This window comes from Camellia sinensis, chromosome 13, assembly GCF_055761805.1.
Source record: "Camellia sinensis isolate YWXY chromosome 13, ASM5576180v1, whole genome shotgun sequence".
Classification (NCBI taxonomy): domain Eukaryota; kingdom Viridiplantae; phylum Streptophyta; class Magnoliopsida; order Ericales; family Theaceae; genus Camellia; species Camellia sinensis.
In genome coordinates, this window is record NC_138973.1 from 34,878,698 (window position 1) to 34,939,645 (window position 60,948).

The window sequence follows — 60,948 nt, forward strand, 5'->3', positions numbered from 1 at the left end:
TAAGTTTCCCGTGGCACAATCCTGGTAGGACTTGTATTTCTCCATGCAGAGTCCTTCTAGGATTCATACTCCAAAGGATAATGCTTATCCTTTTACACCCTCCCCCACTGCTTAAACCAAGTGGGATGGTTTTCTCCATAGCCGAACTACCATACGACCGAAATAACATTGGCTATGCTGAGCCACAGAGAAGGCCGAACTATCCTTAGCTCGGTCTTCTCTTCTAACTCATTACTTCGGCTGCCCTTGTTCAACCTTGACGTACTTAGATCAAACTTCCAAGTAACAAGTTCTGACCGACCTAACCATTGTAAGTCACGACCGGACTAACTCCGAAACCGGCCTTCTCAGAACATACTGTGACCGGACTAACTCTGAGACCGGCCTAACCGTAAGTTGCCTAAAGACCGGAGTAGTTTTACTCTTCCTTGGGCCGAAGTAAATATCTCTTCTTGAGCCGGAGTAATTTCTCCTCCTTGGGCCGAAGTAACTTTGTCTTTCTGGGCCGGAGTATCTATTGCGGCCTTCTTACTTAGTCCTTCGCGTTTTGGGCCTCAATGCCCAACTCGCGGCTCGGCCCAATTTTTCCCAAAAATTACCCTCTCAATTGCCCCTTAATTCCATCTGCTTAGCATGATTGGGATTACCAGCTCATCAGCCGAGCTGCCGTCGTTTTAAGCTATTCCAGCCGAGCTAAAAACCCTCGAATTTTTCAGCCGAACTAATTTTACTCCGGGCCCTGGTTTGTACGGTCAAAAACGTCTCTTCAATCATAGTGTCTGTAACGCTTCCCATTCCAGTGACACGTGGCAGGCTCTGATTGGCTAAGGACGGCTGTCACGCCGTCTTCGTGCTTTGTGATCTTGAAACAGTTCCCGCCCAAATTTTGGGCTCTCTAACAAAAGTGATCCCTGAGGCTAGGGTATCTTCACTTTTACTATTCCTTCATCCTCCCTCTCTGCTTTTTTGCTGCTCGAGTTCTTCTTTCAACTGCAACAGATTTTCAAATTTAGTCCCTTCTTTAACCTGGTAAGCAAATTCTCTTTCCTTCTTGTTCTGTTTTGCTTTCGTATCTGCATAGCTTTGTTTTGTATGTTTTTTGCAAACATTTTTCTTCATTTGTCTGCTTTGCTTTCGTACTTTTATGAAGAAACCAGTGTAACCCATGAGTATATGTCATATACCCTAGAGAAAACTCGATTTTGATCCAGAATCACATCCCAACCGAACTAGGATACTGTTTGTGTTATGTATGTAAATAGATTCAGAAAATAACCGAACTAGAACTTGTAAGAATATCAGTAGTTTCTTCTGAACCACTCTAGCCGAGATAAGATCACCGAACAAGCTTGCACATACCGAACTAGGTACTTCGGTCTATAACCGAGCTAAGCTTTCGGGGCCAAGCCGGTTTTCTTCGTTCTTAAACCGAACTCGGAAAGCCGCCCCTAGAGGCTTAACCGAAGTAACTCTATTCATACTACAACCGATTTAGGCCTTGGGGCTAAACCAGCTTTCTTAGTTTTTTAGACCGAACTCGGAAAGCTGCCCCTAGACGATAAACCGGTCTAATCTGCTCAACACCGAGCTAACAAACCTTCTGATGAACCGAGGTAGAACCAGCCCACTAAGCCGAAGTAGGATTTGTATATCTTGCTTATAATTTGTAGCGCGGTCCAACGATCTGTGCTTAACCCCTTTGTTTTCTACTTTGCAGACTTAGGTTGCCCAGGCACTCCTGCGTGTGCTCAACCGAGCTACTGAGCCTAGTTTTTGTACCGAAATAATTTATTCATAAATTATACAACAAATGGGTAAGTATAGATATTTAGTCGAAACCCCTGGTGGCATGGCCGAATTTAGGCAAGATTACCAGATTCCTGATGATGTCCAACTGGTGTTGGCCAAGAAAGATGCTACTCCCTGGGACAATGAAGGCTTCGTCCCTTTTACCCATCAATCCATAATAGAAACCGGACTACGGTTTCCTGTCCAACCGCTAATCTGTGAATTTCTTAGACAGACTAGGTTGTGCCCCACCCAACTGTCCACCAATACATATCGTATTATAATGGGAATAGCCGCACTGAACCACCAAACCGGACTAAATCTTGGCCTAGCCGAAATATTCCATCAGTATTCCATCGGCTCGAAGAATGCTGGGTGGGTCTATTACCTTAGGATTCGCCGCCACCGAGAGAAGATAATTAAGCACACACCGGACAAAGATCTTAACGATGATGATTTCTTTTGGGTCTCTGGGAACTTTGAGGATTTTCAAGCTCAAATTCCTGGCCGACCTATAAATTGGAAAATGGGAGAGCCTGGTAATTTTACTTCGGTCTTCTGCTTTGTGTGTTATCTCGGTTGTTTAGTCTATTAGCCGAACTAACACTTCTCTTTTTTGCAGATTTCGCCCATCTCCATTCCTTGTATAGCTATCCCAACCTCGGAGTTTTGCGAGCCGCATTTCGGGTTAAAGAAAGAGGTTGGGCCAAGCTTCTGAATTTCGAGCCGACCTACCGGTATAGCGGTCGCCGAAAAGCCAAGGTAACTGATTTTCTTCTTGAGGAAGCACCGGAACCGGACCCAACTTTGCCCGAGATAAGACTTGTCCCACTAACAGCTGAAGAAGAAATGGCAAAGAAAAGCAGAGTTAGGGCCCTCCTGACCGCAACAACCAGGGCCGAAGTAACACCAACTACTGAGGTGCAGCCCGCCGTCGTGGCCCTTCCTTCTCAACGGCCTTCTTCATCTCGCCCTTCCAAACGCGCCCGATCTATGTCAGCCGAACAGCAACTTGTTGATGAGGTCGAATCCGTCCCCCAAAGTCCTCATCCTACCCCCCAACCAGAGCAAACTGACCGAGCTCGATCTCCGAAGTGGGCTCCGCCACTGATCTTCAACGACCGAAACATCAAAGCCACTGACTCGGTCGTGGCTGAAAAAGACCACCAACTGGCCTTTAACCTGGCCAAAAGTGTGTGCCTCCCCAAGGACATGGAGCACCACTTGAAGCAGCTGAACACCGAAATGAAATCAATTCGGTCTGCTTCCAAGTCCATGATCTTGGTAAGTAGCTCTCGTCTGTTTTTTCTGTCTAAATTTTTCGAACTATTACTTCGGCTGAGATGAAATTTCTGTTTTGCCAGGCTTTGCAAAAGAACAATGTCACTTACAGGAAAGTCCAAGAACTCCGCAAAACCACAAGGCAAGCGATGGCCGAAGCCGAAGCAAAGGCGGCCGAACTATTGGAGGCCGAGAGGAGAATGACCGAGCTTCAAGCGGAGAACGGCCGACTTGCCGATCTGGTTGACTCGGCTGAAGCGGAGAAGCAAAAAGCGGCCATTGTAATGAAAGACAAATATCTGCGTGAGCTACTGAAGCTTGAGAAGAGAAAAGACGCCGAAATAAATGAACTGAAAAAGAGCATGGGGGCGGCCGAAAAGGAGGGGTTCAAGCGAGGTTTCAAGGAGGCAGAGGAGGCCTACGTCAAGCAATGCGATGCCGCCAAGGAGCTTTTCTTCAAGTGCGGCTGGAGGGCGGCTGTGGAGAAGCTCGGTCATGATCAACAGACCGAGGTCTTCAACCCTCCAGAGTACTTTATACCGAAGTCCCTTGCGGGGTATGCGGATGCCATGCAGCAGCAATTCCTTGAAGGTTCAGATACTGACGAAGATTCTGCTTCTGAGGATACTCCGGTTGAAAACGTGGATCAGATAGATCGGCCGGAGTCCAGAGTGGAAGATCTGACTATTGAACAGCCAAATGAAACTGTGGCTCCGGTCGATACCACTATTGTGACTGAAGGAGTCCTGCCACCAGAGACCGGTCTTCCAGCTGTCACTGATGCTGCCTTTGATGCCGAGATTGAAGATCTTTTCGCTTGACTTTGTATTCTTTTTCTTTGTAACCGAACTACACTTGTTTGTAATGACTTTTTCTTTGAATGAAAATTTTACGCAACTCTCATTCCGGTTGTTGTGTGTATGCCTGTATTTTGTAATGTCTTCTATTACTCCAACTGTTATTTCGGTTTTGGTTGGTTAGACTATACTTATCAGCCAACCACTCCTTAGCCGACATAATTACTTCGGCTGAGGAGTACTAAGTGTTGGTTTAATCCAGCCAACCACTCTTTAGCCATGCACTTGCTTCGGCTGAAGAGTAACTAGAGTTGGTTTATTCCAGCCAACCACTCTTCAGTCTTGCACTTACTTCGGCTGAAGAGTAACTAGAGTTGGTTTATTCCAGCCAACCACTCTTCAGCCTTGCACTTACTTTGGCTGAAGGGTAACTAGAGTTGGTTTATTCCAGCCAACCACTCTTCAGCCATACACTTACTTCGGCTGAAGAGTAACTAGAGTTGGTTTGTTCCAGCCAACCACTCTTCAGCCATGCACTTACTTCGGCTGAAGAGTAACTAAAGTTGGTTTATTCCAGCCAACCACTCTTCAGCCTAACACTTACTTCGGCTGAAGAATAACAAGTGTTGGTTTATTCCAGCCAACCACTCTTCAGCCTTACACTTACTTCGGCTGAAGAGTAACAAGTGTTGGTTGATTCCAGCCAACCACTCTTCAGCCTTACACTTACTTCGGCTGAAGAGTAACAAAAGTTGGTTTATTCCAGCCAACCACTCCTTAGTCATGCACTTACTTCGGCTAAGGAGTACAAAGTGTTGGTTTATTCCAGTCAACCACTCTTCAGCCTTGCAGTTACTTCGGCTGAAGAGCAACAAGTGTTGGTTTATTCCAGCCAACTATTGAAGTTATTTTTTCCAGCTAACTTCTAGTTTTTGGTTATTCCGACCAAATGTCCTGCAGCCTGGATCCTTATCCTGGGCTTAGGAAGGGTGTTGGTTTAATCCAGCCAACCTCTAAGTTAGTTTTTCCGTTTAACTTAGAATTGAATGCTTGCAATATACTTAAGTCTTGAAATCTAACTTTTACAAAGAGTAATCTGTGCTAAAAAGAATCTCATTTTATTGAAGGAAGAGAAAATTACATAATGTTTGAAAAAGAAAAGCTAAAAGTAAAATATCTTGAGATTGGCCGTATTCCATGGCCTAGGGATTGCCTTGCCATCCTTGTCTTCTAGATGGTATGCCCCTTTGCCGGCTAACCCAACCACCTTATAAGGACCTTCCCAATTTGGGCCTAACTTGCCGTCTCCTGGGACCAAGGTGTTTCCCATTACTTTGCGCAGTATCCAATCGCCAATTTTGAATTGTCTTGGATGAACCTTTTTGCTGTATTTTCTGATTAACTCTCGTTGGTATGAGGCGATGTGGACCAACGCTCTTTCTCTTCTTTCTTCTGCAAGGTTGAGTTCTAAGGCTATGGCTTCTCCATTTAAGTCTGGATCAAAATTTTCGCTTCGAATTGTGGGGAGGCCAACTTCTAGTGGGATCACTGCTTCCATGCCATAGGCTAAGGAAAATGGTGTTTCTCCAGTTGATCGCCGAGGTGTGGTGCGGTAAGCCCATAAGACGTGAGGAAGTTCATCCGCCCACTTGCCTTTTGCTTTCTCTAGCCTTTTCTTTAGTCCATCCAAGACGACTTTATTTGATGCTTCAGCCTGCCCATTTGCTTGAGGATAAGCCGGTGTGGAATTGTAGAACTCTATCTTGTATTCTTCACAAAAGCTTCTGAAGATTCTGCCGTCGAACTGAGTTCCATTGTCTGAGATCAGTGCTTTTGGTATGCCAAACCGAGTGATAATATTTTGCCAAACAAACTTCTTCACATCTTTTTCTTTGATTGACGCCAATGCTTCTGCTTCCACCCACTTTGTGAAGTAGTCTGTTGCTGCGAGAAAGAATTTTCTGCCGCCGGGCGCTGTTGGAAGAGGTCCCACTATGTCCAAGCCCCACATTGCGAAAGGCCATGGGCTAGTTAAGGGTAGGAGTTCTCTTGCTGGTTGATGTATTTGGTGCGCGAATTTCTGGCATTTTTCACACTTCTTCTCGTATTTCTCTGAGTCTGCTTGCATATATGGCCACCAATATCCTTGTGAAATAGCCCTGTAAGCGAGCGACCTTCCCCCTTGATGACTTCCACATACCCCTTCATGTATTTCGAACAGGAATGCTTCTACTTTGCTGGGATGAACGCACTTGAGGTAAGGCCCAGAGAACGACTTCTTATATAATGCCAAAGATGGAGATAGCCAAAACCGCTGCGACTTTGCCCTTATTCTGTTGGCTTCTTTTTTCTCTTCTGGTAGGATGCCGTCTTTTAAGAACAGGATGATGGGATCCATCCAAGAAGGGCCTAATTCTGCGCAATACACTTCTTCTGCTTCGGGGTCTTCTATGCTTGGTTTTGGTAAGAAGTCGACGAGTAATGGATGAGGGATTGATGTATCTGCCATTGAGGCAAGGCCTGCTAGCTCGTCCGCTCGGCTGTTTTCCTCCCTGCCAATTTGTTCTATTCTTACCACATCAAACTTTTTGATCTCCATTCTGACTAGCTCTTGGTACTTGGCCATTCTGTCGTCCTTTGCTTCGTATTCGCCAGAAATTTGGTTTACCACCAGCAGAGAGTCACTGTACACCATTAGTTCGGTTGCTTTCATGAAGTGTGCCGACTTGAGTCCTGCGAGAAGCGCCTCATACTCCGCTTCGTTGTTGGATGCTGGGAAGCCAAGGTTGATTGCTTGCTCTATAACCAGGCCGTCTGGAGAGATGAGGACTATGCCAAGCCTTGCACCATGTCAGTTGGATGCTCCATCCACAAAGAGCTTCCACATCTCTCCAACGAATAGTTTCCAGCAAGTGGAAGGATCGGACGATGCCATGGGGTCAAGGATGGTGTTTTCTTCAAGGTCCATGTTGGCTGTCTGCCCTTCGTCCTCTGTTTGAACTGTTGGTGAGCCGTTGTTTGTCTCTTCCTTGTTGTCCTTAGTGTGGTCTGCCTTGGTGCTTGATTGACTAGCTACTTCTAGGGGTTGCGCTATTCTGGCGTCAACTTCCGTCCCTAGTTCGGTTGTGTCAGTTAGGTCGACTGGGCAGATATGATGACTTCCAGGGGTAAATTCTGCGACGAAGTCTGCCAAAGATTGAGCTTTTATTGCGGTCTTGGGTTGGAACTTGATGTCGAATTGTCCCAACTCTACTGCCCATTTCAAAATTCGCCCACTGAAGTTCGCCCTTTCAAACAGAGCTTTTAGTGGAAAGGCTGTGAGGACGACGATGGTGTGGGCGTGAAAGTAGTGCGCTAATTTTCTGGATGCCATCATTAATGCTAATGCTTGTTTCTCTAATGGCAAGTACCTTGTTTCGGCTCCCAATAATGTCTTGCTGACATAAAAGATGGGCAAGTGTTGTATTCCTTTTGCACGAACCAACACCGCGCTGACTGCGTGCTAAGAGACTGCCAGGTACAAAAAAAGTTCTTCACCAGGTACTGGAGTAACAAGTAGTGGTGGGGAAGACATGTACTCCTTCAAGCTTTCCAGAGCTCGGTCGCATTCTTCATCCCACACGAACTTGGCCTTTAAAGCTTGGAAGAACGGTCGTAGTCTGTCCGACGATCTGCTTATGAACCGGTTGAGTGCAGCTGCCATACCAGTGAGATGCTGCACTTCTTTGACTGAGTTTGGTCTCTCCAATTCCTGGATTGCTTTGATCTGAGAGGGGTCTGCTTCTATACCTCGGTTGGTCACCAGGAAGCCCAAGAATTTGCCAGATCCAACTCCGAATGCGCATTTGGACGCGTTGAGGCGCAACTTGTGTTTCTTCAGGATCTGGAACATCTCGCCCAAATCTTTCAGATGGTCATTCTCATCCTTGCTTTTTACTACCATGTCGTCGATGTAAGCCTCCATTGTTCTGCCTAACAATGGTTCAAACATCTTGGTGACCATCCTTTGGAATGTCGCCCCTGCGTTCTTTAGGCCAAAGGGCATGACCTTGTAGCAATATAACCCCCTTGGTGTTGTGAAGGATGTGACCTCCTGGTCTGGTTCGTGCATGGCGATCTGGTGGTAGCCTCTGTATTCATCCAGAAAGCTAAGTCGGTTATGCCCTGCCGTTAGGTCCACCAGTTGATCTATCCTTGGTAGAGGGAAGCTATCTTTTGGGCACGCCTTGTTGACCGTTTTGTAGTCGACGCAGACACGCCATTTACCATTCTTTTTTGGCACTACGACGGTGTTGGAGATCCATCTTGGGTAGTGCACTTCCCTTATCGCTCCTGCCTCCAGCAGGTTGCCTACCTCTTCTGCCACTATTTCGGCGTGGTGGAATGCCGATCTGCGCGTGCGCTGAATGACTGGTCTGGCGGATGGGTGGACATTGAGTTGGTGACTGATGAAGTTTGGATCAATGCCTGGCATGTCGTAAGGTGTCCAGGCAAACACTTCGATATTAGAGGTCAAGAATTCCAAGACCTCTAATCTCTCAGTGCTGGACAACGATGAGCCAAGCAAGAAGAACTTATCCGGGTTCTTCTCATCTATTTTTACCTCCACCAAGTCTTCCACTGCTTTCTGATCAGCCTCTTTGCCGACATCCGCGAATAGTTCATTACTTTCTGGCTCTTCCACCGAATGAACGTATCCTTTGGCAGCTCGGCTTCCATTCGCTGTGGCGAAGCACTATTTCGACATGATCTGATCGCCATAGACTTCTTCAATTATACTGGCGTCATTGGGGAACCGCATTACCTGATGGTATGATGACGCTACCGAACGCATGGCATGCAGCCATGTTCTGCCCAGGATGATGTTGTAGGTGGAGGGGACCTTCAATACCCAGAACTCCACCTGTTTTGTTACACTTCCTGCTCTGACTGGAAGGATTATTTTGCCGACGGGCCACTCTGGCATGGAGTTTAATCCAATCAGGGGAGAAACTGCAGGTGCCAAGTCTTTGTCTTGCAGTTTCAGTTGTTTGAATGTGTCGTAATACATGATCTCACATGAACTACCCTGGTCAATCAGAATCCGCTTGACGTCAAAATCCTTGACTCGGAGAGTGACGACCAGGGCATCATTATGGGGGCAGTAAATTCGTTCTAAATCCTTATCTGAAAAGGTCATGACGTTAGCTGCCTCTGTCCTCCCCTTCTTGATGGCAGGTTGGGCACTCAATATTTCCCTAAAGTGCTCAGCCTTCTTGATTGAACCTCTGAGCTCACATACGCGCTCGGGTTCAAAAACTCCATGAATTACATTGATAATGCCTTGAGGTGGTGCATCGTTTGGCATTCTATTGGGATGGTCATTATGATCTTGGGGGGCCGGCTGCACTCCTCCTTCAATGTATTCGTCCAAGTGGCCTGCTGCCACCAATTCTTCCAAGTGCTGTCTCAGTGGCATGCAATTCTCAGTTCGGTGCCCCTTTTCTTTGTGGAAGGTGCATCGTGATCTGTCATCATAATTTTTCTGACCTTCCCCTAGCTTGGCTGGCCACTTGACAAAAGGCTTGTCTTTGATTTCGCTCAAAATTCGATATATTGGTTTTTTGAACACCGTGGTTATGGCAGTGCGGATTCTCAACCATCTTTTGTCTGGGTCTTCTCCGTTATCTCGTCTGCCACGCCCGTTTTTGTTACTTCGGTCGACCGTGTTGACCTTGGCAGGGGTTTTCTTTTCTGGTGCTGCGGTCGTACTTGTTTTTGCTTTAGCACGCGCGCCATCCTCTTCTACCCTGATGTGCTGATGCACTCTTTCCATCAGGGCCTCCATGGTGAGGGGTGGCGTCATGGTGATCGAGTCCCTTAATCGGTTTCCTACTGGTAGGCCTCTTTTATATTGCACAATGGCCAGATTGGTGGGGCAGTCTCCAATCTGGTTGAATGTCTCCCAGTAGCGACTGTTGTAAGATCTGAGGGTCTCTTTTTCACCCATGTCGATGGAGAGTAACTGGTCTATCTCCACCGGTGTCTTAGTATTTGTCCGAAACCTTGTTACGAACGCTTCTGCCAATTGGGCCCAGGAGGCTATGCTACCCTCTGGGAGCTTTTCGAACCAAGTCAAGCCTAGGTCGCCCAGACTTGACGGGAAGAGGATGCACATTAAGGCCTCGTTTCGCCTGTACACAGCCATGACTTGGCGGAAGTGGCTCAGGTGTGAATATGGGTCCGTCTTCCCTTCATATGTATTGAATTTCGGCTGAAGGAAGCCTGATGGTAGGGGTGCGTTTTCGATTGCTGGGACAAACGGCGAAGTCTGTAGTCTTGCCAATGCCTTGTCTGTTGGTTCGTAGGCCGGTCGCGGTATTGGCATTCCAACCTCGACGCTTCCGTGCGTCCGAGGAGCCAACCGTTGTAAGGCCGAAACTCGGTGTGGATCCCTTGCCCTGGCATCCTCCTTGCATCGTGCTTTTTCTTCTAGCACGGTTCGTAAGTCGGATGACCTGGGTAGCTCGGTTTGTCTGGATCTGGTTTGGTGCGAATGTGAAGGCCAATACGTGCTTCCTTCAGTGTATGATCTTTCGGATCTCGTCCTCTCAGACCTGGAGTGACGAGTCCTTGAAGATAAGGAGTGAGTGTCGCCTGTCCTGAGGCTTCTGCTCTCTCCTTGGGAGGGTGTAGTATTCCTACTACGACTCTCTGAATGGCGAGGGGGCGTCTTGTGCTTGCGCCCCTCTCCTGTCGCCACATCTTTGGTCTTCATCTGGCGTTTCAAGGCCTCCATGTCCGCCGCCATCCTTTGAATTAGTTCATCCTGTTCCTTTACGCGATCTTCCAGGGCTTGAGGATCAATCCTCCTCCTTTGCCTGTCGGGACTTTGAGAGTGACGAGGGCCGCCATTCCGCCTTCCCCTGCCACTCCTCCTGGAATTATGTTGTTGGGGCTCCAGATCTGCCATAGGAGGGACAGAGGGTAATCCTTCGCGCCTTGCGCCCCCTTCTAGAGTTAGTCCGTCGACGGCGGACTGCGGCAAGTCTTCAATATGTGCCATTGATTTGTGAAAAAAGGAGAAGCTTAGTCAAGAGGTTTTTGTTCTCTGTCTGTTCTTCCCACAGACGGCGCCAATTGTACGGGGAGGAAATAATTCTCCTCATATAATCCTGTTGACCAAGTCCACGCTCCTCCGTACGACGTCGCTTTGTCACCTGAAAACACAAACGTGAGCTAGCCGGCGGGTGTGTGCCGAAAACCTCTCCGATGCCTAAGTCAGAAAACTTGACAAATAGACAAAGCTCTATGTTCTCATAAAGAATTATGTTCAATTACCTCCTCCAAGGTGATGCTTGTAGGCTTTTATAAGTTTCCCGTGGCACAATCCTGGTAGGACTTGTATTTCTCCATGCAGAGTCCTTCTAGGATTCATACTCCAAAGGATAATGCTTATCCTTTTACACCCTCCCCCACTGCTTAAACCAAGTGGGATGGTTTTCTCCATAGCCGAACTACCATACGACCGAAATAACATTGGCTATGCTGAGCCACAGAGAAGGCCGAACTATCCTTAGCTCGGTCTTCTCTTCTAACTCATTACTTCGGCTGCCCTTGTTCAACCTTGACGTACTTAGATCAAACTTCCAAGTAACAAGTTCTGACCGACCTAACCATTGTAAGTCACGACCGGACTAACTCCGAAACCGGCCTTCTCAGAACATACTGTGACCGGACTAACTCTGAGACCGGCCTAACCGTAAGTTGCCTAAAGACCGGAGTAGTTTTACTCTTCCTTGGGCCGAAGTAAATATCTCTTCTTGAGCCGGAGTAATTTCTCCTCCTTGGGCCGAAGTAACTTTGTCTTTCTGGGCCGGAGTATCTATTGCGGCCTTCTTACTTAGTCCTTCGCGTTTTGGGCCTCAATGCCCAACTCGCGGCTCGGCCCAATTTTTCCCAAAAATTACCCTCTCATATATCATATTGCATGTCTTCCTGTTGATAAAGAATTCACAAAGTATAAAGAATCAAAGAATATTTTATTGCTCTGAGAGGCAATCTTGATATTAGAATCATTGAATTTACACGCACATCAAAATTGAATTAACTATTGACATTTTCAATGCAAAATGGGTGCAATTTACTGCATTTGCTACCTAACTCCCGAATAGAACCAGTGCTACTGATAAGTTAATTATATTGGATTCATTATGCTCAAGCAAGCGTCCAAAAGAGCTTCGGTCCTTTAGACATGTGGTGCTTTTAGCAAGACAGTTGAGCCCTTTTTTTCAACATGATTGACCCCTTTTTTTCTGTTGGAACAATTTTCTATGTAAATAAAATAAATGAAATAAATCAAACAAAATAAATAAATAACGTACCGAATTTATTTATTGAACCGAATTAGAAGAAAATTCAAAGACCAAGTCGAGTGTGTGACACACTGTCCTTAAGATAGATTCGCCCCGCTACAGTGCTTACGGTTGAGTGGCGTCTATCTCCCAGGATACAATGATCTTCACAAACTTGTAGAAGCACTTCAAACAAATTTGTTCGGTGAACCAAACCTGTGTTCTAACTCTCTGAATATTTATTCTAAAACTAAAATGAAGAATAATGCATAAAATAAAATCTGGACAGTAAAAGAGACCATTTCAGACTGAATTTTTGGGTAGAAAAAATGCTGGACAATGCTGGTATATATAGAGCCGAACAGGTGCAGAATTTTGAACTAAACAGATGTGGTTTCAAAATGAACAGGTGCAGCCCAGAACTAAACAGATAACTGCTGGAATGTTGATCTGTTTGAATCTGTTCAAACAGTGCAGTTTCGGACAGAAACTGCTGGCAGTTTTATTCAGTTAAACTGTTACAAATTCGGACTGAAGGAGACTCAAGTGTTTGGACAAAAAATTTGAAATTCAAATTTGAATTAAATTCCTGTAATAATTTTTGAAAGAATTCAAATGAATTTCGTCCAAAAAATTAATACAAGAACCGACCCGACCCACAACTCACACCCGTGCCCGGCCGGACGGCGGCGCGTGTGTGGTGGTTTGGGCTAAGGTTCACTTTGTCCATAACTCCTCCCTTCTACAAACTTGGGGTGCCCCTTGGGGGCCAACCCAAGTATTGTAGACTAGAGCTTATATACACAAATAAACTCTCTTAAAGTTTCAATGTGGGACAACCCTTTCCAAAGAAACCCACATTTACTTCCTCAAATTTCCTATTCCGCGAACCCGAAAACGACGTCATGTTCCCATTCACTCATAAATGGTTTTGACGAACCGTCTTCACCGTGTGACTTGCCACGCAACAAGGAACACTTCACCTCTTCGGACCCACCCCAAAAGACGTTTGGGGCCCACTCAATTTTGGGCTCAAAGTCAGCCCAAAATAAGCCTATATAAACCAATTTTCCAACATTTTCAAGAAAAATGATTCATGAATTGTATTTTTACACATAATATTTATCCAAAATGAATTGAAAGTGATATTTTTGTAATTATAAATCATAATAGCAGGTGTGTTTGTCATTTAAAAAAAAAAAAAACAAGAATTGCAAGATGCGACATCATGATGTTTGCATCCCACATTGGTTGTAGATGATATCTAAGACAACGGTGCAAAATACCTCACTACAGGAAATATAGAATTTAGCGGCGTTTATTTAGCGACGTTTTTTTAAACACCACTATTTCTAACCTTTAACGACGTTTTATAAACGTCGCATTTTATTTTGATTAAAACGGTATCGTTTAAGGAATAGAAGTCGTTTTTTAAACGCCTTCACGTGTTACAATAATATTCCTCCCCCTCTCTCTTTAGCTCTGTGAGAATCAGAACCCTTCTCTCTCTCTCTCTCTCTCTCTCTCTCTGCACCCTCATTTTGAATCTGGAAAACATTCATAGTCTTAGAGAAACCAATCCCTCAAATCTCTCACTCACTCGATCGCTCGCTCTCTCTCTAAACCCTTCAGCCTCAGAGATTACGATTCAACCTTCTTCAATTCGGTTTCATCTCAGATCCAATCTCAGAGTGATTTCGACTTCGAAGTTCTCTCTCTCTCTCTCTGGATTTCGAAGCTCCACCACTACCACCATCTGCATCATTGACTAAGGTGAGCACACCGTCTACAATCTTAGTTTCGTATTCTCTCTCTCTCTCTCTCTCTCTCTCTCTCTCTCTCTCTCTCTCAAGCTCTTCGTTCCGTCGATTCTTCTCTTAGGGTTTACATATGTTTAAGATTTCAGATCTGAGTTTTCTCATTCAAAAATATATGTTTGAGATCTAAGATTTCTCATTCAAAAATATGTTTGAGATTTGAAATTTCTTATTCAAAAACATATGTTTCAGATCTGAGATTTCTCATTCAAAAAATATGTTTATGATTTGAAATTTCTCATTCAAAAATATTTGTTTGAGATTTGAAATTTCTCATTTGAAAATATATAGTCTTTCCTCATTAAAAATTTTCATTCGAAACAATATCCTTTTAGATATGAGATTTTCATTCGAAAATACATGCTTTTGTTAAATGATGATCAACTACCATAGCGCTTTATTTTCAAAGGCAACAGGTTCTCTGACTTGATTCACTCTAGCAGGATGCACCGATTATTGGGAGGCCTACGATTTTTGCGACAGATCATAAGGGGTAAATCACTTAAATGCTCAAACTTGTATTCAAATTCTTCCAGTTTGATTTTATTTTCTTTCGCTAGTTGTGGAGTTTTTATCTACGCGAGGAAGTGTTTCTTTGCACAAAATTGACCTCACCCCAAGATAATGTTTCCCCTTTTAATGAACAATCAAATTAATATTGTATTATTCAGATTGTATAAACCACTTGAAAGATTATTCTGGCATAAAATTATTTGCATAATGCTAGTGCTAGATTCTATATTTTTATTTTGTTTTCTAATTTTTGTATGAATTTTATGGAGTTAGACTATTTCAATTGCATTGAATGTTGAGTGATGGTATCCTGAATTTCATTAAATGTTGCATCCTGCAAGTATCTGCAGGTTTCATTTCATCCATATTTGGTCTCCATTTTAGGAATGTAACATTAGTTCTTTCATTCATTTGTCTTGAAACTGAATTTCATTTATATTTCTTAATACTATACCATATCTCAAGGTCTTGTTACAACTTTTAAATGGACTTGTTATTGTGTCTACATCTTTTTGGGCCATGTAAATACCAATGCTGTTTTGAAACTGTGTCAATGAAAAGATCCGATGGGCTCAATGTGAAGACTATTTTAAGTCTCGCAAAGTTCCTGCTGATGCTTTTCTTCCCTCAAGATGGACCTGTTCTGAAAACTGGTGGGATCTAGAAAGGTAAAATTGGTATCCATTTCTGCTTCTGAATCCTGGACTTTTTGTTCCTATATAGAAATTTTTGTTTTTGTTTTTGTTTTGAGCTATGTTGTTGATTGCATTCAAAACGAGCAATGAAGCCAATATATGTTCCTCATCTCATTGAGGGATGTAAATGTGGATACAAGGCAGGTGCTCTTGCTCCCAAATGGTTTTATAGCATCATGTGATGATTGTGCTTTATGTTTCAAGGCTTTGTGCTGTGATTCCAAGGGTTGCCATACTGATCTGAATGATTCCTATGACAGGCTGTAATGCTTGCATCACTTTAGAACTTGTACTTTATAGAGTGCCAGACTTTCAATATGATAAAGAATTTCTCTTTTTTTCTTTCTTTTTTTTGTTTACATGTTCTCTCAATACTAATATGGGTAGATCAGAGAAAATCTGAAAGCACCCACCTCACCTTCATAAATCTCAAACTAGCATCATCAGCATGTAAATTGGGAAGCTCTAGTACAGTTGTTCACGTTGGATTCTCTTGAGCTATACTTCATGGCCAGGGGCTGGTCCAGGTCTCATGGATGCTGCTACAAAAGGTCCTTTGCAAGCGGGAAAGCCAGTTGGTAGATTTAAGATAAGCAAAGAAGCTGGCGAATGGACTGCTACAAATTTCCATCTATACCTACCTTCAGAAACCTATCTTACATGCAGGTAAATACAACATTTTAGGTTCTATGGGTTATTTGGAACAGTGTCTTCTTTTCACTTCTATGGGTTATTTGGTAGGAGCACAACCGGTAATGCAGCATCGAAACAGCAACTGGAGCAACTGGTGGAGTTTCCAAGGGCTAATGAGTCAATTATTATTTATGATTCTGCTTATGTTGTTTATATCACTGATGATAGCCCCAAATCAATCTTTGAAATTCCTGGTGCCAGACAGGTATATGTTGTTGTTTTAAAAAAAAATTATTTTTATTTTTTATGTTTTTGAAAATTAAAAACAAGTACAAGTTTGGAAACATTCACAATTTTTAGAAGGGTCATTCAAATCTATTGAATGAAATTATTCATGAAAGTGTTTAATTTCAACTTGGCCTCGTTTGGGGACTAGCCGGTTTAGCCAAAAAGCCAAAAAGTTACTAAAAAAACCAAAAAGCCAACAATCCATACCAAAAAGTCAAAGATTCTCTTTTCTCTCTACTTTTTGCACATCTTTTCGTAAAAAGTCAAAAAGTCATCCCAAACATACTAGTTTTTTTTAGCTCATATTTTAGCCAAATAGCCAAAAAGTTATTAAATTAGTCTGTTCCCAACCAATTTCACAAAACTAAACCGTAATTTGTCATTTTGTTTGTTTCTTATATTGACTCCCAAGTAGTGAAAAAAAAGATTAAATTGACTTCAAATGATAAATAAATAAATCAAATTGATCACAAAATATTTAGGTACTTTTTTTTTCTTTTCAATTGATGCCTTAGGTGACCATATAAGCTTATATGCTAGTACCTAGTTGTCATAACCCAAACCCGCCCCTATAGATTAAGGTCATAACCGGCCAGTAATCATGAGATTACCTTCGGCCTCAAATCAGATTAGAATATACTCCATCAGAGTTAAGGGGCCAAACGAAAGCAGACTTAAAAATTTCATCCAATGAGCTATGCTTACATGGCATATCAAAACATTTCACATGTACTCAATAATAACTCACACCACATATCAGTAGTTAACATCTTGTATACCCAAGATCATTTAAACACATAGTCAGCTAAACCAACAGCTTATACACATAAACGGTCTATCACGACCAATAGAAATAGCAAAAAGGAATACAAAAGATCATAACCAAAGCCTCTTGCATAAGGCACCTGGGCTGACTTCGCAAAACTCGGGTTCCTTTCTTAAATTCCACTAAGGCTGGGGTTGAACGTCCCTTTGCTCACCTACATACATATAAATGAGAGTGGGCTAACGCCCAGTGAATAATATCAAAATAAAGAGGTTAATGAATGAGATTCATTCATAAATGAATCATACTTATAATGTACATATTTGAACCACTGTTCTCATTCACACCAAATTTACAAATCTCAACAAAGCAAAACGACCTTAGGTCCAACACATCATGTCCATATACAAAACAACCTCAAGTCCAATTCTTATATATAACAATACGACCTCAGGTCCATCTATACGAAACGACCTTTGGTCCAACCAACTCTCTATTCAAAACGACCTTTGGTCCAATTCGAACACATCAAACGGCTTCGGGCCCAATTCAAACATATCAGGTGTACCAAACGGCCCCGAGCCCATTCTCTTTATATTCATATCCATGCGTATTTCATATTCATGATCATGATCCCTTTCATTCGAACGGCCTTTGACCCATCACGGTATTTCAACATATCAAATGACATATTCAAACGGCCTTTGGCCCATCTTTGCATTCATGTCTAACGGCCTTTGGCCCAATCGTTCATATCCAACGACCTTTGACCCAATCATTCGTGTCCGACGGCCTTTGGCCCAATCATTCGTGTCCGACGGCCTTTGGCCCAATCATTCATATCCGACGGCCTTTGGCCCAATTATTCATGTCCGACGGCCTTTGGCCCAATTATTCATGTCGGACGGCCTTTGGCCCAATCATTCATTATAGTCAAACGTATTAAGCGACAAATGGCCTTAAGCCCAATTCAGATATATCAAACGTATCAAGCTACAAACGGCCTTAAGCCCAATTCAGATTTATCAAACGTATCAAGCTACAAATGGCCTTAAGCCCAATTCAGATATATTAAACGTATCAAGCTACAAACGGCCTTAAGCCCAATTTAGATATATTAAACATATCAAGCTACAAACGGCCTTATACAAAATTAGGCATATAAAATACTCATTCATATTTCAAATCAACAAATCCATGAAGTTTATACAGAAGTAGCATTTGGAAAGTAACGTATTTGAAAATATCTTTACTACGATATTACTCACAATGTTCCGCCGATGGATTTACCCTTGTACTTGACCCTACACAATACATAATACATATTGGGTCACAAGCTATTCAATCCGTTCTTAATTTACATATCCCTCTTAGGCCTCTTTCTTATCTCTTTAACTCATTTATAATGTTCAATGTACGCCTAAGAGTGCTTAGAAATGAAAGAAAACGGAAAATGAAACACAAAACATCTTTTCGAAATGTCAGAAACAGGGCTCCCCGCTCGAGCATAAGTTTCCCCGCTCAAGCGAACCCCTTTTTTTCTGCAGAAGTACTGGTTGCCTCAAATTTACGCTCGAGCATGACTTCGAACGCTCGAGCTGAAATTCAAACTACATGGCTTGACACTCGAGCGTGAATCTCCCCGCTCGAGCGGACATCATGTCTGCAAAACTTCTGGGAACCAACATTTCACGCTCGAGCGGACATGCGAAATTCTGGAATTTCCAGAACTGTTCTTGAAATTCAAACTTGATATTCAAAGTATCAAAACTCATGTTTTTGACACAAAATCATGGAAAACATTACATAACATGAGGACAATAACAATATGAGGCCAATCATTCAAAATCATGGTCCAATCTTCAAAATTAATCAACATTTCTTTTTTATAATCAAGGCGCATGCATTCTAACTCATACAAACTCCATATCTCTCTACGGATCATTCATGTATGCACTATATAGACCTCAATACCAATTCAAATGACACAAGTGATGCTCATCCTTATAGAACTCAACAAAATCATGCTTGCATGTATGATTCAACTCTCAATTTCTCATAATTATCATGGTACATGTTAGACTATGCAAATTCATGACAATTCCCTTCATGCATGTTCATATAAACTTCAAATTCATCATAGTCAATTCAGTCTATGCTCTTGGTTACATATTCTCTTTCAATTCACAAAATTACAAACTTAACTTATGAATTTACGCTCAAATACTCACATAGGAGCTTCAATCTTCACAAATTCTAGCTAGATCTTTGAGTTTAGCTTCCAATCCCCAAGCTTTAAGCCAACATTCATGATTTGAGCCCCTCTCTCTCTCTCTAGAGCATATTCAGATTTTGAGTTCACAAAATGAGGGACTTAAGTGTATATAAGCCTATTTATAGGCTCTCTTAATCACACTTCATCAACACTAATTAATTGAGAACCATTACATCAGTTTAATCTAATTAATCTGATCCAAATCAATTTTTAATTAAATTTCACCGTAGGCTCTAAAAATTACGCTAATCACAATGGCGTAATCAATTTCGGGTTCTGTGGCCGATAGAGCCTTCAATTTAAATTCTAAAGCAGATAATCAAACAGATTTTCCTACGGTGAACAGATAGAAATTCAAAACCACATATATTCATATAAATGGCACTCAAAATCATATCAGTCACATAATCACAATCATAATCAAGATTAATTAGCATAACACGGACCAGGGTTATCACACTAGTATTGCCCTTGTTTTCTAAAAAGGGTATTTTTAGAAATTTTGTCTAAACCATTGGTTGAACAAGTGTTTTTTATTTTATTTTTAATAATGGAGTACAGAGAACCAAACAATGAATTTGATTCATGTACTATAGGTTGCAATTGAAATTTCATCTTTCTCCAAGTTTGCCGAGTTCACGGGGGTCTGACTTGGTTGGACTGTGGTACCTGAGGAGCTGTTACACTTGAACCGGTATCCAGTAATAAAGGATTTCAATAGGGTAGTGTGCACCTGCTTCAATGGTGCTTCCAGTATTGCCTAGGCTGGTGGCCTAGCTTGCCTTTCCCCGAGGGCTACCTGGTTAGGCTCTCTCTTTCTCTCTCTCTTCCACTTCTCTCTAATAGCTTTAACTGTTGATAATGTAGGTCTTAACTGATGTGATGTCCAAATACTTCTAAATCTCCGAAACCTTGATCACATCACGGTGGTGTGTATTTTGAATCCCTTCTTTAATTCATGCTATGAAGTTATTTATTTATTCTTCTTGGTTACTACCTTTGTATTGAGAGTGGATTGTTTACAATGTGACAGTTCAAGCAAACAATGTGATCATATGGCTCACTTTTCTTTAACTGTATTCCCCTTTATGTGGTAATATATCACGAGTAAGGAAAAAAAAAAGAGGAAAGATTTTAAATGGAGAATATATTCATGTACATCATTCACTAGGAAGCCATAGTTTTCATTCTGGAATTATTCAAAATGATTTTGAACTTCATGAGTAATATTAAAGATCTTTCAGAATGTGGTATAATAAATTTTTTTCTTTTTTAGATTATTGAAATACAATATAATATCATGTTAGTTATTTTTATTGGAAAAGTGAAGCATTCCCCGAGTCCTCTATCAGGATAGTAAATTTTTGTTACATTCAATCCTTGTTATTTCCAAGGAGTGTGCTCATACAAAAAACTAAATATTTTTGTCCTGTATTACTCAATAAAGGTAATCTTTTTAGGTTTTTTAACCACCTCTCTCTCTCTCTCTCTCTCTCTCTCTCTCTCTCACCTCTCTTTTGGTTTTCCTGCTTATCAACTTTCTTTACCCCTAATCCACAAGATAATATCAGTGGAGAGCTCAAAGTTATTGGGTGCATTGCTGAGTGCACATGTGGTGAATTTTTTGACTCTGGAAATAGGGCAAGGTGTTGGGGACAAAAATAAGAGTACAGTTGAATGAATGATTATTTCATGCCATGCTTCTTCAAAGTTGAAGTGGAAGTTCTTGTGAAGAAATTTTGTTTGATTCTTTTCTTAATTGATTTTCATTTGGTGTCAAAGATTTCTTTTTATCCCACAATTTTTTTTTTTTCTTTAGCCATGTAAACTGGATTCATTTTGCTCTATGTTGCTCTTCTTATTATATCAAAATAATGTTATCATGTCACCTGTTCCTTATGGAATCAATATGTTAAATATATAAATGAAGTTTGAGCTGGTAAGATTGCAGATTGCACCTCTGTGACAGACATTTGAAATAGAAAGCTGATAGGTGGAGAAAATGCTTGATATGCATATTGCATCAAAATCTCCCAAAGAAGATAACACTTGGATTTAGAAGTTTGTAGCCCCTTTTTATTTTTCCATTTTCCTTTTCTTTATCTTGTTTCTATAGTTGTTCAGGTACCTTCCAGGGATTCCTATTCGACTTTGACTTATTATCTTTTATTCTTCCTGCTTATTAGGTATTCACTTGCCTAGAAGGAGTATGCTTTTATCAAAGAAAGATACTAAAACCTATCTTTATCGATCAATTTGGCTCATCTCAAAGATGCGGTATCACATCCAATTTGGGCTTTTATACATGCTGCCTTCAGCAAGAATTCTATGTAAGTTTGTTTCCAGCATTATGTTAAGAGTTCCATCCTTGCTTTAGTTTTATTTCTTATCAATTATTTTCATGCAATTTTTGTCTTTATTTTTTCGGCACTCCATTTTTCTGGTACTCTATTAGTTCTATCCTGACTACTTTAGTTTTATTTCTAGTCAATCATTTCTATGCGTTGTAAACTTTTGGACATAACTGTGCAACTTCCTAACTGCTCTGAGTAGAATTGATATTGTATACTTTTGGACATCCCTAAAATCACAAAAAATTTATAACTCCATTATAATTACTAAAAATGTAGTTGCTAAATATACCTTAAAAACAACAGGTAGAGGAGAGAGAACAGTAGAATAATTACTATCATACTCCAATTTTGTGTTATTTAGTCACTAGGAGAGAATTAGAACATCAGATCAACTCTTTGTCAATTGGAGATGCCAAATTCTGAAAAATCAGCACAAAACAACGGTTCATTGGATTCTTGGTCATCCTTTGATAAACATTAATAATGAGCCCACATGAAAATTTGCATAATAGTTAAAAGGGTTTTGGGAAATGGATTGACCTTTATTCTTCTTTTTTTTCTTTAGCTATCATAAAGCTTGTATGATAGGGGGAGAAAATAAGACTGTAGAGTATCTGTCTCTGGTGTGTGTGGGTATGAGTATGGGTGTGTGTAAATATGTGAGTTGGATATGGAAATTGGAACTTGAAATGATATATTGGAATTGGATGGGATCACTGCTGTAATGAAATGGCAAGGAAATGCTTATGATGGTATTAAAATGGAATGTTGACATACATGGTGAGATATAAAGATTTAATGGGTGTGTTTGGTTTGGTTTTGGGAGATAAATTTTCAAAAAAAAATTTGGGGAGAGTTATTAGAAATTTTTTTGGTTTGTTTGGTTGTATATTTTGGAAGGAAAATGTTTGAGGGCCACAATTTTTGTGGCCACAATGGCTCAAAACTGCGAAAACGACGTCGTTTTGGGTGCAAAACATGCCAAAACGACGTCGTTTTGACAGTTTTGAGCCATTGTGGCCACAAAAATTGTGGCCCTCTAGCATTGTTGATTTTGGAAATAGTTTTGGAGCATAGGAGTTTGAGATGATTTGATATTTTGTTGTAGTTAAGTAAATGTGTGTGAAAGAAAAAATGATTGAAAAGGAGAGAGGAAAGAGAAAAAGTGATTGATTGATGTGTAGGAGAGAGAGTGATTATGGAAAAAAAAATTTCAAAATCACTAATCACACAAAATTTTGAAAATTTTGCTCCAAGATTACTCTCAAAAGCAAACCAAACAAGGCCAATTTGTTTTTCCCATATCTTGTACACTTAGACATGTCACCATACTGTTGTTTACTTTTGCTAGAATTATTCTACTGGGCACATTTTCCTCACACCTACAGTTTAGAGAGGAAACTGAGGCCTAGACTAGACCGCATAAGGAGATGCATTTGTTTTTGGACATTCTTTTCATTTTTTGTTTAGTTGACTTTAACATGGATTATGTTTTTGATGAAAACAGGTCATTTGAGCATCTTTCTTGGATAGTATGGATTGTATGATGGAATATGGAGATGAATGCTTGGACCATTCAACTTTTGGATATTATGGCATGTAATATATGAAGGTTGCTTCTTTCCTTTTCGATATCCTTGATAACACATGTTTGTACTATGAAAAAGATTGATAGTTGTGGGAAGATTGGGAGCTTGATGTGCGAACATTTGTTTGGGAAATGTTCGCAATAACTTTACTTTGAAGTTTTTTTTTTTTGTTTGGCAATTATTATTTCAAAGTATACATTTTGAATTTTATTTGTATTAGAACTTGAGGATTCGTATGATAGCTATAGTGGAGGGTTGAGATAATGCCTCTTGCCTCATTTGGTTGCTTCTGTTAAAGTCAATAGGGGCCTTGAACTTTGCCCAAATGAGTTCCATCGCGATGCTGGCGCAAATTGTTGACAAAAATGAAGCCAAAATCATTTTTAGTGCTATTTAATTTCATTATAGGTATTTTTTTAATTCATTTACACAAAATTAGCACAATTTCCAAAAAAAAAAAAAAGATATCACGGCGTTTTTTAAAATGCCACCTAAACCTTTTAGATTTTAAAAAAAAGATATGACGGCGTTTCAAAAATGTTGCTAAACATATAGTGATGTCATAGTACCGGTAGGGTAGGACATTTGGCGGCGTTTTTAAAAACGCCGCCAATACTAATATAGCGACATTTTGCAAACACCATAAAGCTATAGCGACGGCCGCGTTGTCGACGTTTGGTATTAAACGCCACAAAAAGAATTAGTGACGTTTTTAATACCTACAACGGCGTTTTTCAAACGCCACTAAAAATAAATTTTCCAGCAGTGCCTCTATTATGAAGAGGCCTTTTGAGTTAGAGCTCAAAGGAACAAATACATGAAGTTAATTGTTGGGTTGGATCATAGCCAACAATAGTGTGAAAATGGAGAACTCTCTGACATTTTGGAAATGTCAGTGATTATATTAATAGATGAGTCAATGCTTCAACATTGCTTTGTTAATTTTGCATGAAAACTGCATCCCATTGGTTTCATGTGCACCCTACCCTAGCATCTTGGCACTGTCAGTGAATATATTAATAGATGAGTAAATGTTTCAGTATTGCTTTGTTAATTTAGCATGAAAACTGCATCCCATTGGTTTCATGTGCACCCTACACTGCCATTTTGGCAATATTAGTGAGAACTAATCAGAAATTGGGGCAACGTGATGGACAAAGTACACCAGATAAGGATTTTCTGTCATGATTTTTATACAAGGATTAATCTGTAATTTTCATTACAATAAGACATGTCTTGAGTTTAAAACTGAAGCAGGATTAATTATAGTGAGAAGTAGGATTAATTCTAGCGATAAGTATGATTACATTCTAGTGATAAGTTTAATCACATTGATGTGGTAAATATAATAAGCTTCAGTGACAAGTATGATCATGAGAACTACATCATTTTTTATCGAGTTTTAATCATTATTAGTCGACAGTTGGTTTTTCATTTGTTTGGATCTAATGATAGATTGATTTGGATATGGTATCCAAAACTATACCATTTGCACAAAATAAAAATGTAATCAAGAGATGGTTCTTATGGTCTACCTTCAATTTTGTAATGGCGGTTTGGATATTTAAAATTTTCCGTAACTTGTTAGTTGTGTTCGTTGCATCCACTGATTATATAAATTTCCTCCCTTCATCAGAAAATCTCAAGCCTTGAGCCCACACACTGACACAGAGGAGTCCGAGAATACAACAGCTTACTAAAACCCCTTCCCACTAGCCTCTGATCAAGACCCAAAACCAAAACAGAAACTTGACATCAAATTATTGAAAGCAACCGAGAACACAAAGTGGCCATAATATGGGGGGGCTTCAACCCTCCAACCTAAGAAGGCCAGAGCCCCAGTGTCCATCACACACTGACATTATTACACACTGACAAATAAGGCCTACATTTAATCTTTATTCTGCAGAAGAGAAACCAAGTGGCCACAAATCTCTAGCCCTGAATGGTGAGTGATGGGAGAACAGAACAGCTTACCGAACCACTTCTATATATCAGCCAACCTCAAACCCATAGGCAGCCCAAAACCTTCCCCATCAACAATGCATCTGATGCCCACAACCACTTCAAAATTAGCAGCCATCATGCTGTCATTATGTCCCAAAAGCATGGCATCAGCACCTGCCATGACAAAAACAATACAAGAGAATATGAGTCAAATAACCTCCTATGGAGCGAAAAAAACACAAACCTACAAAGATGAATAGAAATAAATATACGTAAATAAATATAGAAGATACATACAATCTCTGAATCATGAAGGACTCAATGCGCACAATCATATCATAATGCAGCTGCTTTATTCCTTGTCATGGCTAACCACAAATTCATACCACAGCACATAAAGTAATTTTTAGACATTTAGACTTCGTAGTCCATTTTAAAGCTCAAACCATTTGAATAGACTATCTTAGATAGATAAGTTTCAAAGCAACAAATGATTTATTTTCTTCAAATAATTGGGTTTAAAAAAAAAAACACATTTTATGTTCTTCAAACAATTTGTTACATTAATTTGTGCTGCTTCTATATGAACTAGCTGAAGGTGAGACACGTTGATCACCATTTAGTAACTATTATTCTCACAAAATATGTATCTATGCATTATTGATCAAAAATAGGTGAGGAGAGAGCTATAAAAGTTAACGAGGCAGTCACTGATATTGATGGAAAGGAGGAGCTTGAAAGAAGAACAGTTAGCTCAGATTGCTGAAGTAAGGCCAGGTAAAGAACTGAATAAACAAGCCATTAGGTAAGTACGCTCAATTCAAGTAGTTCGGATACATTCGAATGTGAAAATTTGTTTGGGCAAGCTTTCTTTAAAAAGCACCCCAAAAAAAAAAAAAAATTAAAAGAAAATAGAAAAAAAAATTTAACAAATAATTGTGATTGACAATGGAAATTGAAGTTATGAATCATGTGAAACATCTGCCACCTAATTAATTTCGTGAAAGATCTTTGTCATGAGAGGTAGCCAATTCATCACACAAGTCCTAGTGCATGATTACACCCAATGACTTGACGTTAAAATCTTGATCAAATTGAGATTGGCCTGTCAAATTGAAATTCAATTTAGATATTGAACAAATTAACATGGATGTTAACTTGGTCAGAGGTTAAAAGGTTACGTCTGGTATAATTTATGATTTAGTGAAAAAAAAAAAAAAAAAAAGGGTTTATTTTTACAGTATCTATTTATAAGTTGATTGCCACTTGGGCTATTATGCTGTAGTTGTAAACGAACTAGTAATACAACAAGTACAAGAAGAGTCATATACCTTATAAAGACTTCTGGTACGTGCGCAATCATATACCAATCCTCCCCCTTTCCCTTCTCACATCGCCTTGCCAGTTCAGGACTGCAACCCCAAATGTCTATGCTTTGGAGTTTGGTAAGATTTTGAATACTCGCCGGAAGTGATGCAATCTTCGGGCAGTTGTCAATATGCAACGATTGGAGAGATTCAAGGCCTTGTATCCCTTCCTCTGGCAAAGACTCAAGCTCTGGACAGTCGCCAATAGACAAAGAAATTAATGCAACGAGGCTTGCAAGGTCTTTAGGCAACACTTTAAGGTTTGAAAAACTCACAATCCTCAGTGACTTAAGAAGAGTAAGGTTTCTCAGCACCTCTTTTGGAAAAGAAACCACCTCGTGATTAACACTAACACGTAGGGAAGTGAGACTAATAAGTTTTGATATTGAATTTAGTATAACGTTGGTGCACTCGTCGTAGAGAAATAGTTCTTTTGGGGACGAAAGATGCAGAAAGCTCAATAAAGGACAACTTCCAATCTCAATATTGCAAAGACGAGAACAACTCTCTTCCCTCCTCCCTTGACAAACCTTTCAAATTCGGACAACTTCCAATATGGAGTACTTCCAAAGATGGGAATCCTCTCACTGGGCCTCCACCACCAGGAAAGTCATTGTCAAGATACTCCAGTACTTTATCCATTCCATCAATTCTAAGGCTTTGTAGCAAAGGAAGTTGTCCAAACGGTGGAAGTTGTAAGCAATTTTTGCAATCGGAGAGCTGGATTTTAACTATATTTTTCAGAGCTGAATCCCTCATCCAGAGCGGGAATTGGGAACCTTTATAACCTTGTATGACCAATGCCTTCGGGTTTGGATGAGGTTCAAGGGCTTCAATTACTAATTCAGATTCAACATGTTTTCGTGATCCAGATTCAGCCAAATCATATTCCCAATATAGTTCTAACCGACAAAGATTTTTCTTTTCCACCAAATTGGCTTCTTTGGCATCCATCGGATTTCTCACTCTCTCAAGGTTCTCGATACGAAGTTGTCCTCCAAGGTTTAAGCATTTCAATTCAGCTAGACTACAACCTTTGCTCTGACCCACAATAAATACATTTAATGTCTTCAGGTAAGTTAGCTGCCCAATATTTGGGGGCATCTCAATTAACGGACAACCTATCAGATAAAGATGTCAGAGACTTGTCAGGTACTTCATGTTCTTGGGCAATCTCTCAAGTTTCCGACAGTAGTCTAGAATTAATGTCTGCAAATTCCAGAGACTACAAATTGAATTAGGAAGCTGCTTGATATCAGTATTATGAAGGTCTAAATACCTCAGATGTTTTAAGTTGCCAATTGAAGATGGCAACCTTGTCATGCTACTGCTGCTTTCTTGGAAAACTTGCAGTGAACCAAACTTCCTAAAATCACACAAAAAATTGCCCCGCTTGCTGTAGGAAAATGGTGGATATTGTAGTTGGAATGTCCTTAAGGATACAACATTACAAAACGTGTCATTAAAATTATCTATCCAATCATTAACCAGTGTTACATGATGAACTTTTTTGTTGGATATATTACTCGAACTTTTAAACTCCATCACCAGATACTCATCCTCCATAGCTGATTGGGCAAGATCATGCATAAGATCATGCATTTTGAACCATGTCATTCGAAAAATTTCATCGTTGTTCACATCTTGAAAAAAAGATCTCCAACACAATTCGTTCCAAATCTGATCACCAATATCTTCCTGGTCCAGCCTTCCTTTGCATGAAATGTAGCCATTAGCCATCCAAAGATGGATTAATTTTTCCTTTTCAATTGTAGAACCCTTTGGGAAAACAGCACAATAAGCAAAACATCATCTTGATTCCAATGGAAGATTATAATAACTTAATCTCAAAGCATGCAAGATCGAATTTTCATTCTGGGATAAGTTCCAAATTTCACATTCTTTAACAAATAACCACTCATTTTCCTCATTTTTGAAGCGCATTAGCCCTCCAAGGGCCTTTGCAGCTAAAGGCACACCCCCACACTTCTTCACTATCTCCTTCCCAAAAGCCACAAGATTCGGACGCTCTTCATTTCCATGTCCAAATGCTCGTTGCCTAAACAACATCCAACAATCTTCATCAGATAAAAATGACAAGTGATGCGATGGGATAGTTCCCATGATTGATGCAACAGTTTCAAGACGAGTAGTGACGACAATTGAAGCACCTTTCGATCCGCATGCTAGTAGATACTTCAAATTCACCCACTTCTTTTGATCGTCGTTCCGTACATCATCTAATACAATCAGGTACCTTTTCCCATTCAGCTTGTCTTGAAGGGTTTTGTGCAGAGAACCTAGATCCAAGTCTTGAGAAACTTCTCCAGATGCAGATCTTATTATTGCTTTTATCATCGTTTTCACATCAAAATCCTGAGAAACATAAACCCAGATTTTAGGTTCAAAGTGGCGTTCCACCCTCTCATCATTGAAGACCATTTGCGCGAGGGTTGTCTTTCCAAGCCCCCCTATACCAATTATAGGGTACACGGAAACGTCCTCGCTATCACATACATCCTCAACCAAAACTTTGACAATCTTTTCTTTGTCTTCATCTCTTCCATACAGTTCTGGTTGAGTTATAAAGGAACTGGTTTCACGGCTTTCAGCATATTCAACTCTCTTCTCCACAGCTCCCTCGTGCAAGTGAAATTTACGATTAGCAGCAATTGCATCGAACTTCACTGTAATATCTTTTATCCTATTCCCTATCTTGTGACGGAACATAATGTTCTCAATAGGATTAAAAGTCAATAAACAAGTGATTACCTTCTTCAGAGAACCAGAACTCTGGCCTTTAGATTCAAATCGGAGGGCTTCAGTTGCGCAATCATCCAAGATGTCATCAGCTTCATAGGCTGCATCATTGAGCTCTCTCAACCAATTTTGAATTGCTTTGTCTTGCAGTTGCTTTCGCTCCGCATCTCCGAGTACAGCCTTGATGGTGGAGAGAGTGCTTTTAAGCTTCTTCATCTCCTCGTCAACCCCCCAAAGCAAGCCCACCTCATTTCGGATCAAGGAGTCCAGATTTCGAAGCACAAGTGGAAGAAATAATGAAGCCATGGTGAACTTGCTAGCTATCTGGATTCATTGTAAATGCTTTGAAAGAAAGGAATAATTGTCAGAAGACAAATAGGAGTATAATTGGAAAAAAGAAGACTTTGGAAAATGACTCATTACCAACTGATGAATTATAAGAGTTTGAATGCTGAGAAAAATTCCAAAAAAGTATACACTAACAGGGGCAGTGGCATCTTTGTAGATAACTACTTGTATTTAGGTTTTGATGCAAGGGGGTGGACTTTTATCAGAATTCATTGGATTGATTTTTTCTATTACGTTTCTACTCCGAAATTTACCAGGAAATTCTTCAATTCACATGATGCCTCACTCGGATCATTAATTATAGTGACATTATTTTGTAACAACACTATTTTAGGACACAATAATCAAAACCAAAGCCATGATAATAACCAACACCATTTTGGACATAACGAAATACCATAAGATCCATTTCTTGGAATTAGATTATATCATCGATTATTTACAAATGCATTTTGACAAGCATTTATCAAGCATTATTCATAAGAAGGAAAAAAAATATGAGAAGTTTGTAAACAATTCGTTATTTGCCGCATTTCAATAGAAGAAAATAACCAAGAAGACAAGATCCAAAATTTTGAGTGTTTCATCCTACACGTAACCATCAACCAACCATAACTTAATCTCTTTGGGTTCCATAGATCAAGGTGGAAACAATGAGCTCCAAGTCATTCTAGATCTCTCTTCAGGTCGTTAATGTACAAAGACCCTCACCAATAGGTACTGGTTGATGAGTTAAAAAATAGGGAAAGACTCAATAATAGCATTCAAGTTGTATCTAAATTAGTACCAACAACAAATATAAGATGCTGAGGGTAACATGTATAACCCTATATTTTCAATTTTAACTCCCATATGCAAGTGTCTTCTTCACTCCCAATTCTGATCCATTTGCTCCAAAGAAGTCATAGCTCCCTCTGGTATTCAAATCAAAATTTATGCAACTACCTTCAACTTTAAGCTTGACGTCCTTCTTTTCCTGTTCCTCTCCCAAGCATAGAGACCCATTTTATTTCCTTTGAATAAACAATATGTTCTTCTCTGAAATGTTTTCATTTCTTGATTCCCCATCCATATTCACCATAAGATTTGACAGAGCCAAATTGAAATTGATAAGTTGATCTCTAGTGGCTTCAAGACTGATTGTGTTGTTCATGTCAAGTGTTAGGCTTTTTTGAGCTTTCTCTAATATCGATTGCAAGTACTTCCCTTGTGCCTCTATTCTCATCTGCACCTTCTTTTGTACCTATTACATATTGAGAGAAGAAAAGAAAAAAATTCACACAATGGCCAAAATCCATGGCATGAATTAGCAAACATTATGTGACATAATACGAAGAAGAGGCCTATAGAGGAAAATTGATCATAGAGCTGTCAAACAAGAGAGAGACCTCAAGATGCTCCTGTAATCTCTTCTCTACTTCAATCTGACACCTCAGTGCCTCTGCAATTGGCACTTCTCTGTTCAAAACAGAATGTTCATTAGCTACAAGATGGGCAGATCAAAAAATGAATTTATACATTCCATTTTATTTTTTTTTTAATTGAATTTGAACTCTTAAACAAAACTTTTCAAACTATATTTAAGGCTATATTCATAATTTTTTTACTCAAAATCCAAGAAAAACTAGTTACTCCAAATATACAAAGAGACTACTTGGTTTCAAAGAATACCCTGGTTCACTTTTAACTCCTGATGAATTGGTAGTAGCACCTGAGGAATGCATATGGTAGTCGCTGTAAAAACCACCTGGACAAAGAAAAATATGATTTTTATAATTTCATGCATTATTCAAAATTCAGAAGCGACATTAACAGAGATTCCTTACTGCAAAATCATTTTGTTTCCTCTTTAAAGAACTCAATTGAGGATTTTCATGTAAAATATGATTTTAACTATTTCAATCACTACTAAAAAAAAAAAAATTAATACAAAACAAAACAAAAGAGAATAAGATGTATTCAAAGAGATGGTGCAAAATCATTTTGTTTCCTCTTGAAAGAACTGAGTTGAGGGTGTACTCACGAGAGTTAAATTTCAGCTGGAGGAGGAGCTGTTGGCAAGAGGTTGAGCTATCTGTAGTGAAACTACGTAACTTTTATTAAATGTTATAATGTACTCACCATTGCTCTCTTTGTTTTGTTCTACAGTGTTCTTTTGCTTGGCCTGCTGCCCAAGTCTATACTTCTACGCAAAAAATGTGAACATTAAATCAGTAGTTCATAGAAAGCATAATGGACAAGGATGGCCAAAAAAAACAAAACACACCTGCAAATGGCTCTTTAAATGATACAATGTCAAGCCCTTTAAGCCCATTACTCTCAGCACCGACTTGGGAGTCGCTTCTGCAAATTGAAACTCTTCTCTGAGTTGAGTTTGTATTAAGCTTGTAATTACAAAAATAACTCGCTCTTTATAAATAAATAAGAAAATTCCCTCCCATTTGTCTATAGCAATAATTGTCACATAATTCATGTCCATGGTTCAGAATGAAACATATTAGATGCTACGAAAGTTGGATACATTCTTTATTTCCTTATATAGACAGGATTTAATGTAACAAGAATAGGCACTCCCAAAAAAGGATCACATCGATGCGGTCAATTAACAAGCAGCCTAACCTGAACCATGCCACCATAATAAATCTAATATGCAGTTATAGACTCTTAAATTGACAATTTGGATAACGTGAAATGAACAAAATAAGTTATGGACATAACCCTACTACTGATGAAAGAGTGAGACTAGGATTTGCTGAACTACAATCAACCTCCTGAAATTACAATGTAAAACATGGATTTAACAAAACTATTTGTTACAGACCATTCACCACTTAGTTTTTTGACATTCACAACATGTCAAAAACAGATTAACTCCACTTCAGCCAATTTACCAAGGTAGCAAGGTCATTAATCAATATCAATATCATTTTTCGTACAATCAAAGGACTACCCCCATCACTTGTCTTTGTTCTATTGATTATAAATTTTGTGCAGCTACAAGTATACAACCAAAGACCAAATTTGACCCCAATTTCAATGCTTTGAATAACCTTATCCATTTCAAATTTCTTCTAAATTTATTGGATTAGTAAAAAACCCAAAGACAAAATAACTCAAGCTTAAATATTCTATATAATGCAATTGTTTTGTTAAGCCATTTAGCTAACAGCAGCTTTGAAGACCTATATTCATCAATGGACAAATGGATAGTGCATCTCTCAGCCTTGTATGAATGTAACTACTCGCACTAATTAGAGACGTATATGAACCACAGCAAAAAGAGAAACCAATTACATTTTATGGTAAAACAATTTCTTCAAGTCGGTGCAGCTAAAATATGGAAATTATGGAATATTAATAATTTTCTGTGCGAACCAATCAATTCAGGCCCAACCAAAAATAGGAAAACAAGTCAATTTTCCGAAAAATATTTCCCTCTATAAAATGTTTTTAGTCAAAAACCATTGAAACACAATGTCCAACAAAAAACCAAGGACAGACCAATATAGAAAACAAATGCAATTAATTCAGTAAATTGAAACCAGAGCTACTAATTGCTAGCAAACATCAAATAATGGAAGTGCCAATCCCATTGAGAGAGAGAGAGAGAGAGAGAGAGGGAGACTCACTGTTAGGGCCACCCAGCTTGGTGACTGCATCAACAAATCGGTCATGAAGATCCGCCGTCCACCTCAGCCTCGGCTTTGGGTCTCTCGACATCACCATCCCACTCTCCATCATCCCCACCGCCACACCCAAATCGTCAAATTCTCTCTCTCTCTCTCTCTCTCTCTCTCTCTCTCTCTCTCTAACAAAGAGAAGAAATCAAAATTGAATTTCAACTAAGCAAGCACCATTGAATTGAAAAAGGTATGGATCAGAATTCAATTATTTTAAAGCTTGAAACTTTCAATCTAAAACACTCAAAATCAACTGTTTTTGCCTCAAATTTCAACTTACAGACATTCAAGAATGTGTCTAGAGATGGGTTGCATGTAAAGGGAAGAAATCAGAATTGAATATCAACTGAGCAAGCACACACCATTGGATTGAAAAAGGTATGGATCATTATTGAACTCTTTTGATGCTTGAAATTTTCAATCTAAACACTGAAAATCAAATTGTTTTTGGCATCAAATTTCAACTTTCCAGACATTCAAGAATGTGTGTAGAGATCGATTGTGTATAAAAAAAAACGACACGAAGAGAAAAGATCGGCGACGAATCTGAAGGAACATAATTAGCCGAAAAAATTTACTATTAAATATTCCGAACAATGACTGTGATTGTTCAGGAGGATATGATAGATTTCGTTTTGGACCGTTGGATTGAGGAGATGTGCGGTGTTGTTATTGGGCGTTGGATGGAGGTTGTGGAGAGAGGGGGAAACCGATTGGAGAGAGGGGTGGGGTGTAGGGGAGAAAAAGGATGGAGTGACACGTGGGATGCCAGCGTGGAATATCCGCCGCAAAATCAGGGGATGGAATATTGGCGGACCAGGTGGCGCCTCCGCAAATTCACTTACCTCAAGTCTGACATGTTTGAAAAAAGATAAAAAATTAAAAAGTCACTATCCGATTTAAGTCATATCATCTTATTTAACTCACATTACCTCTCTAACACATCACTTCAAACCTAATTCAAACCCGACTCATATTTCATAAAAAGTTAAAAAGCACCCTTATTTAGATCATTCCAAACAAACCCTTACTTTCCATGAAGAGAGAGAAACAAATTGATAATAATTTTTAATTATTGGATCATATTTTGACTTTTATGTTGCTTAAAGATTTTTGCATATTTTAATAATTAAAAATACTTAAAACAAAAAAAAACACATAAAAATTTTAAAGATAACTGATAACACTGATCAGCTTTGGCTTCAGTCATTTGTGTTTGGTAACTTGTAAAAATTCAGCTGTTTTTCTTAATTAAAAAAATCAAAAGTCTATTTACTAAACAACCTTAAAAAACTACAACAACCAAAAAAAAAAAAATCAATTTTCACAAATACGCTTTTAATAATTATAAAAGCACTACTTTTTTAAACTTCTAAAATGTCTAATAAAAAAAATAATTGTCAAAATCCACCTTAATTGGCCATAATGAACAAAGTGGATTAGTTATAAATACGAGACAATTGGTTCTATTTTTTCCTTGGCAATTGATTATGAATTATTTGAGACCAAACCAAATGTAATGGTTGAAGATCTCAACTAATAATTATCAAGTACTTATGTTAACTTTAGTCTCACTAATTCATTATGATTAAAATAAATTTGAAAAAAAAAAAGCAAAATTGAAAACCTTGACAGTGAAATTAGGAAAATGAGATTCTCATTTTTTTCTTTAAAAATATAATATAAATAAGAAAATTATAAATTAATGTAACACTAATAATGTCTCGATACTTCGAAAGAAACTGCTTGAAAATTCTCTTCTTTTTTTCTTTTTTCGAGAATGACTTGAAATTAAATGATAAAAACAATTCAATTACCTCCTCAATTTTTAAATTAAATTTATAAAAAAAAAATATTTATTTGGTCCAACCTTTTTTTTTTTTTTTTTTTTGTGATTGAACATTGAAATAATTACTAGAGAATGTGTATGGATGACTTTTTGTGAAGTGGTCCATCCAAGAAGAAAAAAAGGAGGCAGGGGAGATGGGGTCACAAAAGGGGAAGCTACAACAAAGGCAGGCCGAAAGGTGAAGCTTTTATATTATCATTTTTCTTTTCAAAGCTAGTGAAGATAATTGTCATGAATTTATCACATCTAATCATAAACTAAATATTATATAAAAAATAATTGATATACAATATTATTTGCAATATCTTTGGTTGGATCAACAACAAATCTTTTAGCTCTCAGCTTCAAGAATTTGGTTTTTGTTGATGAGTGAACAAATACTAACAGAATGATATCTTTCAATTTGATCTCAACAAGATATCAAGTAGATGAAAAGGGCAAGAACCATATACAATTTGGATAAAAAATAACACAAGAATGAGTGGAGCTTCCATAAAGCTCATGGTTTCCCTTTATGCTCAATCTCAACAATTTTACATATATATATATATATATAGAGAGAGAGAGAGAGAGAGAGTGAGAGAGAGAGAGAGAGGATCCGTACTTCTCTTGAACCGAACATGTACAGTTTGATGTGCATACATGACTAAGACGTCGGCTAACTCTGTTCATCACCAAACCAGACCAGCGGATGAAACAGACAAATGCATCGCTGATGATGACTAGAAGTGTCATAGCATGGTGGCTTAATTTGTGAAGTTCATTCATTGTTTACTCATATGTCACATTCCAACTTGTACTCACACTACACAACCCTTGAAACCTTTTCTGAGTGCAGTTTCGTCCAAGTTCCGACCTATAAATACAAGTTTATTTATCCTCTTCTCATCAGGTCCCCAAGCTTTGCCGGGGCAACCATCCAACATGGACTGCACTCCCTGAAGGAAACAAGTAAACACAACACATTTGATTAAGTTTGATTTCTACTCGAGGCACTAAGTAAACAAGTAAAATGATGGTGAAAAATCCAATGCGATAAAATGGATTTGAACCTGAAAAACATAACGCTCATCAGAACCGTTCACAGATAAAACCCCCTTCATCCTGTACAAGTCGTCCCCCTTTTCTTCAATTATTCGTTCAAGCCAATCATCAACCTAACAGAATGGATTAGAGCATAAGTTGAAACAACCTAAACCAGTCTATAAAAGAATTGTAGTTACTAAACAACTCATTTGGAACACTAGACATGGACTCCAATGCTTCTCCAATTACAAGCTCTCTGCTATTTAACAGCAAACTCAAAAAGAGAGCCACCAAAAAACAGGAATTAATTTGATTTCATATAGAGTATAGAATGCCGTACATATATTTCACCTAATCATGAAAAGATATATAAAAATGTTCAGTAAACATTTGACAACTATTTAACAATCCTGATAGTACTTCTTACCTCGTCAAGATCAAGTGTATCCTCGGAAACAATACTGACACTGGAAACAGCAGAATCATGTTTATGGTCATGATGATGTCCTTTGTGGTGTTCTGTTGAGAAGAAATAAACCAAAAATGAGTTGATAAAATATATGAGAACTGGAATTCTGTCTCTAGAAACTCATTCCAGATTGTATAGTACGACTTGATAATTTACTACAAAGTCATTAATGAATAAATTACAACTGGAAGTAAATAAGCAATACTAGACATCCACTAAGGTTACGAAAACCCTACCAACAGGCTAAACAAATAAATCATCAGAAAGGTTCCAATCATGATATATATTCTGCACAATAGCTCTTCTTGTAATTTGATTTGAAAGGACAACAATTCGAGCTTGGACCACAAAACAATCAGTTGGAAATATTTTAACACTTGCCCAGTTCACCTCACCGTATTAAAAATTGTCAGAAAATGCTATAGACGGTAATACTGATAATAATACCACAAGGAACATATTTATCATTAGCCCTACAGTCTTGAACATACAGGGCAATGGAAATAATAATGCCCCACCCCACTACCTTACTTGATACTGGAGGGGGAGCAAAATAACAATAGTCAAAGTACTGTAGTCTGTATGTACTCAAAATGAAATCTGTTTAACCAAAGCCCACCAAAAATTCACAAAACAAACATAATGAGGACTACAAGAGAAATTCAAATTGCACATAAGCTTGCAGGATATGCAGCCAACATGAGATGCAGCAGACATCTCTGTAACAAAAAAACTCAACGTTTAGAATAGATCTGCATTCAACAACATGAATATTTTAAAACATGTATTACTCCCATTCTTTTTTCAAAATCAGAAGGAAGAATGAAGATGATACCACCCCTCAAAAAATAATAACAATAATAATTGGAGAGAGAGAGAGAGAGAGAGTGATGGAGAGGAATAATTTCAAAATAGAAGATGATACCATGCCCACTGTCATGTTGATGTGTAGCACAAGGAGAACTGTCTAACTGGATTTCTGAATCAATTCTGCAACACCCAATTTATGTTTACATGTCAAACAATATGATTTCACAGTACACTAATGAAATGGATAAATATGCATAAAATTTGTCTTTGCTGACCACACCAGGGAACGGAGAAAACAGCTATGCATAAACTTCCTTCTTTTCTTTTTTACCAAAATAAGAATGAAAACGAAAGATCACAATCACCTTTCAAGATCATAACCACCCACTCCCAAAACAAAGTCCATGTCAACAACACCATATTTAGCAAGCTTTATTTGTGCCATCCCATTGATATGCTGGAAAGAGCACCAAAAATCCAGAAGTTGTAAAATGAATAGCATGTCTAAAGAAGTGGGTGCAGGAATCACTGTACATTAAAAGCACACAAATGGGAGAATTAGTTCATTTAATCTTGTGCGAAGACCCTAGAAGTTTCTCATAGTTGTCCAGGCAATAGGCATGCATGCCCCGTTTGTGTTTGAAGGATGTCCAATTTTTAAAAGTTCTAAAAATTAGAATATGTTTGGATGTATCTAATGCTTGTCAGCACAAGTCCAAATTTCAATTATGAAGGATGTCCAATTTTTAAAAGCTCTAAAAATTAGACTATGTTTGGATGTATCTAATGCTTGTCAGCACAAGTCCAACAAGTATCACTGCTGGACACGTGTACTATACTTCATAATTGAAATTTTATTGTACTTCTTTTTAATATCCCATTTACAGTACAAACATAGACTCCTTTTTTTTCTTTTTCTTTTCTTGGATAGGCAAACAGAGAGACTTTCATCAAACAGTTGACGCATTACATGAATATAGATTGATAAATATTTTGAACTATTTGTGCTCAAAAAGTTGTGTATGTGTGTTTGGACATAATCATAAACTATGCACTTTCATAGAAATAGGATATTACCAGAAGCACTATTTTCATGGAGTCGAAAAAACAATAGACAGCAACTGCTTTCTACTACATTTCACACCAGACCAAAGCAGTTTCTCTAAACATAGACTCAGAAAGCTGCCAGGGCTCCCACTTCACTGCAGAGTTCATATTGAAACCATAGGACAAATCTATATAGGCACAGAGAGAAAACCTACCTTAATTCGATTAGTCAAACTCTCCAACTCAGCCTCAGTCACCAAATCTATCTGCCAACATTGGTTAAAAAAAGAAAAAGCAATAAAGGCATCAATATAGGAGTAGAGTGTCCACGTGGATACCAAATATAAGTCACTATTGTTGAATCAGATTGAGCAAAGGAAAGTAAGGGATCTGATTGTTGAGTGGAAGAAATCTAATTTTACCTTATTCAATATAATACGGTCTGCATAAGCAATTTGTTCCACTGCCTCATTCACCACAAATCTTGGTTTCACCTCATTCAAACGTTGCATGACATGCTTAGAGTCAACCAAAGTAACAACTCCATCAAGTTTCACATAACGTGAAACTAGTTCATCAGTGCAGAATGTTTCAATGACAGGAGCAGGCTTTGCAAGGCCTGTAAAAAGTGCGTTAATGAATAAATGTACCAAAACCGTTAATACCAGCCTCTAAGGGAGTAAGCAAGTGTACTTTTAAGTATCACCCAATAGTGCCAACTAGGATGTGATAATACTAATCGTCATAAAACCAACTTCAACTTCAAGTGTACTTTCAACTAGTTTTATATACATATATTTCGCTTATCAAACATAAACACGGAATGGAACCAACTTATTTCCTCCAGAAAAGACTTCATATCACTGATTCACCACAAAGCTTTAGCTTGAGGGGGAAAATCAAAATCTTCAGATTTCTTCAAGTTTATATGCCTTCAACAAGACTAATGAAAAATAATTATTTTTTACAAACTGCAAAGCAGAAACAATTTTAAAATAAATAAATCAAGATCCATCATAGAAGGCCTTTTTTGGATTCAGTCAAGTTGCCCATTCAACAGGCCATATATAGAAATGTGGCAGTCAACTATAAGGCTTAGTCTAGTTAGCCACCATGACTCTCCTAAGGACTTAGTCCCAAAGGGGAGGTCATGGGTTCAACTCTCCCTAAGACAGAGTTGAATTAGGAGGCAAGCACTTCAAACTTTGCAAAGGTGGAGAGGCTAACTCCCATAGGTGTTAATCTAACTACTAACAACTGACTTTCACTCATAAAAAAAAAAAAAAAAAACTACTATAATTTGTACAAATACAAGGGAGGCTAAATAATACATACATATATGAGAACTAGCGGACAAATAAACTGTTAGAGGATGTGTATGCCAAAGCCTTTGTATTTGGATAGAAAATTAAGATACCTGTTGTTTCTATTACAATGTGATCAAATTTGTCTCGCTTCTTCTTAACCAACTCCAAAAGCATTTTAACAAGATCACCATGCACAGTACAACACAGACAACCATTATTAACCATAATGATTTCTTCATTGGCAGAGGAATGACTAGCAACTAATGAACCATCAATATCCACCTCACCAAACTGCAATAGAATAAACAATAAGAAAAATAAGAAAGGAAGTCAGGAACAAAGTAATACCAAGAACAAAATCAGAACCATTTATTTAGTATTATAGTAAAGCACATAGCTGTCATTAGTTGCTACATGCTCAGCGGAATTGCTTAAAAGATATCTTTAAAACAACTACCTTCACACCTCCAATAATGCTAATCTTTTCATCAAACAAGTAGTTTAAAGTAATATATACTACCAGAGCATAGTCAGCCTTCCTAACAAGCAAAAAAAAAAAATGAAGCAAGATAGAAAATCACCAAAGATACAGCTTTGAATTTGGAACTAGCCAGCAGTAAAGTAATAACTTCATTTTTGGGAAAACAAGAAATTGGTCTCCGCCGATGATGTGTGCATTTTCTCCACAAACTTAATCGACAATCAAAACTTGTTTAAAGTTGTATGAGAGGGTCCGAGAATGTTGCCGGAAAATTCGAAGGCTTGTCGGAAAATTCGAAGATCGTTGGAAAATCTGAATTCTCTAGAAATTGTGAGAGGCTTAGATACTTCAACGGTCGCAATTAAAAACACAATAGCAAAAAGATGATGAAGATAAAAAATTGGGTGAAGAAGAAGGCAAAGTAACTAGAGAGCGAATAATGGCAAAGCTCTCTCATGGATCTCCCACTTGCACTCTCATGGTGGATAATGGAGAAGGAAAGTTAGTTCTTTCCTAAAAAATTTATCTCCAAAATTTTTATAGGCGCCTCATGATGTAGGATGTAGTCCATGTGCAAGATACATGGGGAATATTCTCTCTAATTACTTTGTCCAAGGAGGTGACCTCTCCGAAGATGAAAAAAATCCCAAAGAGAAGATCAACCTCTCAGCGAACTTTTCTTCTTAGCCACAGCTAACCAATGATCCTCAATCATCCCAAGCGGTCAGGGGTAGTCCCAAAAGACACCCTACCGCAAAAGGGTCAGGAGTAGTTCAAGAGAATGCCCTACCACAAATATTGCCTAGTCTTAGGGGCCTCCTAAATCGTATCACCTCGACCCAGGTATAAGCTAGTTTAACCGAAAAGTGAATTTATCTCCACTCTCGGTCCTCGGGATCGGGTCCTTTGTTCGGACTCCGTCACACCCATGGTTCTAGTGCGTCGATCCCAAAAAGTTCCGAACCCACAAGTGTTCTGAGACTCATTAACGGAGCGCCTTCTAAATTGCGATCAAATCCGTTCGAAGCCAAATGCTTCGGATCTCTAAGTTCGTGGATCCGAACCCTTTCGAGTCCAAGCTCAAATAGGTGTCTAGGTTCATGGTTCTAAACCCTTTCAAGACTAAGCAAATACTTCAGAGAATGGATCTCCTCTAAGGGTTTCATCTCTTTTGAAAGCAACGGTTAACCTCTCCGGACGCCCGTATGATCTGGGCCTCCTCGGATGAGCTTGTTGGGCTCTTGTTAGAGATATATACTTGATGGGTCCTCCTCGGCCCAATTTGTTGACTTTCTTGTGAGCCCATTCAACAGACTTCACTTGGGTCCATTTGGCAATAATTTCTCGGGACCCATTAATTTTTGGGATTTCCAATTGGGTCCAATTAATTTAATGGGCTCAAGGGAACCCCTCTTACAAAAGTAAATAATGACCACTCACAAAAGCATCTTCTTTTTCTTCCCCCAGCTGGGTGAATGGAAACATTGCCCATGACACCATCTCCCAGTGACTAGATGATGCATTGGTGCCCATTATTATACAGGCAACAAATCACTAAAAGCTGTATCTTTGGCTAGTTCCAAATTCTATTGTTTTTCTCCATGGGGAAAACCATGTGGACACTATGGGCTTTTGTTGAAGTGGATCTGGAGTGGTTAAGCAGGTCCTCAGTTGTAGCTCCTTTAAAGCTTCAGCAACAAAGTGCCAAACACCCTTAGCTTCAAAAAATACAGTTGCACAAAACTGAATCTTAACTTCTTTTAGAGATTTTTGAAGTTCCTACAGACTACCAAGTTTCGTCGGCACAGTCACAGCTTGAAAAAAATACATAAAACTAATCGTCAATTCCCTATCCCATTTCTTTTCAATAGAGAAACTCTTTTGCATATGAAATGGGTTTTCCTTTCTCTTTTCTTCTTCCTTTCAAGCAGGCAACAGGGAGAAAGTTGTTAAATATTTTCTCATCAATGATTTTGCAAGAAAATGTGTAGATGTAAAGTTTTATACTTACACTCATGAATGAGTTTCCCATAATCAAAGATACAGTAATTCTCAAAAGAAGAGGGGGACTCTTGGGAGATCAACAATTATAAGTACTCCACATCCACAAATTTTGAGTTTGAATACAGATAAACCCGGTACCTCATTTTCAATGACAGCAATCCGTTTTCCATGTTGAGCTGTGAGGATATGATTCAACAGAGTGGTCTGCCATATGAAAAAACTTCATTTGAGAAAAGTAGGAGCACAAGATATCAACGTACTAAATTCAAAAAAAGTCCTTTGTTAAGCAAAAAAACCTGCAACAGCGAAAAAATATATATATTTCTAAAAACCATTCCTTTTTCATTTCCCAATTTTCGCATCAACCAAACACAAATTTGAATTCATAATTCCAGAATCTCAAAAGCAACCATAAATCAAGGAAAAAAACTCAGACCTTTCCAGAGCCGAGAAAGCCGGTGATGATGGTAGCTGGGACGCGATTATCGAGGTTCAGAGCGGCGGCGAGGGATGCAGCCGAGTCTTCAGGCTCGTAGTTGGGTGCGGAGGACATGGCCCTAGAATTTTCATGACGGAATTTGTGGGAATCGAATTGGAATTCTCGGGAAACGAAGGAATGTAGGCTTCTGAGGAATTGGGAAACAGCGGGAGAATCAGTGGGAAAACGAGGTTGGAGTGATTGGCAGAGACTTCGGATTGTGTTTCTCGATAGCAAGAGCCTGGTGAGAGTGGCCATTGATGGGGAAGAGAGTGAATTGGGAGTTTTGTTGTGAGGTGTTTGGAAGGTTAGAAAATGCGTCGAGCTTAAACCCTAGGAGAAGGGTTTATGGGGATTGGAATTTGGAACTGGTTTGTTCTTTAAATCAGGTTATCGGGTTCGGGTCTTGGTTATTTTTTAAAGGACCGGACTCCGATGCGTTAATCGGGTCAACCACTGTATACATATAGAAAGTTTTTTTAAAAAAAAATCAACAAAATTCTCTCAATACATTAGCCCATATATTTTATTGTGATATTTCTCATGGCCGTTAGGTATGAATTACCCCTTCTTTTTTCTTTTTTTTGTATAAAACATTTGTAAATCATTTTCCAAATATAGAAAATTCGAATTGCATTTATATTGTGTTTAGTTGAAGGATTTGAAGAAAAATTTAAAAAGAAAAAAGAGAAAAGATGTGTGAAACTAATGAAAGATAAATATATTTTATTCTCATTTCACTTATATTTTTCATTTCCCTTTTTAAATCTCTCATCAAATCCCTAATCAAATACAACATTAGAGAATTATTGCAACACACTATAATACTACACGGACCAATTAATGTATTAATTATCATTTCAAAACTATAAATCTCACTTTTTATACAAAGTACACAGACTTAAAACTTCTAAAATTATGTCACATCATCCGTTAATTCATTAATTAATATACCAACTAATACCTATAATTATATTCTTAGTCATCATCTCATTGATGGAATTGGAATGTAAAACTTCAATATTCATCACAAAAACATTTACCTCCATTCTACTCTACTATAACTTCTCCAAGTATGACGTGATTTTAAACTTCTAACACAGAAACAATAATGCAAGGTCACGCCAACATATTTTTATGACATAAATACATGGAGAGTGTGTTTGATTGAGGGGATAATAGGAGATTATTTACTATTAGGATTGTAATTCAGGAGAGACTCTTTATTCGGCGTTTGTTTTTTTTTTAGTCCGCTGGCCGGACTCTTTATCCCCCATATAGAGGACTATTGTATCCTAAGGGGGGTCTGAGACAATTTTTGGAAGACTATTCACTATTGAGATTAGGTGATGAAATGACCATTTTGACCCTTTACTATTTAATTATGTATTATATTTAGTAAAATTCAATAAAATTTAAATGTCTCAATTTAAAAATAAAATAATTTTGTTTAACTTTTTATGGATTTTTTATTTATTTAATTTTTTTAAATAATTTTTTATAGATATTTAATTGATATTTTATCTTAAAATTTTGTTTATAATTTATTTAAATTTTATTAGATGTTTTATTTAATTTCATTATTTAATTATTATTATTTTTAAAAATAAATTTATTTAAAATTTTAATTAAAAATAAAACATACATTTTTATTGATATTTTATTTATTTTATTTTAAAAAAATAAATTTATTTAATTGTGTAAAAAATAAAATAAGATAAAATTTTATTTAATTTAGCTAAAAAATTAAAATATTAAAGATATATTTAATATATTTAATATTGCTATTACTTAGTAAACAATTAACAAAGGGTAAAATAATCCTTTGTTCATTTATCCTATCCAGTCCGTCCAACCAAACGCTTGATTCACTAAAAATAATTTTTTCTAGACATCTAATCCCATGAAAAAACAAACACACGATACATATCCAATCCAACCAAATTGTTCAGGAGATTCACAGTCCCAAGACTCAAATCCGATGGATTCTAATCCCCTTATCCAGCCCGTCCAATCAAACACACCCAAAATGTAAAATAAGTGAAACAAATTCTGTAATAAATTTCTCTCATTTAAAACGGCTAAAGCAATGGGAAGCAGACCATTGTGCTGCTTGGATGACCAGAGTACATAAATTTACACATCATTGAACCATATTCATGAAAAGGTAAATTTGAAAATTATGCAGACAGTTCAACAATGACAGGGTTTGATGCTTATCACTGTCACATTATGGCAATGAATTGAATACAATAAATATTAATGTGTTCATGGTAGAAGAATTTCGTCAGTTGGAAATCGTTGGATGGCAAACTTGGGAGGTAGGGTCATGAGTGGTTCATTCCCACCACGCTTTCGAAAGGCCATTCCCAGGGCATATCCTAAGGCTCGTGCAACAGGAACAGCTACAGCATTTCCAACTTGACGGTACCTGCAAAAACCATAAATAACTGTTGTAGAACTCAACCAAACCAAACCAAGACTTGTGTCCCAATCAAGTGGTGTTGATTTTTTTTTTTTTTTTTTTTTGGCCATTTTGCTCTATCAATGACTATATATGAGAAAGGGATGCAAAACCAAAAGGCCAAATACCAAATATGTTGTCATGTTTTGTTTTGCACTTTTTATGTGGGAGAAAGCTTAGCCTATGAACTTTTGGATGTTCTTTGCTTTCACCCTGTAGTTATTGCAGCTGAAAGCATAAACGCCGAGAAGTTGGCACAACTTTGTTACCGAACAACCTATTGAACCATCTTTCATTTTATCATTTTACATTCGCAGAGCATGTGTCGACTCGCATATAATTATTACAAAATTTTTGCTCAAAAGAAAATCCCAAAAGATTTGTTGAAGGATTGAAAAAGAGTCCAACATCAACCCTATTTCTCTTGGAAGATAAATATTCATACCTTTGTTTAACTGACCCACAGAACCTATAAAAATCAGGGAAGCCTTGCAACCTTGCACATTCTCGGATAGTGAGGACTCTGTCCTCATCTGGATGTAATATTGCCTTAAAAAAAATATTTATAGATAAGTGTTCTTGCTTTGTATAATTCCTTCAATTTAATTAAAAAGAAAAGCACTAGCAAGAAAGTACCTGACAGCGAACATAAGGAAAAGTAATTACAGTTGCCACTGTTTCATCCCACCATAATCTTGCAAATGGTCTGTCAATATACCCAAAACTTTGATCAGTTAGAGCACAAACATAAATATCAGAAAGGATTTTAAAAAGAAGCAACACACCTTCTAGATTTCCCTTCTTCAACATTGAGGACGTATTCTGGTACCTATAAGTAAACAAAAGACAATTTTGATTAGTATCATTAACCCCAGCCTGTTCTAATCAACTGCTTGTTTTAGCAAGAGGCAGAACAACAATGCTCCCATTTCATGAAGGCCAATATTCAGCTGTGGCACATTTCTTTTTAATACATTTCAGCGATTTTCCAAACCCATTATACACTTTCGATCAATTTTCTGTTGGAAATTTGGATTTTATAGGCTTATTTTGAGCCAACTTTGAGCCCAAAATAGAGAGGGTCCCACACGTCTTTTGGGATGAGTCCGAAGAAACGACGTGTTCCTTGCCGCGTGGCAAGTCACACGGTAAAAACGGTTCGTCAAAATCATTTATGAGTGAATAGGAACTTGACGTCGTTTTCAGGTTCGTGGAATTGGACTTTTGAAGAACTAAATGTGAGTTTCCTTGTATAAGTTGTCCCACATTAAAACTTTAAGAGAACTTTTTTGAGTATATAAGTTCTTGGTGTACTAACTTGGGTTGGGCCCCAAGGAGCACCCCAAGTTTGTAGAACGGAGAAGTTATGAACAAAATGAACCTTAGCCTAAACCACCACACGCGCGCCACCTCCGGCGGGCCTAGCGCAGGTGTGGGTTGTGGGTCGAGTCGGTTCTAATATTAATTTTTTTGAGGAAATTTATTTATTTTTTTCAAAAATTCTTAACGAAATTAATTCAAACTTGAATTTAATTTTCTGTCCATTGTTTCCTCTTCCAATTCAATTTTCCAAACTGGTTAAACAGTCCAAACAGTTTTCAGATTTGTTGGAGCCCGAACAGATTTAAAACTGCCAGACAAATTCAAATCTGCCAACAATTTTTCCAACAGGTATAAACTGCCCAGCAGTTATCTGTTTAAACTGTTCTGCACCTGTTGGATTCAAATTCCACCTGTTCAGTTTGAATAATTAAACCTGTTCACTCCAATAAATTCCTAGACATTCCAGCATATTTTTTCAAATCCGAAAATCATCATTTTGCTATCCGGTTTTGTTCCTTTGCATAAATTATCTTCATATTATTTTTAGGAAAATTAAAGAGAGTATAGAACACAAAGTTTTGTTCGCCGTACAAGTTGTTTGGAGTGCCACTACAATTTGTGAAGATCATTGTATTCTGGGTGATAGACGCCACTTATCCGTAAGCACCGTAGCGGGGGCGAATCTGTCTTAAGGACAGAGTGTCAAACACTCGACTTAATCTTTTTATTATTCATTCGGTTCGGTAAAATAAATTCAGTATGTTATTTATTTTATTTGTTTGATTTAGTTTCAATTTATTTATTGTACACAGAAGATTGTCCCAACATTTTCCACATTGCAAATTTTATAGAGTCGAGTAGAGAAAAAGGATTCATGCAGGTGACCCCATTTGATGAAACTTAAGGCTTGACTTGGTTTGGTTTAATTTACAGTGCAGCTATAGACAACTATATTGCATAGTTCAGTGCACACTATTGTGAGACTGTGATTTTGATGGGTACATGTGTCAGGTGGCTTTGCTTAGCTTGAGTGTGTATCTTTAAGTTGGCAACCATTTCATGCATGGTGTTATGAGATTGTTTGATGCCCAACTGCTACATTGCAATAAGTACACCACATCACATGTTGGTGTAGTGTGTGAAGCCATTTATAGCAGGGTATTGTGGTTGCTGTTTGTTATTATTCATTTGCTGTGTTTGTTTTGTTCTCCCACTCTACCTTAAGGGCGTACCCAGTGCATGAAACTCGTGCTTAAGCAGGGTCTGGGGAAGGGTTGATGTACGCAACCTTACCCCTGCAAGCAGAAAGGCTGTCTACGCAACTCGAACCCATGACCACCAAGTCACCAACGGGTAGCTTTACCGCTACACCAGGTCTGCCCTTCTCTCCCACTCTACCTTGTGACTGGTTTTTTATTTTAGGCTAGGTTGGGTCCTGTTTGTTCTCTCGTTCAAAGTTTGTGTCCCTACAAGCTGTAAGTAACTAAGGTACATGTCTGGAGCTATATTGTAATATTTTCTTTTTGTTAATGAAACACTTGCTTACCAGAGAGACTTCACATTTAGTTTTGCATGGAATAGAAAGTAAAATGACAATGATAGCATCCTCTTTCTAAAGAAAAACAACAAATTGCTCACCATTAGCTTTCCAGACGGTAACATCGTTTGCTCCTTTGTTGGATCCCGACGAACCACATTATCACTTCCAACAACCAAGCCAGGGAAGTCTCTAAAATTCGCACCCTGAAAAATTAATAAATAAAGAATCAAAAGAGGCCTAAAAGCTCAAACATTGATGTAAAAAAATTAATCAAACCTTTTTGTGTGGAATCTGACAAACTCGTAAATAATCATTCTCAGACAATTGATAAGGCTGATGGTCATATAATATAGGCTTTTTTGCACCTATAACTCCCTTTTTAGCAAATTCCATCATCTCTAGACAAATCAGGGAAAAGAAAAAGAAATATATTGGTCAATAACGAGCCCCACAATCTCTCTATATCTTCCAATGCATATTACGTATGTGGAAATAAAAAAGGGTTGTTTATAATCTATGCACAATACAGCAGCTCAGTCATCTCATTTTGAAGGAACGTGTAAATTATTGCAGAATATAGATTCCCCACAAACAAAAGCAGCGTTAATATAAACTAAGAACCTATATACAAGTGATTTAACAAACACTCACCTATTGAAGTCCTAACATAGAGAAAGCTGTGGTGTGGCTTTAATTAAGTGAAACCCTATGCATTCTCTACCAAATGAAAGACATTATATACCAAATGAATATCATAATTAGAGTTGAATCTGGTAAAGTAGCAGAGTATGTGGTTGTCATCGCTCCTTGAAATTTTAAAAATAATCCATTCATTTACTGAGTTCACAGAATGCACCTTCCTACAGTCAGTAGTGGCTGTTACAATAGCAATGTTACATGGATTCGAGCAGGACGTTGGATGCGTCGTATGTGTCTAGGGTGTTGGATCCATCTAAAGCTCATGTCTAAGGATAGCAAGACATGGCTATATTTTTCAATTGCACCTCATTCATACAAAGCAGAAACACTACAACTAAATCCATTAGATCAGCTACGTAACATGCACAAAAATGGGAAGATCAGATGAAAGATAATGGCCTGAGTTCTGAAATTTTCCAACTTTAAGACAATATCAATGTTAACTGCATCATCCAGGTTGCATATGACCATTAAATCAGTCCACATTAATGTATCACAAAAACAACTACCAAAGTCAAAAGCAATTGTCCACAACAGGAAGCTGTACAGCAGAATATTCAAACTTCAGTTTAAGAACCACAATATCAAGATTAGATTTGCATTCTGCCTTTAAAAGATAATTTTATTACCATCTTTGGTTAACCTTATATATTTTTGAAATTCTGTTTCCGGAGGCATTTCGTATGTAATCTGCTCACGAGTTTCATGGTTTGTAACCTGAAGTATAAATTTAGATGAGAAAATAGCGAAATTGTATAAAACAGCAAACCAACTAAAATTAAATATGATGAGAATACAGCTGGAAGATCAGAGATGGCATCATGGAGAAGGACAGCTTCTTCAAGTTCGCGAGGTTCGCCTGCATCATATGCTACAATATTTCTCTGCAACATGAAGATCGTTGCGCGTTCAAAGATAAAAAAATAAAAACAGGACCAGAAAATCCAATTTGCCCATCTACGTTAAAGTATTACCTCAAACTCAGATGGTGACCCATATCTAACTACAACGTCATGTGTAGGAAGTGGAAATTGGGGTAGTTTCTGCAAGACAAAAGACACCCATGAAGTGCTTGCTTGTACACCAAGTGGAAACAAAATCACTAAATTCAATATTATGTACCATTCAAACGAGTCTATTAGTTAGCTTCAACATAGCCTTTAGATGAACAGCATTACAAAATGCTATTGTTCATTACTGTAATATATAGCATTTTCAAAGTGCTTTATTTTTCATACCAATTGATTATCACGGGAAAGGGAGTGAGGTGTTGAGTTCATTTATGTAGTCTGAGAAACAATGAGAGGACAATCACCTCAGTAGGAAGAGCACCCCACAAGAAAACACGCAACCGAAATTGTGGAAGACCATAACAGCCGGCCGCTATAGTTCCAAGCCTTGCTTGGTAGTTCATATGTACCAGACGACTTAATGCATATCTTGCAAGAGAACCTTTATCAAACCTTAAAATGTCGGCAACATTTTCCATCAAGACATACTTAGGCCTTAAGAACTTCACAATGTCCATAAAGAAAACTATTTGACGATTTCTTTCATCATCCAACGGAGCATCAACATTTCTAAAGCGATTATATCCACTAATTCCTTGGCATGGAGGGCCCCCACAGAGCACATCAACATCACCCTGGATTATATTAATCCATTTGGGGAAAATTAGACACTAAAGCCAACAAATTTAAAATAAAGTGAATACTCTAACTCTAATCAGCTTCAAGTAAATAAAACTAGAAAAAGAAACTTACCGGAAGTGGCAAGATTTTATGTTTAATTCCACTTTGAACAAAATCTTGTATTCGTTCTTGGCAATTACTGAGACAAATATTTTTGTAAGTAACAACACACCAAGTCACCGACCAAGAACAATAATAACAGTGATGATGACAAGAAAAAAGAACAACAATCACATTAACAAGTTAAAATAGTTTCTTTTTTGTGTTGTCATTGCTGTTATTCTCATGCCATTACTGTTATCGTCATTAGTCCTTGTTCTTGTTCTTATTATTATCCAAAGATAACAAGTGTTAACCTCAATCCTTCAATTGGTTCCCAGGTATCGTCACCCGAACTATATCCCTTCCAGCGAACCTAATAAAATAACTATAAGTGAAAATCATCTTCAACAAACAAAAGGTTCAAACAAGGATGAGGAACATAAAGTGAAGTTTACTATAGGGAGATTTGGCGAGACACCTTAGTTATAATATTTGATTGTAAACAAGACATATGCTAATCTTTTGCCACATGAAGGACAAACAAATGCAAGGATGATAGCAAAGATCATCAGTTCACCAGTACCCAATAATATATATATAACATCATGTATAGCAGTAAAATAACTTGTCTTGACAACTACTTAAATAACTTTATTTACTGAATTTATACTCGGCATGCAGATATTGAAACAAAGACATCTTGAACTTGTAAAGGTAAAAAGAATCCCATTGAGCTCTTTGAAGAGAGTGAGAAAGAGAGAGAGAGAGAGAGAGAGAGAGAGAAACAGAGACATTTACATACATACTTATGTCATACTTGTGGAGGTACCTTAAATTTTAGCCCCCGCTTGCCTGTATTGCAGGGATCTCCATAACAAATATCAACTAGGCGCAAAACTTCATATTCTCCAGAAGCAATCTTAACATCAGACGGAGAATTTACATTGCTTTTGACTTCTCTCTTGGCTTCTGCTCTATATTTAAATGGTCTGTCTAAATTATTGAACACATACCACTGGCAAAGCTTTTCCCATCCCTTCAAAAGTTCTAGAAAATCCTCAGCAGTTTCATTCCTAACCTATAGAAAGAATCATAGAAGTATTGGATATTGCCTCTGAAGAGTAGTGGACATCACCAACTTGGTTGTGATCTAACACAATATAAGAAATACTCACTTGTGTTTCTGGATGATTCAGTTCCAAGCTATCACATGCAGATCTATCAGCATCAACAGCCCAACGCTAAAATAAATGTCAAACCGTAAGACACTAATGCTGTGGAATATACAAAACAGCTAACAATAAATCAACAATTGACAATGAAACTTAATTTTACCGTCACAAGATTAACACTCGAAAGTTTGGCACCTAGGCACAATCCAGTTGACATTCCACCACAACCAGAGTAAAGATCTAACAATGCCAACTCAGCTTTGTAAGGTTCACAACTGGGCTTATCCCCCAAAGGAGTCGCAGTGATCAAGGAACGGAAAGCCTCAATGTCATCGGATGAAGGTAAGTCATAACTCTGCACAGATTCATCTGAGGGAATGTTGCTCTTTTGGTGAAATAGTTTCAAGGATTTTAATTGGAAATCAATTTAATCTTGTTTGTGGAAGTGCTAGCATTTTTCATAAACCCATAGCCAAGGAAATATCGCAAATATAATATATAGAAAGAAAAAAGGAAAGAATGCAAACATACAGAGAAAAAAAAACAAAAAGGAATTAAACTTATTATTTTTAGGGACTGCTAATAGATCCCAAGGACATAAGAATAGTACAAAATACGATCACTAGGAAATGCTAGCACTGTTTATGTCACAGACTAATACCATAAACACTATTAAAACTCTTACTGGTCATTAAGGTGCGAAATGTTGAATATTCTACGCAGTACTCCATATCATAATAAAAGTCAGATGGTGGAACAGAGTATGGTTGCAAACCTAGCTGCAAATCACGAAATCATGAACACAACCATATGGCATGGGACATTAACAAAAGGGTGCATGGATAAGGAAAATGCCTGCAAGACTTTTGAGAAAAATAAATAGATGAGGCATAAATCAAGGCATTTATTCAAGAACTACAAACTTACACTGCATACCGTTGGAGCTATTTGAACGACACTGACTTTTGAAATAATGCAATCTAATAAATTATCATTCAGTAAAGTAGAATAGAATAAACGTTTCTTGTCATGGAAAGCAGCTTCTTCTTTCATAACCTGAAGAAAAAAGAAAAAATAAACAAATAAATAATAATAAATTATTTTGGCAAAGTTATAACTTATATGGCATGAAGGAAAATTTAACAAAATCCACGTGCTCACCGTATCTTCAGCTTTATAAAACCACTGAACCCTGAAACAATTGTCGCCATCTGTTGTTTTAAAAAATTCCAAGATCCGGCCAACATGTTTTTGTCTTCCATCACCCTGAAGGAATTCTTTAACATGTAAATCTCATCTTGCCTTCAAGCATAGACTGATTAATTTTAAAAGTGACACTGCTCGTACAGAAAGTCCAATATAATGCAACAGCCTCATCATGAATAGCCTCAATGAAGCATTAATTCAAATAATACACTACCCCTTTTTAATTGTTGCATAACAACTAGCATACCTCACTGGTTGCTTAAAACAAATGAAAAATGGGATTATTTCACTTAGGTCAATAAATAGTTGATTTATTTTAATTAATTCTATCAAATTTAAAATTTTCTTTTAAAGTCTATGGAAAACACTTCTTACTAATTAGTCAAAAATAAAAATGGGTCAGTTTTTGGCCATATACATCCCTTCACCTTTACTACTGCCCTAATCCCTCCCTTGTTACCGGCAGCACCTCTCCCTCTCTTACTGTAGCAAATCCATCCAACAACCCAGTTGCCATTTCTTTCCCTCTTTACTCTCCCATTCTCATTCTCTCTATACATATATATATCCATATATATATGGTTTCTGTATAACGCTTTGATTTTTCTTTTATTTTGAATATATATAATTTCTGGATATCCATATCTATTCACCCATCTAACATTTCATTGACTTGAGGTTGATTAACAGTTTTAAAAGGGAAAGACGCTGCCAAAGGTAGCAAAACCATGTATTTAGGGGAGGGATAAGGGTTATGGTGTGGGTGAGAGTGAGGAAACACTACAATGGAGAAGGGAGAGATGAAGATGGGTAAAAATAACTTTTTATCTATGTTTTGACTTATCAATAAATAAGTTCTCATACATAGACTTTAAGAGAATTTTATTCATTTAATGGAGTTAGCAATAATAACTTCATCATTAATAGACTTAATTGTAATAATCCCATGAAAAATTAATATTTTAGTTGCTAGAGTATTCCAACTTATTTATGTCGTTACATGTTTTTCTTGTTTTGGCGGCGCGTCAATTGGAGAAATTACAACGGGATTTTCTTTGGAGTGGGATTGGGGGGTGGGGGGGTTAAGGGTTTTAAGTATCACTTACCAGATTGGAAGACGGTGTGTAGGCCCAAGGAGGAGGGCGGATTGGGGTTTCGGAATTTAGTGTTGTTTAATAGAGCTTTGTTGGAGAAGTGGTTGTGGAGGTTTGTGCGGGGAAGTGGATTATTTGTGACGGAGGTTGGTGGTGGCTAAATACAGTATTGGGGTGGGGGGGTTGGTGTTCTGGGGAGGTGAGGAGTTCTCATGGGACGGGTTTGTGGAAAGGTATGGCTTGGGAGGGGGGTGTTTTGGAGGTGTGTTAGTTTTAGTGTGGGTTGTGGTGCTTGGGTGAGGTTTTGGACAGATTGGTGGTGTGGCGAGTGGAGTTTGGATTCTCAGTTTCCATTGGTGTTCTAGATTGCGAAGTGTCAAAATGCAGAGGTTCCTTCCTATTGTCTGTTGTGGATGATAGGATGGTGTGGGATGCAAAGCTTCGCAAGCCAGTGTTTGATTAGGAGGTTGATCAACTGATGAATCTTTTGGCTAAGTTATATGGTTTGAGGTTTGTTAGGGTGGGTGCGGATGGGTTGAGGTGGAGGTGTAAGGGGGCCAAAGGGGTGTTCTTTGTGTCTTCATTATATTGGGCCTACGTGGGGCCGGGGATGTTTCTTTCTCTTGGCAAGGGGTTTAGGTTTCTGGGGTGCCATCTAAAGTGGCGCTTTTTGTTTGGTCAGTTGTGCATGGTCGTATTTTGACTTTGGATAATTTGATTCGTCATTGCCATGTTTTGGTTAATTGGTGTTGTTTATGTCGCCATGATGCAGAGTATGTGTCGCATCTTCTTCTTCATTGTCCCGTGACGTTTCAATTATGGAGATTTTTTTTGGTGTGTTCAATTTGGTATGAGTTCAACAAGGGGCGGTGAAGGAGGTGTTGGCTAGTTGGAGAGGAGGTAGGGTAGTGAAAAGGCGGCAGAGGGCTTGGTTGTTGACTCCTTTATGCCTAATGGGGCTGGTGTGGTTTGAGTGGAGTCAACGGGGGTTTAAGGGTTAGTGGCTTTGGTCGCTTGTCAGAAAAACAAGTTATTAGTAGTTTTGCATAGATAGGTGTCGGGGACTGTGAATCCGAATTTATTTACTGTTTTGGATTTCATTGAGTCTTTATTTTATTCATTGATTGTAATTCTTGGGTTCTTTGCACTATCTTTATGCTTTCTTAATAGTATTTGTTTTTTATTTATCAAAAAAAAAAAGTGATTTTTTTTTTTGATAACTTGGTATCCGGTCCACTAGACCAACTAATCTGGGAGACCAATTCCACGGTTTATGGATGGTTACAAGTTATGTGTTTAAGACACATTGAATCTGATGACTTATTTCACCACACGCTCCACAGTGGCGTACAAATTATTTAACTTTTTCAGTAACAAATGCAAGAGGAGGCAAGAAAAATTCTTTTTCTTTTTCCCTTTCTTTTTCTTTTTTTTTTTTTTTTTTTGGGGGGGGGGGGGGGGGGGTTAACTTTGTGAAGCACCCTTATCTTTGTAGTACAGTGATGAGAAACCCCTGACTAACCATACGTAAGAAAAATAACTGAAATCTAATCATCATCAAAAAAATGATTTATACATAGCCATTTAAAAAAGCCAAGAATAAAAAAACAGCTCAAGAATGCAACCAATCATCAGCCTCAACCCAAAACTCATTTATGACAACCTCCTAAATATTGCATTCCGCTGTTAAGTGCTCCAGAGAAAGCGAAAGGAATTGATCATGGGAATCATTGTCTAGAGCACAAAAGCAAGAAAAGAATTTGAAGTAAAAAATAAAAAACACATTAGCCACACCAAACCAAGATCAAACCTAGGACCATAGTTGAGCAAACCAGTGGCAAATGAGAAAATGGTCCCACCAGCCCTCTCGTAACTCTGCTCATGGACATATAAAAAGCATCCTTCTAATTTACCTGATCAATAGAAATTTCTAACATAACTGTCAAGTGAAAGAAAGCAACTTTTGAAGAAATATGGGTGCACCATATGTTGGGTATCTTAGTGTAAAATTTAGATTTTATTATCATGTGTCCAGCAATTCTCATTTTGCCCCATACAAAGCAGGGAGAGTCAGGGGCAACCCAAACGATAAAAACTTCCAATTATTCACATCTCTCCAAATCAAAGGACCAATATAAGAACCCCATCCCCTGAGGCATATGCTGAAACCCTTCAGCTTCTCTATCTTCCTAATTGCCATTATATATCAATATGAACTACAGTATTTTTTAGCATCTTTACGATCCATATCAAAACATGTGCTCATATCTGAGTCACTCCTGCTGGAGCTCTCAAACATAAGAACATGATCTAGTTATATGTCCTCAACAGTGCCATATCACAGTAACAGAACAGTTTACATACCCCATGCAGCCCCATCCCCAGGACTCAGGAACATAATAAATTAGGAAACAGTAAAGTACATAATTCATGAATAAAATAGCTGATAATTTCAGTCCTGTTCATCTCAATGACTTTGAGGTTGACACTAATCAAGGAAAGCCATCATAATTTTAGAATGCAAGCAAAATTTACAATTCCAGAAATGACTACATTAACTGCTACATTCTAAATACATAATCTCAGCCCGCTCACTGGATAATCAAGGAAATGGCTACACAATTTTCTACTTTATATAACTTGTGAAAGTATATGCATCCAAAATTCAGTGATGATAATAGGTATTGTTTCACAATGATCTAATAATGTTGTGGCAATACTTTAATTTTATGCAGATCCAGACATATGAAAGCTTACATAAAAAAGAAACAAGACCTACAGAACTCTTGAAATAATAATGAAAAACATTTCATAATTGATCAGGCTACTTAAATTGTTTAAAGATAATGGGACAAGCAAAAAAACCACATGATCTCAAACTTTATTAACTCTATTGAGAAATCAAAACCAAAAAAATATGTTACAAGACAACGCAATAGCAAAACAAGTGATCTGGGAAAGGTTGAGCTGTGTTTGAGAGATACTCCAAAATAAGGCATTCACCTTTATGTGTGCACAATCTCCAAGATTAAAAATGCAGCTGTCGACTTTAGCTTGAGTATAATGACATTCTACATTCAAAATTATTTCATCCTCCTCACCAGCGCTGCAACAATGAGCAGGCACAATATTAAAGAGCAAAGACAGAAAAGGGAAAAAAATTGTGGAAAACATTTAAATGAGGAAAGAAGCCACAACAAAAGCTACCTAGGAGATAAGTTCATAGATTGTCACTCACTTTAATTTCCAGTTTTGGCGCTTAGATCTTTGACTCTGCGAAGTCCAACAAATTCATTCTCAACATATGGCAGCCAATTAGAGCAGCAAAAGATCCTCATGCAAACCAAAAAGATAATAAACCACGCTTGAAAATTGGTGACCATGAAAGCACACAATGAGGGGGTGTAAGGACGTTTTTCTTGCTTCTTTTCCTGTTTCTTTTTCTTCTCTTTCTTCTTCTTCTTCTTCTTCTTTTTTTTTTTTTTTTTTTTTTTTTTTGTGCCTCCCTTTTGTTGGACAAGACAAGCATGATGGTTCAACTAGGCCTATATCAGAGATATAATCTTTCCCAATGTTGTGTAAAGCAAACTAAGGTGATCACCTATGCGAGAGGTGAGGCGGACCTATGGTGCATCAAAGGGGCTTAAGCAAGGTGAAGTAGAGAAGCATGGTGCAAGCAAGAAATGTGCTAGCCTCAAGTCTTAGAGCAAGACACTTGACGCGAGGGCTTTTTTTTCCATCTTTACTTTTTTTGATCTGCAAATTTAGATCCTTCATTTATTGAGTTTTGTAGTTGTATGATTACGCCTTCTACACCATACAATAGCTCTCTCCTCTCTCCAATTTTTTGGTTTTTTTTCTTCCAAAATTGTCTATTGGGAATCTAAACAAATAACCAACTAATCTCTGTGAGCAGATCACCAGAGAGAGTAATTATCATTTTATTTTATTTTTATGTTAGATTTTTGTGCTTTTGTTGAATTTTGGTATTTGGGATATAGTATTCATTGGATATTTTATGTTTTTTATGAATATTTACTATTTGGATATTGGATTAATAGATGCTTTATATTTTTTATGAATATAGTATTTCCCTCCAAACTTTTTGATTGGATGCAACAACTTTGATTTTATAGAAAAACCAAATTTTCACTCTCCTTCCAATCAATTTGATTCAGATAAGGATTCTTTTTTATTGAAGAGACTGTTACATTCTTAGCAACTTTTGTTTTTCAAAAGTTTTCACTAATTGGCAATTTCCTAGTAAAACCTCCTAAATAGTGATGCTTATAACTTATCATTTTGCAAATCTATGTCAATGTGTTTGGTACAATTTCCGCTTATATATTATGATAGATTTTGAGGTAACAATAACATAAATAAGGTTTAGAGAGAGAGAGAGAGGGGAGAGAGCTTATTTAAAATTTACAAAAATAAAAATAAAAATTTGGAGGAATGATGTTTTTAGCTTGTTTGTAATTATCAATTTTTGACTTACAAAAGATAGAGCATCTCCAACCTACTAGGTATATCATGCTTGTTAGTCAAAATGCCTAGTATAACTCATTTTTTTCAACTCCAATGCACTAGGCATATATGATTAGGCATTTTAGCTCAACTCACATTCACTAGCTACATGTAGTTCAAGGCTAGGCAAAATGTATTTAATCATTAGGATCATTTCCCTCCATCTTTGTTGCTGATGTGGCATTTTATAAAATTAATAGTATTTAGATGAATAGCTAAAATAAAAAGCATAGTTAAAGTAGAAACATGAAAAAGTTGATAGACAAAATAAAATATATCCTTTATAGTAATGTTTAGATAGATAAAATGCCTATAACCATTGGAGATGCTCTAAGCCAAACTTAACCATTCTACACGCCGTCGCGGGATAAGCTCCCCTCCCTACTTTATCTCCCCGTATCCGTTCATGCTACTCTTAAAAGCACTAATTCAAACTCACATCAATAATTGAACTGTATACTTAATAGGTTTCGCAGTAAAGATTATCAATGCAAAAAATAAAATTTATCAAACAACTATAAATACATAAACAAATTATATTTTGTTTTATAAAAAAATATGATATAAGTTTACAGTCTCCTTTGAGAACAAATTATTTAAATAATTTTTTACTTTTTAACAAAATAGATATAACTATGTGTCAATTTATTGTTATCATTTATTTTATAAAATAAAATATTATAAATTATCGATCAAATAAAATTTTTTACATAGATAACCTTTCAATCGTGATGTGACTCTAAATTGGGGCCAAGATGGGTATGGAGAGACGCGATGCGAGGGAGGTGATCCCATCAGCAAACACAATCAAAGAATAAGATTTGGATACGTACCTTCAAATCATATCGCCAACCCCACCTTTCTCGAGCTTCGATTTCCGGAACTGGCTCTCCGATGAAGAAAGACGTGACTTTCTGTTTCCTCTCCTTCTTCTCCGAAGAAGCGACTGCATTAACCTTCGATTCAACCGAACCCAATCTGGTAGTGTCACCATTTTCACCCTCAACGATTCGAAATGGGATTTTCCGAGACCTCAAACACTTCTCAACAATCACATCACTCAAAGTAGACTTCGTTTCAGTCTCTTCAGCCTCAGATCGAGACTTCTCGCCCGAAACATCAATCGATTCGATCAAACCAGGCTTTGATTCAACATCCACTTCAGTCTCAGCTACTTCAAACGGCTCTGTTTGATCCGAATTGGTCCCCGACGGTGACGGTGGCTCAGGCATTGCTGAAAACACACACTTCACATCACCATTGCTAGTTTCATACCCATCAGACTTTTCAAGCAATGTCTTAGCCTTCTTCAATGGCGGTTTCAGCTCCAATGCAGCATCAGATTCCTTGGATTTCTCGGTGGCTTCGTCTGTCGCCATTGTTGTTGGTTGAAGAGAATCTAGGGTTGATGGGTGAGAGAGAGAGAGAAAGAGAAGTGGTTAGTTTATTGGCATTTATGAGTGTTTGAATTTGAAGATGGAATCCTGTGCGTCGACGGTGACGACAAAGAGTGGGTGACTTGTCTAGTAAAGAAAGCAATGGATGAGTGAGAGAGAGAAAGAGAGAGAGAGAGTGAGAGCAGTCAATTGGAAATGAAATGCGAGTGTGAATGTGAAGTATGAGGATCTACGAGGGATTCTCGTAATCTACAAAATTTATAACGCTCCGTTTGGATTTTTAAATTTTTTTTTTTTTTTTTTTTTTTGACTATTTTAGTTTAGGTTAAAAAATTTAATTTAGGAATAATTTTTTGATTTTTTTGATTTTTTTGTGAAAGAAGAGTATAATGATTATGAGTTGAATGTGATATTTTGGCCAAGTTTGGGAAGACTAAATAAGTACACTTTTTATCTTTTTGGACTAAAAAATTGAGGTTGAAAATATGAATGTTTGGGTTAACTTTTTGACTTTTTATTGAAAAATGTGTAATAAAAAATTATAAAAATTGATTTGTAGGGAAAATTTTGAATTGGGAGTTGTGCAGCCGTAATTGTTGACTTTTGGTGAATAGTGTTAACTTTTTAACTTTTTGGCTTTTTGGCTTTTTGGGAACATCCCAAACTTGGCCTTTGTTTGTTATGGCTAAAATAGCCTATTTTATTTTTTGTGGCTATTTTAGCCCTAAAATCACTTGCCAAACACTACTTAAGGAAATTTAATAAAATAACAAATATGAAATTTTAAGGATTAAATTGAAACAAATTACCTATTTTAGAGTTTCAAATGTTTAGCTTTTAAAATTTGACATTTATCAGATATATTATTAAAAATAATTTTTAAGAATGATAAATTAGATACTTCAAGGTTTTTTTAATTAAAATGTTACTAAAAATTTAAAAATTACCTATTTTAGAGGTTATTATTTTTTGGGTAAAATTATCCTTCGTGGTTTTAGAAATTACATTATGCCCCCTCAAGTTTTTAATTTCATAATAAATAGGTCTTTTTATTTATAAATCATCAAGTTAATTAATAAGATTTAATAATG

The 60,948-nt window shown here is 37.7% G+C and overlaps 4 protein-coding genes and 1 long non-coding RNA gene across 9 annotated transcripts; 1 reads left to right on the forward strand and 4 right to left on the reverse strand.

The window, feature by feature from the left end:
- Positions 1–21,137: 21,137 nt before the first annotated feature.
- LOC114304505 (uncharacterized) lies at positions 21,138–23,261 on the forward strand. The gene is made up of 3 exons (XR_014347811.1): positions 21,138–21,247; positions 21,373–21,516; positions 23,048–23,261. It is a non-coding gene; the product is annotated as an uncharacterized LOC114304505 (long non-coding RNA).
- A 1,483-nt stretch (positions 23,262–24,744) lies between these two features.
- On the reverse strand, positions 24,745–29,812 carry LOC114304512 (putative disease resistance protein RGA3). The gene is given in 3 exon segments (XM_028249673.2): positions 24,745–25,250; positions 26,408–26,935; positions 26,937–29,812. Coding segments are annotated over 3 exon segments (3,108 nt in total). The 5' UTR covers positions 29,510–29,812; the 3' UTR covers positions 24,745–25,243.
- A 244-nt stretch (positions 29,813–30,056) lies between these two features.
- On the reverse strand, positions 30,057–33,787 carry LOC114304495 (myb family transcription factor PHL11-like). Its single transcript, XM_082901921.1, has 7 exons — positions 33,512–33,787; positions 33,181–33,345; positions 31,818–31,894; positions 31,673–31,736; positions 31,223–31,298; positions 30,940–31,009; positions 30,057–30,794 (listed from the first exon to the last, which is right to left on the reverse strand). Exons 2-7 carry the CDS (start codon positions 33,290–33,292, stop codon positions 30,558–30,560), a joined length of 636 nt encoding a protein of 211 aa, XP_082758047.1. The 5' UTR covers positions 33,293–33,345; positions 33,512–33,787; the 3' UTR covers positions 30,057–30,557.
- Positions 33,788–35,505: 1,718 nt separating this feature from the next.
- LOC114304493 (uncharacterized) lies at positions 35,506–43,059 on the reverse strand. The gene is made up of 10 exons (XM_028249650.2): positions 42,661–43,059; positions 42,363–42,428; positions 39,850–40,030; positions 38,855–39,051; positions 38,648–38,698; positions 37,751–37,842; positions 37,501–37,565; positions 36,534–36,625; positions 36,133–36,237; positions 35,506–36,018 (listed from the first exon to the last, which is right to left on the reverse strand). The coding sequence occupies exons 1-10, from the start codon at positions 42,958–42,960 to the stop codon at positions 35,881–35,883; spliced, it is 1,287 nt and encodes a 428-aa protein (XP_028105451.2). The 5' UTR covers positions 42,961–43,059; the 3' UTR covers positions 35,506–35,880.
- A 1,693-nt stretch (positions 43,060–44,752) lies between these two features.
- Positions 44,753–60,090, reverse strand: LOC114304518 (DNA (cytosine-5)-methyltransferase CMT2). Of its 5 annotated transcripts, none has more exons than XM_028249682.2 (21): positions 59,294–60,090; positions 57,172–57,206; positions 56,937–57,039; positions 52,795–52,899; positions 52,570–52,689; positions 52,319–52,412; positions 51,797–52,002; positions 51,637–51,702; positions 51,291–51,539; positions 50,776–50,834; positions 50,492–50,558; positions 50,044–50,373; positions 49,703–49,771; positions 49,526–49,612; positions 49,358–49,445; positions 48,306–48,427; positions 48,128–48,232; positions 45,952–45,995; positions 45,803–45,872; positions 45,612–45,715; positions 44,753–45,133 (listed from the first exon to the last, which is right to left on the reverse strand). In XM_028249682.2, the coding sequence occupies exons 1-21, from the start codon at positions 59,837–59,839 to the stop codon at positions 44,971–44,973; spliced, it is 2,832 nt and encodes a 943-aa protein (XP_028105483.2). In that variant the 5' UTR covers positions 59,840–60,090; the 3' UTR covers positions 44,753–44,970. The 5 variants fall into 5 exon arrangements, with proteins under 5 accessions (XP_028105483.2, XP_028105482.2, XP_028105485.2 ...); XM_028249681.2 differs by having other exon boundaries at positions 52,561–52,689; XM_028249684.2 differs by having other exon boundaries at positions 52,561–52,689; positions 57,141–57,206; positions 59,294–60,080.
- Positions 60,091–60,948: the final 858 nt, after the last annotated feature.

Coding starts and splice junctions, on each gene's coding strand:
- LOC114304495 (XM_082901921.1), bottom strand. CDS start 33,292: ATGATGGAGAGTGGGATGGTGATGTCGAGAGACCCAAAGCCGAGGCTG. Junction 31,737..31,817: donor ATTTAAAGAGCCATTTGCAG/GTGTGTTTTGTT, acceptor TTTTTTGCGTAG/AAGTATAGACTTGGGCAGCA. Junction 31,010..31,222: donor GGAGTTAAAAGTGAACCAGG/GTATTCTTTGAA, acceptor TGTTTTGAACAG/AGAAGTGCCAATTGCAGAGG.
- LOC114304493 (XM_028249650.2), bottom strand. CDS start 42,960: ATGGCCACTCTCACCAGGCTCTTGCTATCGAGAAACACAATCCGAAGT. Junction 39,052..39,849: donor CATTGTAATAGAAACAACAG/GTATCTTAATTT, acceptor CACTTTTTACAG/GCCTTGCAAAGCCTGCTCCT. Junction 37,566..37,750: donor GGTGGTTATGATCTTGAAAG/GTGATTGTGATC, acceptor TGGGTGTTGCAG/AATTGATTCAGAAATCCAGT.
- LOC114304518 (XM_028249681.2), bottom strand. CDS start 59,839: ATGGCGACAGACGAAGCCACCGAGAAATCCAAGGAATCTGATGCTGCA. Junction 57,040..57,171: donor CGCCAAAACTGGAAATTAAA/GTGAGTGACAAT, acceptor TCATTGTTGCAG/CGCTGGTGAGGAGGATGAAA. Junction 45,716..45,802: donor TTCCTTATGTTCGCTGTCAG/GTACTTTCTTGC, acceptor ATTTTTTTTAAG/GCAATATTACATCCAGATGA.